General features: G+C 45.4%; 1 protein-coding gene across 1 annotated transcript; it reads right to left on the bottom strand.

The window, feature by feature from the left end:
* Positions 1-5,245: 5,245 nt before the first annotated feature.
* Positions 5,246-50,655, bottom strand: LOC137304938 (complement C3-like). Its single transcript, XM_067973722.1, has 16 exons — positions 50,518-50,655; positions 48,558-48,750; positions 44,041-44,218; positions 41,160-41,230; positions 37,575-37,663; positions 34,617-34,699; positions 31,959-32,065; positions 27,536-27,709; positions 26,998-27,189; positions 23,411-23,605; positions 22,548-22,694; positions 15,887-16,013; positions 11,394-11,444; positions 9,096-9,192; positions 6,756-6,823; positions 5,246-5,593 (listed from the first exon to the last, which is right to left on the bottom strand). The coding sequence occupies exons 1-16, from the start codon at positions 50,580-50,582 to the stop codon at positions 5,544-5,546; spliced, it is 1,887 nt and encodes a 628-aa protein (XP_067829823.1). The 5' UTR covers positions 50,583-50,655; the 3' UTR covers positions 5,246-5,543.
* Positions 50,656-52,315: the final 1,660 nt, after the last annotated feature.

The raw sequence follows: 52,315 nt of genomic DNA, 5'->3' as shown, positions 1-52,315 counted from the left end.
TCTCCGGTGTTACATAGAGTTACATAGAGGGTGATTTTAAACCCCGAGAACGGGTGGGTTGGGGGCGGGTGGGAGTTGAAAACAGTTGTTTTTCGGGTCGCGACCGCAACCCGGCTTTATTTCCGGGTTTAACGTCGGCGCGTAAAAATCCAGGCTTCCCACTGGGAACGCAAATTTTGCGGTTGCGACCCAAAAAATCAACTATCTTCAACTCCCACCCATCCCGAACGCACCCGTCCTTGGGGTTTAAAATCACCCCCATAGAGTCTACATCACAGAAACTGGCCATTCGGCCCAACTTGTCTACGCCAGCATAGGGTGGATAAAGGGGAACCAGTGGACGTAGTGTATTTAGACTTCCAGAAGGCATTCGACAAGGTGCCACATAAAAGATTATTACTTAAGATAAAAAATCACGGGATTGGGGGTAATATTCTGGCATGGGTGGAGGATTGGTTATCGAACAGGAAGCAGAGAGTTGGGATAAATGGTTCATTTTCGGACTGGCAACCAGTAACCAGTGGTGTTCCACAGGGGTCGGTGCTGGGTCCCCAACTCTTTACAATCTATATTAACGATTTGGAGGAGGGGACCGAGTGCAACATATCAAAATTTGCAGATGATACAAAGATGGGAGGGAAAGTAGAGAGTGAGGAGGACATAAAAAACCTGCAAGGGGATATAGACAGGCTGGGTGAGTGGGCGGAGATTTGGCAGATGCAATATAATATTGGAAAATGTGAGGTTATGCACTTTGGCAGGAAAAATCAGAGAGCAAGTTATTTTCTTAATGGCGAGAGACTGGAAAGTACTGCAGTACAAAGGGATCTGGGGGTCCTAGTGCAAGAAAATCAAAAAGTTGGTATGCAGGTGCAGCAGGTGATCAAGAAAGCCAACGGAATGTTGGCTTTTATTGCTAGGGGGATAGAATATAAAAACAAGGAGGTATTGCTGCAGTTATATAAGGTATTGGTGAGACCGCACCTGGAATACTGCATACAGTTTTGGTCTCCATACTTAAGAAAAGACATACTTGCTCTCGAGGCAGTACAAAGAAGGTTCACTCGGTTAATCCCGGGGATGAGGGGGCGGACATATGAGGAGAGGTTGAGTAGATTGGGACTCTACTCATTGGAGTTCAGAAGAATGAGAGGCGATCTTATTGAAACATATAAGATTGTGAAGGGTCTTGATCGGGTGGATGCAGTAAGGATGTTCCCAAAGATGGGTGAAACTAGAACTAGGGGGCATAATCTTAGAATAAGGGGCTGCTCTTTCAAAACTGAGATGAGGAGAAACTTCTTCACTCAGAGGGTGGTAGGTCTGTGGAATTTGCTGCCCCAGGAAGCTGTGGAAGCTACATCATTAGATAAATTTAAAACAGAAATAGACAGTTTCCTAGAAGTAAAGGGAATTAGGGGTTATGGGGAGCGGGCAGGAAATTGGACATGAAGCTGAGTTCGGATCGGTCAATGCCCTGTGGGTGGCGGAGAGGGCCCAGGGGCTATGTGGCCGGGTCCTGCTCCGACTTCTTGTGTTCTTTAGATTTGTGGTTGGGATCAGATCAGCCATGATCTTATTGAATGGCGGAGCAGGCTCGAGGGGCCGATTGGCCTACTCCTGCTCCAATTTCTTATGTTCTTATGTTCTTATGTTCTTATTCTCCATACGAGCCTCCTCTCAACTCTCTTCATCTAACCCGATCATCTTATCTTTCTATTCCTTTCTCCCTCATGTGTTTATCTAGCTTCTCCTTAAACGCCTCAGCTACTCCATGTGGTAGTGAGTTCCTCATTCTAACCACTCTCTGAGTAAAGAAATTTCTCCTGAATTCCCTATTGGATTTATTAGTGACTATCTTATATTTATGACCTCCAGTTTTGGACTCCCCCACATGTGGAAACATTTTCTCTACGTTTACCCTGTCAAACTCATTCATTAACGTAAAGCCCTCTATCAGGTCACCCCTCAGCCTTCTCTTTTCTAGAGAACAGAGCCCCAGCCTGTTCAGCCTTTCCTGATAAGTATATCCTCTCAGTTCCCGTATCATCCTTGTGAATCTTTTTTGCACCATCTCCAATGCCTCCATATCATTTTTATAATATGGAGACCAGAACTGTTCACAGTAACTCCAAGTGTGGTCTAACCAAGGTTGTGTACAAGTTTAACATAACTTCTCTGCTTTTCAATTCTATCCCTCTAGAAATGCTTGATTTGCTTTTTTTATGGCCTTATTAACCTGCATCGCCACTTTTAGTGATTTGTGTATCTGTACCCCGCGATCCCATTGCTCCTCTACCTCATTTAGACTCCTTGGGGAAAAAATTGGATAGGGCCTGTTTTAGGGTGGGAGTAGCACGATCCCCTATTACCCCATGCCCAATGGTCCCTCCGCAGGCAGGACGAGATTTTCGTCAGACCTGAGGACTCACCTGCTCTCTGCGTTGGAAATCAGCGTTGAACGAGGATTCCATGCAATTCGCACTTTCCACCAGCAGGGGGGAGCTCCAATCTCTTAAAGGCAGGCTTTCTGTTAGAAATCTCTTAAAGGTAGCTGGTACCTGTTATTTGCTGAATATAACAGCCTGCTGTCTGCACGGAGTCTGAACGGAGATCAGACATCGCATATGTAAAGCACAGATGCAGGTCCGATCCTCATGTTTACATACTGATGAGTTATGTTAAAACATTGAATAAATGTTGCGCACCACTAAATCCCATATCCTCCAACCTGCATGCCAGACCTCACCAATCTGCCGACCTGAGAGTCCGTGCACCAAGGTTCTCTGCTGATGCACCAGAGGCCTTGGTGCAAGAGGTGGACAGAAGGATGGACATCCTATCGACGCGGTGGGGGAGAGGGGGCGAGCAAGAGGCCCTCCAGGCCAAAAGGCAGAGGGAGGCAGTAGGGGATGAAGTCAATACCAGGTGCACAGCATCATGAGCATGGATGGAGTACAGGAAGAAGTTCAATGCTTTGGCATGAGTGGTCAAGGTGAGTGAGGTCAACTGTCAAGTGGCATCTCCTACCAACTGCACCATGCACTACACCCCCCAACACCCACCTACCAACAAACTCTTTCCATCAGTACTCAACTCTTCCAATCAGCTGCTTCCTCTCACCCTCACACATTACTAATGTTGCAAGCCGCCGACCCACAACTCAGGCCACACACACTGGCAGCCATTCATAAATGACAGGCACATTGCCCAGACCCACGTCCCGCTTTCTTGCAGGAGAAGGTGGCGCATATCAGGAGGCAGCAAGTGGCAGTGGCATTCAGCCCCTCGAGCCTGTTCCGCCATTCAATGAGATCATGGTGGACCTGTGACCTAACTCCATATACCCACCTTAGCCCCATATCCCTTGGTTCACAGAAATCTATCAATCTCAGATTTAGAATTCACAATTGAGCTCGCATTAACTGCCGTTTGCAGAAGAGCGTTCCAAACTTCTCCCAACCTTTGCATGTAGAAGCATTTCCTGACTTCACTCCTGCACCTCCTGGCTCTAAATGCTAGGCTATGCCTCCTAGTCCTAGTATTCAAGTATAGGAGACCTCCAAAAACAGTTACAAATGTCTCGGCAGCCACTAACCTGTAAATCCTGCATGGTCCTTTAAATAGCGCCGGTGGGGGGGTCCTCCAGGCACTCGAAGACACGTTTAGATGGTCAGGGTTAAGACTGTGCGTTGAGTTGAGCGTTAAGTCCCAAAATGGTGTCTATCACTTTAAATCCGTATTGTACACTGATTGAAGCCATTCTCTCCCTACTTTATATGATTCCAGCGTTCGTTATCTGTGCCTGCGCTAACTCCTATACCGAGATGGAGTAGGGTGCACGTCACGCTGGAAACGTGCGTGCGCATCTAAGACGCCATCTTGGATGTTGGAGAGGCCGTGTAGCGCCGAAACAACGGGTGCTACACGGCCTAATTTAGTGCCCTTAATATCCAAACAGTATGTGGCCTCCTTATTCTTCCTACCAAAACGCATCACCTCACACTTATCTATATTGATATTCATTTGCCATTCACATGCTCATTCTGCGAGTTTATTAATATCTTCCTGTGCTTTGTTGCATTCTTCCTTTGTATTAACTACACCTCCCAATTTGGTGTCATCTCCACATTTTGAAATTATTCTCCTAATTTGCGAGTCCAAATCATTAATGTAAATTGTGAGTAACAGTTCTGCCACACTTCTTACCTTTTGCCAGTCTGAGTAGCTAAACCTAGACCCTACTCTCTGTTTTCTGTTTTGTAGCCAGCTTGCTATCCATTCTGCTCCTTGTCCCCTGACTCCACATCCTCTGACCTTAGTCATGAGTCTACAATGCTGTACCTTATCGAAGGCCTTTTGAAAATCCCAATATATTACATCTACTAGGTCACCCTTGTCTACTCTTTCTGTTGCTTCTTCAAAGAATTCAATAAGGTTGGCCAAACTTCCCTTTATATCCCTTTTATCCTGGATACCTTTTTTATAATATGGAGTATTAACTATTCTGCCCCAATGTATCATTGGGTTCCATTCAGAGTATAAAAGCATATGACATTCTGCCAACAATTAAGGGCAGTTCCCCTCAGTTTAAAAAGAATATTATTAAACTAGAAAGAGTGCAGAAAAGATTTACTAGGATGCTACCGGGACTTGATGGTTTGACTTATAGGGAGAGTTTGGATAGACTGAGACTTTTTTCCCTGGAGAGTAGGAGGTTTAGGGGTGATCTTATAGAAGTCTATAAAATAATAAGGGGCATAGATAAGGTAGATAGTCAAAATCTTTTTCCAAAGGTAGGGGAGTCTATAACGAGGGGGCATAGATTTAAGGTGAGAGGGGAGAGATGCAAAAGGGTCCAGAGGGGCAATTTTTTCACTCAAAGGGTGGTGAGTGTCTGGAACGAGCTGCCAGAGGCAGTAGTAGAGGCGGGTACAATTTTGTCTTTTAAAAAGCATTTGGACAGTTACATGGGTAAGATGGGTATAGAGGGATATGGGCCAAGTGCAGGCAATTGGGACTAGCTTAGTGGTATAAACTGGGCGACATGGACATGTTGGGCCGAAGGGCCTGTTTCCATGTTGTAAACTTCTATGATTCTATGATTCTAAGCACAGAATTAAAAATCAGTGGGTAAGAACGAGCTTGTCTTTCCAACTACATCATGCATTAACGATCTGCGTATCAATTCTAAGCTACCAGAAGGACACAGCTTTTCTCTAAAGAATATAAATTAAGCCGAATGTTGGAATAAACATTTATTTTTCTCTACTGAGTCATCGCATTCAGAAGAAATACTTCACGCGGGAGATTGCAAAGACTGCATTCACCACTTGGTGTATATTCCGCTGTTATTAGGGAAACGAACTGGGAGAGGAAGTGTCGTGTTCAAGTTGTGAAGATAATTAGATGGTCGTATGAAGGTATGTGTCGTCACATGTGTGGCATCGGTACTTTCACACATTTGGATGTAGCACTTGCTCACTTCAATGGAATTCGACATCAGAGTTCTAGGTCTGCACAGTTGTTCAAATCGTTGAATTCTAATTGCTGCCATCTAATTTAACTATCAATGGTTTCGCAATGCATATTTCTTGAAATATAAAAGAATATATAAATTAGTTCTCCTTATTGAAATGTACTGGCATTGACATTGGTAAAAATGTCATTTCAAACTTCTCCATTGACTATCATACATCTAATCTCATCTCACTCTACTCCACTCTAGTCATCTAATCTAATCTAACCTAATCCACTCAAATCAAATCTACGCTAATTTAATCTAATCAAACCTAATCTCATCTAATTTGATCTAATCTAACCTAATCCAGTTCTGGGCACCGCACTTTAGGAAGGATGTGAAGGCCTTGGAGAAAAGATTTACTGGAATGGTTCCAGGGATGAGGGACTTCAGTTACGTGGAGAGACTGGAGAATCTGGGATTGTTCTCCTCAGAGCGGAGAAGGTTGAGAGGAGATTTGATAGAGGTGTTCAAAATCATGAGGGGCCTGGACAGAGTAGATGGAGAGAAGCTGCTCCCATTGGTGGAAGGGTCGAGAACCAGAGGACACAGACTTAAGGTAATTGGCAAAAGAACCAAAGGCGACATGAGGAAAAACTTTTTTACACAGCGAGTGGTTATGATCTGGAATACACTGCCCGAGGGGGTGAAGGAGGCAGGTTCAATCATGGACTTCAAAAGGGAATTGGAGAAGAACTTGAAGGAAAAAAAATTGCAGGGCTACGGGGAAAGGGCGGGGGAGTGGGACTAGCTGGATTGCTCTTGCAGAGAGCCAGCACGGACTCGACGGGCAAAATGGCCTCCATTCTATGAATCTATGATTTCATAATTGACTCAAATCTAACCTAATCTATTCTGATCTAATCTAACCTAGCCTAATTTATTCAAATGTAATTTAATCTAATCTAATTGATTTAATATAACCTAATCTAATTTATTCTAATCTAATCTAATTTATTCTAATCAACTCTACTCTAATCGAACCTAATCGACAATAAAATGTTAATTGTTTTTTGTAGATGTTAAGTTTATGTGTACGGAAATAACGCAGCACCTGAGCTCTCAGGGATTGTAAACCGAGGCGTCTGAGATACTGAGGGCTTAGGGTGAACTTGCTATGAAATTCATTGCACACAATGATGGATAGCCACAAACTCCCATCGATCTCCAAGTAGTTCGACTGAGCGCACCTACTGGCTTATCAAACATTGCTTTTAATCTCAAGTCAACTTACCACCTTCCTCCGATACACTAAAGGCACTAATTTCCCAGGAATTTGGAGGATCGATATCTGATGTTAACCTGCGAGAAAGAAAAACGTCATAATTGAATGCTTATTCCCCACCTTGCCTTTTCAAAAGGTTATTTTGACAGAATTTTCCAATGGATATTTGGGCCTATTTACATGAACAATGACCTTGAATTTCCGACCTGCTTGCGCCCAGGGACATGCACAATTGGGGCCTACATCAAATATGCAGCCAGAAGATCGCGGAATTTTGGGTGTAAGTGAATTATGCGTGTAAGTAGGAGAAGGCCAAGTGGCTCATTTCAACCTAACTTGCCAAGTGGGAGTGCCATAGGATCAGGTGGAACGCTGGTTTTATATCCCGCCCAATATTACTCACCACTGACTTCAATAGAGAGTATAATCGCGCAGGGTGTAAAATCAGTGTTGTACCTGATCTTGTCAGGTTCCCGGCGGGTGGGTTAGGTTAAAATTGATCTCTGCCCATTAAACTGACCCGACGCCCAATTTACAAACGCGAGTTTCCTGCGATTGCGCTTGTGCAGATGTCAATAAGGAATTCAGGAGAAACTTCTTTACTCAGAGAGTGGCCAGAATGTGGAACTCACCACCACAGGACCACAGGGGGTATTTGAGGCGACGAGCAAAGATGCCTTTAAGGGGAAGCTAGATAAGCACATGAGGGAGAAAGGAATAGAAGAATAGGGTGAGATGAAGAAGGGTGGGAGGAGGTTCCTGTGGAGCATAAACGCCAGCACAGACCAGTTGGGCCGAATGGCCTGCTTCTGTGCTTTAGATACTATGTGATTCTATGCAGTTCTTCAAATTGCGACCTGACATGAAGTCGCACAGCCTCCTGTAGCCACCCGAGTTAGGGGCAAATCTGCGATCAAAGAAGCATTAAAAGTACTCTCAACCTGTTAACACAGACAGCCATGTTTACAGTTGATTTTAGAAATGAAAATGGTTCTTTTGCTGGCTCTACCCCTGCTTCACATTATAATGGAGGAGGAACAGGAGGAAGAGAACCAGAGGTCTGAGACAATTGAGACGCTCTGCAGAGCAATTTAAACGAATGAATTAAAAATCTTTATGACGGACAGTTGAGTGCTGCTTACCTTTGATTCCCCAGCCTCACTGTGAAGGGAAATTATTTTTTCCTCCCACTGTCCTGGCCGTCCACCCTGGCAGTTTGATGCCCCAATTGATTCTGTTCCAATGACGTTCATACCACGCAGGGCAATTGCACAGATTCGGGCTTATGTTAATGAGATTGGCAAGAAGTTTGAGCTTAACTTCGGGAGAACGCGAGCGGGAATGGTTAGATTTTCACGTCTAAATCTCGGGTTATGCCGAAGTAGGAAATTGCAAAAGGTGCATACCATACCAAGAATGAAAAGTTCTTGGCAAGAAGTATTGTTCTGGTCGTTATGTGTTTTGGAACATCGTAAGGACCTAATAGAGGTCTTTAAAATTATGAAAGGGTTCGATAGGGTACATATAGAGAAGATGTTTCCACTTGTGGGGGGAGTTCAAAACTAGGAGCCATAAATATAAGATAGTCACCAATAAATCCAATAGGGAATTCAGGAGAAACTTCTTTAACCAGAGAATGGTTAGAATGAGGAACTTGCTACCACATGGAGTAGTTGAAGTGATTAGCATGGACGCTTTTAAGGGGAGCTAGATAAGTACATGAGGGAGAAAGGAATAGAATGATATGCTGATAGGGTTAGAATCATAGAATCATAGAAGTTTACAACATGGAAACAGGCCCTTCGGCCCAACATGTCCATGTCGCCCAGTTTATACCACTAAGCTAGTCCCAATTGCCTGCACTTGGCCCATATCCCTCTATACCCATCTTACCCATGTAACTGTCCAAATGCTTTTTAAAAGACAAAATTGTACCCGCCTCTACTACTGGTTAGGTGAAGAGAGGTGGGAGTAGGCTTGAGTGGAGCATAAACACCGACATAGACCAGTTGGGCCGAATGTCCTGTTTTTGTGCTGTAAATTCTAGGGAAGATTTATTTTTATGAACCATAGTTTTGGTCTCCCCCACAAGTGGAAACATCTTCTCTACATCATCTCTCAGCTTTTTCTTTTCCAGAGAAAAGAGCCCCAGCCTGTTCAGCCTTTCCTGACAGTTAAAACCTTTCAGTTCTGCTTTAATCCCTGTAAATCTTATTTTGCACTTGACTATTAGGTCAATTAAATGAGTTAAGTTCAAATAACTGCAGTAGGTGTTCCGAGCAACCACATTCATTCAGGATCATAGGCACTCCCTGATTAATGCATGGTTGCGGCTCCAGTCTACAATACCTGAATGTTTTCTTTCCTGATGTTTTCTGTATCTCCCACACCCAACTTTGATTATATACGGGTTGTATGGCATGATGTGTAGTCGCGATCCCAATAGCTAGACAGGGGGAGGGAACATAACATGCATTCAGTCACAGAAAGTTTAATGTCGATTCTTACATGACATTATAAGCATGAAACCTTGGGGGCAAGTTCCCCTGGTGCCACTGTTCATAACGTACTGCGTTGAATTCACAAAGCACGTTAATTTAGCATGGTTATCAAGCCATTCATTTAAGACACGTTGTTGGAATCATTGATAGAATTATAATTACTAAAATATGTACCAATTATTTGTGACGTGGCCGTTACCATAACTTCCGATGCCCTTGGAGGCCCAATTACAAGGGAGAACTTCCCTTGTCCGTGAGAAGTGACGGTGAGTTTGAATTGACAGGCGGAATTGCCTACGGCCCCAAGTCACCAGCGGTGCTTCACAGGCAGCGAGCAGCCAAGCTGAAAATCACCGGTGCATTGCCTGCGACTGACGGGCAGAAAATCACCACCACAGAACCCAACAGGCCCTTTGCTGGGTGCAAGTCTCGGCCAGTGGGGCGGTAAGTTCCTGCCGTGATTTGTTGCGTCCGTTTCTAATCTTAAGTGGTGACACGCAGGCCTGAGCTTCCTGGTGCGGAGTACCGTAGCAATGACGCATTGACGGCGTGTGACGTTATTTAAACGTAAAAAAAAAAAAATCCGGCAAATAAGATGGAAGAACTGAGCAGCCATCCTCCATAATTTGCTCGATCAATTGGGCCTCTCCCCAGATAGGCTCGCCTTAACCATTAAATGGCCAATTTCCTGGCTTTACGCCAAGTGTAACCCTCCGATAGTGAGGGGGCAATATATCATTACCATGGTACTTAGTGTAGTGGCAGAAATTGGGTGCAAATTATCTACTGGTGTAAACATGTTAATAAATATTAATGGTTATTCAACACTAATGCATTAGGAATGTTGCTGTAAATTTTTTGTCAATAGGTTTTTTTTTAGAGGACTTATAGGGAAATAATTTTACCCTGAATTCATCCCACGCTCAGTCGGAACAGAAGAGTAAAATCTTTGAAAGTGGGAATTTTAAAAGCTTCTGAGGTTGTAGTCACCTTTAGGTTATTAATTAACAAAAAACGTTATGAAGAAGTTCAAACGAGTGCGATTTCACTATTACACTTTGGCACTTAATCGCTATATCGAGGTGGCCAATGTGGCTGTTTGAAGATGAAAAAGAAATCCCCCCATTTTCTTCTCTTTTACCTGCCAACACCCACAGGTTATGGGTTCAGAATTAAACTGTTGCTCACTAGCCCCCGCCCCCCCCTTGAAAAACGAAAGCAACATATCCTCGTTATGTATTCCTCACAGTAGCTTTTCTCCGGATTCATCAAATTTAGCAAAGGCAAACACTAGAGGCCTTTCTTCCGTTCTTGGTGGAATGATCTTTATGAGACTCCGGCTGATAGAATCATTCCAAGATACAGCACAGAGGAGGCCATTTGGCCCATCGCGCCTGTGCCAGCATATTGCAAGAATAATCTCCCTCCCCAACCCTCCTACTCCTTCCCCATAGCGCTGCAAATTTTTCCTTTTCAAGTATTTATCCAATTCGCTTCTGAAAGTTACTATTGAATCTGCTTCCACCGCCTTTTCAGGCAGCGCATTCCAGATCATAACTATTCGCTGCGTAAAAAAATTTCCCGTCATCTTGCCTCCGGTTCTTTTGCTAATTACCTTAAATCTGTGTCCTCTGGTTACCGACCCTCCTGCCAGTGGAAACATTTTCTCCTTATTTACTCTATCAAATCCTTTCATGATTTTGAACACCTCTATCAAATCTCCCCTTAACCTTCTCTGCTCTAAAGAGAAAAATCCCAGCTTCTCCAGTCTCTCCACGTAACTGAACTCCCTAATCCATGCTATTATTCCAGTAAATCCCCTCTGCACCCTCTCCAAGGCCTTGACATCCTTCCTAAAGTGCGGTGCCCAGAATTGGACGCAATACTCCAGCTGAGGCCTAACCAGTGATTTACAAAGGTTTAGCATAACTTCCTTGCTTTTATACTCTATGGCTCTACTTATAAAGCCAAGGATCCCGTATGCTTTTTTTAACAGCGTTATCAACTTGTCCCGCCATCTTCAAACATTTGTGTTTTAAGTTTTCTCTTATTGGTCCGTCAGATCCATGCACATAAATAACAACATCCTCCGAAACAAATGAGCACAAGTTTGGTTTACAAGTTGGTTTTATGAAACAACCCTTACCATCTCTGCGTGTACTTAACGGTCCTCTACGCCATGGGACGGTTGTTGTATCTGGAAATAATTGGATTATTTCAAACAATTATTTCGCTCCATGCTGTTACTTTTGCTTTAACAACTTTCTCTGCAAACTTTATGGGATTGTCACCCTGAGGGGTCAGCTCTCCGGGCCGGCCTCTCATCTTCCACCCTCTGCAAACTTGAACTCACCTAAAACTCTGCTGCCCATGTCCTAAATCGCACCAAGTCCCCCGTTCACCCATCACCCTCGTGCTCGCTGACCTACATTGGCTTCCGGTCTGGCAACGCCTCAGTTTGAAAATTCTCATCCTTGTTTTCAAATCCCTCCATTGTCTCATCCCTCCCTATCTCTGTGACCGCCTCCGGCCCCACAACCCCACTTTGTGCTCCTGCAACCCTGGCCCTCTTGCGCATTCCCAATTTCCTTCGCTCCACCACTGGTGGCCGTACCTTTTGCTGCTTAGCCCCTAAGTTCTGGAACTCCCTCCCTAAACCTCTCTACATCTCTCTCCTCCTTTAAGACGATCCTTAAAACCTACCGCTTTGACCAAGCTTTTGGTCACCTGTCCTAATATCTCCTTATGTGGCTTAGTGTCAAATTTTGTTGCTAATCGCTCCTGTGACGTGCCTTGAGACGTTATACTACATTAAAGGTGCTATATAAATGCAAGTTTTTGTTGTTTGTTGTTGTGTCGGATGTAGTTTTACGTTTTGGAAGAAGTGAAAGACAAGGAAAATAAAAATTGATTGCAGTCATTTACTTTCCCGAACAAAACAACGTCTTAAGAAAATTCATCAATGATGTTTTCCATTTTACACGTTACTGGTGTTCTAAGGATTCTGTAAATAATCCTTGGATTAATTGTCCTTCAGCAATTCATAAGTTACGTCTACAGATTTCCCCATTCACTCATTAGCGGACACAAAGATGCTTCAAACGCACCACTGAATGTGGACGTAACCAACAAATTGATGTCAATACATGGGGGTAATTTTAACCTAAGCCACCCGTCGGGAAACAGGAAGGATGGAGTGCAACGGTGGTTTTACAGCCCTCCCCGATTTTACTCTCCGTTGAAGTCAGCGGAGAGTAATAATGGGCGGGGCGTAAAACTGGTGTCCCACCTGATTCTGCGGGATTCCGCCTGGCAGGTTAGTCTAAAATTACACCATGACTATTAAACATTAGAGGTGAAAAGTTAAGCAAACAGAATAGTGAACCTCTATGTGCGAGACAAGCTTTATCAAAAATAAATTGTGTCGGATTAATTAAATTGTGTACCAGTATAACTATACCTTGGCTACCAATTAAAGTTGTTTGAAAATCACGTTAGAAATGTTTTGGTTATCAGCGCAAAATGTTGTGAGGTTGCAATTAAAATTAATTTGGTACAAATCAAATAAAGAATACAGAGGCCAGTGTGGTGTGAACACTCCATTAAAGCAGCAATTATAAGGATATTAGAGCAACATGGGGCAATATATTCTCAGGAAAGGGCCATCACACGATACACAAAATGCAGTTAGGAACATAGGAATTATGCAGGAACAAGCCCAAGGTCCATCTAGTTCGATGTACCATCCTGGTAGTCACATGATACAACGATAATGGATTTGTTGACTAATCATTGCAATCAATCCCTGTCGATTAGTCTACAACAGACCCAGACATGAGGCAAGGAAAACCCCCAGCGGTGGAGAGCTTTGGGAACCATAGGTCCAAAGTCATGTCTTCCTCCCAAGCCTGCAACACTTACCCCGTGTCTGGTCTCAAATTACTTATATACGGTACCCCCAAATGTTATTTTCTGAAGGAAATCTATCTAATTTGCCTTTGAATGAATCAATGCTAACTGCTTCCACTGACTCCCTCGGGAGCCTGTTCCATAGATTGGACACTCGCTCACTGAAATGTTGTTTGCACAGATTATTTTTGAATTTACCCCCTTCAAGTGCAGGCCGTGCCCTCTGGTTCTACTGTCCTGGACAAGGTGAAACAGCTTGTACCAACATACGAATTAAGAGCAGGAGTAGGCCATTCAGCCCCTCGAGCCTGCTCTGCCATTTGATAAGATCATGGCTGATCTGATTGTGACCTCAACCCTACTTTCCCATTTACCTACTATAACCTTTGACTCCCTTGTTAATCAGGAATCTATCTGACTCAGCCTTAAAAATATTCAATGACCCTGCCTCCACCACTCTCTGGGGAAGGGAGTTCCACAGACTCACGGCCCTCTGAGAGAAAAAAATTTCTCCTCATCTCCGTCTTAAATGGGAGGCCCCTTCATTTTAAATGTGTCCCTTAGTTCTAGTCTCTCCCACAAGGGGAAACATCCTCTCAGCATCTACCCCTTCAAGTCCCCTCAGGATCTTATATGTTTCAATAAGATTACCTCTCATTCTTCTAAACTCCAATGTATACAGGCCCAATTTGTTCAACCTTTCCTCATAAGATAACCCCCTCATCCCAGGACTGTACATCCCAGGATGTAATGGTCTTCATTACCTAGTCCTTTTAGAATCCTAAAAACAGCAATCATATCACCTCTCAACTTCTCTTATCCAGTGAGAACATTCCCAATTTACATAAGCACTCCTCATAATCCAATCCCCTCATCCCCTCAATCATTCTGGTTGCTCTCTTCTGTATCCTTTCAATAGCTGCAATATTCTTCTTGCACTTGTATTCGAAGTGTGGTCACACCAATTATTTATAAAGTGGCAGGATTACTTCACTATATCGGCTCAGTACTGACCTTTTAATAAATCCCAACATCAGCTTTGCTTTACTCACTGCCACCAAGCATCGTTGCAATAGCTTCAAATCATTGTCAATGAGAACCCCTGCGTCTCTTTTATTTTCCATGCACATAACTTTCTTTCCATTTAATAATAGTCCCTTCCTGGATTGATCGTCCCCCAATGAAGCACTTTGCATTTCTCTGCACCGAATTGCATCTAAAGCCTTCTGTCTAATTCCCAAGTATATTCAGATCCTCCTGCGTTTCGTTAATTGGTGGCAGCACAGTTATGTTTATAAGAAAAAGTAGTGACACAAATGGGCATCAAAGACGTACGAACAAAAAGTACACAATAGGCAACAATTAAGTGAAGCGGAAATTACGGGCTCTACAACTTTTTAAGAACATTTTCGATGTTGGTCCCATTTTCGATACAGTTTTGAATTGCAGCAAGCACTTAGAATTTAGAATCAGACCTAATTTTTCCGGTTAGGTAAATATATTACACATTGTAGGCGCACACAAGAAAATTAATATTAGCCATTTATGTTTTGAAGCGTAGTCACTGTTGTAATGTAGGAAACAAGGCAGGCAACTTGTGCACAGCAAGGTGTCACTAACAGTAATGACCGGATAATCTGCTTTTTTGGTTGAGGGATAAATGTTGGCCAGGGAACCAGGGAGAACCTGCTCTTCTTCGAAATAGTGCTATGGGATCTTTTACATCGACCTGAGAGGGCAGACGTCACCTCAGTTTAACGTCTCATCCAAAAGACAGCACCTCACTTGCTCATTAATGCACTGAGAGTGTCAGCTTGGATTTGGTGCTTAAGTCTCTGGATTGGGACTCTGAACCCATGGCCTTCTGACTCAAAGGTAAGAGTGCTACCAACTGAGCCATGGCTGTAACAGAAAAAGACAATTGAATCACACCTATTAATAGCTAGTTAAATGTCATTACGTGTTGCTAATTTCTGCAATGCTGTTAGTAATTTGTTGGTTCTAGGCATACAACTTCTCATGCAAAGACATTGGGGGTGATTTTAAACCCACAAGGACGGGTGGGTTGGGGGCGGGTGGGAGTTGAAAATAGTTGTTTTTTGGGTCGCGACCGCAACCCGGCTTTATTTCCGTGTTTAACTTAGGCGCGTAAAAGTACAGGCTTCCCACTGGGAATGCAAAATCCAAAAATTTTGCATTTGCGACCCAAAAAAACAACTATTCTCAACTCCCGCCCGCCCCCAACCCACCCATTCTTGGGGGTGAAAATCACCCCCAAAATCTTAAAATTAGAGCTGGGCCATTCAGGAAGCATTTTTTCACACAAAGGGTGGTAGAAATTTGGAACTCTCTTCCCCAAAAGGCTGTGGATGCTGGGGAACAATTGGACCTTCCACGACTGAGATGGATCGATTTTTTTTTAGGTGAGGGTATCCAAGGGTGTGGAGCAGAGGTAGGAAAATGGAGTTGAGGTGCAGATCAGCCGTGATCGAATTGAGTAACGGAGCAGGCTCTTGTCCCTAATGCTCCGATGTTCCTAAGACAATGCCGTATCTCAGAGCTGCAGCTGACGAACTATCACATCAGTGGCGACACATGATCTAGCAGAAACCCACATCCACTGTGAAGCAACTCTCTCATTGGATTGTCCTATTTGGAAAACCAACTTCTCAGAAACCCATTAGTTTCCATAATGGCTTATTCTAAATGAAATGAATCAAAATTTTCTACCACGTAGCTCTGTTGATTCCATTAGGTCGGAGATAAGACGTAGCCCAGCATCCTCGAAGACCCCAACACTGTTCCGTCCACCTCCGTATGAAGAGCCAAAGTCGTACAGGTCCATTCTGTAAAAGACCTTCCCAGTCGGAGAAAATATAGGTGTTAACTTTTGCTTTTTAGATCAAGCCCAATGAAGATACCACTTAACTTTGAATGATTAAATGTCATTTAGCCTGACCCTGTGTTCAAAGCATTGTACCAGTTAGAATCATACAGCACAAAAGGAGACCATTTGGCCCATCGTGCCTGTGCTGTATCTTTGAAAGAGCTATCCAATTAGTCCCACTCCCCCTGCTCTTTCCTCATAGCTCTGCAAATTTTTCCTTTTCAAGTATTTATTCAACCTATTTGAAAGTTATTATTGAATCTGCTTCCGCCACCCTTTCAGGCAGCGCATTCCAGATCATAACAAGTCGCTGCATAAAAAAAAATTTTTTCATCTCCCCCCTGGCTTTATTTGCCAATTATCTTAAATCTATATCCTCTGGTTACCGACCCTCCTGAAAGTGAAAACAGTTTCACCAAATCTACTCTATCAAAACCCTTCATAATTTTGATAATTTTGAACACCTCTATCAAATCTCCCCTTACCCTTCTCTGCTCCAAGTAGAACAACCCCAGCACCTCCAGTCTCTCCATGTAACTGAAATCTCTCAGCCCTGGTACCATTCTCGTAAATCTCCTCTGCACCCTCTCCAAGGCCTTGACATCCTTCCTAAAGTCTGGTGCCCAGAATTGGACACAAGACTCCAGCTGAGGCCTAACTAATGATTTATAAAGGTTTAGCGTAACAAATCTTTTGTTAAAAGGCTTGATACGTCAAGGATCGCAGTTAAACATCACTGTTTGCATCCAAGTATTCCACTAGGGAAACTGGAAATCCATAGTTTGGTTTACAGGAAATTGTGGAAAGACCACCTGCGATTTTCACCTGCAGTTTTCCAATATGCCGCCCAACGCAGGCGAGGTTCAATAGGTGGTTGGGGAGCTCACAGAAAGGCAGAGTATTATTTAAATGGTGATAGATTGGGGAATGTTGATGTACAAAGGGACCTTTTTTTTAATTCATTCACGGGATGTGGGCGTCGCTGGCGAGGCCAGCATTTATTGCCCATCCCTAATTGCCCTCGAGAAGGTGGTGGTGAGCCGCCTTCTTGAACCGCTGCAGTCCGTGTGGTGACGGTTCTCCCACAGTGCTGTTAGGAAGGGAGTTCCAGGATTTTGACCCAGTGACAATGAAGGAACGGCAATATATTTCCAAGTCGGGATGGTGTGTGACTTGGAGGGGAACGTGCAGGTGGTGTTGTTCCCATGCGCCTGCTGCTCTTGTCCTTCTAGGTGGTAGAGGTCGCGGGTTTGGGAGGTGCTGTTGAAGAAGCCTTGGCGAGTTGCTGCAGTGCATCCTGTGGATGGTGCACACTGCAGCCACAGTGCGCCGGTGGTGAAGGGAGTGAATGTTTAGGGTGGTGGATGATGTGCCAATCAAGCGGGCTGCTTTATCTTGGATGGTGTCGAGCTTCTTGAGTGTTGTTGGAGCTGCACTCATCCAGGCAAGTGGAGAGTATTCCATCACACCCCTGACTTGTGCCTTGTAGATGGTGGAAAGGCTTTGGGGAGTCAGGAGGTGAGTCACTCGCCACAGAATTCCCAGCCTCTGACCTGCTCTCGTAGCCACAGTATTTATATGGCTGGTCCAGTTCAGTTTCTGGTCAACGGTGACCCCCCAGGATGTTGATGGTGGGGGATTCGGCGATGGTAATGCCGTTGAATGTCAAGGGGAGGTGGTTAGACTCTCTCTTGTTGGAGATGATCATTGCCTGGCACTTATCTGGCGCGAATGTTACTTGCCACTTATGAGCCCAAGCCTGGATGTTGTCCAGGTCTTGCTGCATGCGGGCTCGGACTGCTTCATTATCTGAGGGGTTGCAAATGGAACTGAACACTGTGCAGTCATCAGCGAACATCCCCATTTCTGACCTTATGATGGAGGGAAGGTCATTGATGAAGCAGCTGAAGATGGTTGGGCCCAGGACACTGCCCTGAGGAACTCCTGCAGCAATGCCCTGGGGCTGAGATGATTGGCCTCCAACAACCACTACCATCTTCCTTTGTGCTAGGTATGACTCCAGCCACTGGAGAGTTTTCCCCCTGATTCCCATGGACTTCAATTTTACTAGGGCTCCTTGGTGCCACACTCGGTCAAATGCTGCCTTGATGTCAAGGGCAGTCACTTTCACCTCACCTCTGGAATTCAGCTCTTTTGTCCATGTTTGGACCAAGGCTGTAATGAGGTCTGGAGCCGAGTGGTCCTGGCAGAACCCAAACTGAGCATCGGTGAGCAGGTTATTGGTGAGTAAGTGCCGCTTGATAGCACTGTCGACGACACCTTCCATCACTTTGCTGATGATTGAGAGTAGACTGATGGGGCGGTAATTGGCCGGATTGGATTTGTCCTGCTTTTTGTGGACAGGACATACATGGGCAATTTTCCACATTGTCGGGTAGATGCCAGTGTTGTAGCTGTACTGGAACAGCTTGGCTAGAGGCGCAGCTAGTTCTGGAGCACAAGTCTTCAGCACTACAGCTGGGATGTTGTCGGGGCCCATAGCCTTTGCTGTATCCAGTGCACTCAGCCGTTTCTTGATATCACGTGGAGTGAATCGAATTGGCCGAAGACTGGCTTCCGTGATGGTGGGGATATCGGGAGGAGGCTGAGATGGATCATCCACTCGGCACTTCTGGCTGAAGACGGTTGCAAACGCTTCAGCCTTGTCTTTTGCACTCACGTGCTGGACTCCGCCATCATTGAGAATGGGGATGTTTGCAGAGCCTCCTCCTCCCGTTAGTTGTTTAATTGTCCACCACCATTCACGACTGGATGTGGCAGGACTGCAGAGCTTTGATCTGATCCGTTGGTTGTGGAATCGCTTAGCTCTGTCTATAGCATGTTGCTTCCGCTGTTTAGCATGCATGTAGTCCTGAGTTGTAGCTTCACCAGGTTGGTACCTCATTTTTAGGTACGCCTGGTGCTGCTCCTGGCATGCTCTTCTACACTCCTCATTCAACCAGGGTTGATCCCCTGGCTTGTTGGTAATGGTAGAGTGAGGAATATGCCGGGCCATGAGGTTACAGATTGGGCTGGAATACAATTCTGCTGCTGCTGATGGCCCACAGCGCCTCATGGATGCCCAATTTTGAGCTGCTAGATCCGTTCTGAATCTATCCCATTTAGCACGGTGGTAGTGCCACACAACACATTGGATGGTGTCCTCAGTGCGAAGACGGGACTTCATCTCCACGAGGACTGTGCGGTGGTCACTCCTACCAATACTGTCATGGACAGATGCATTTGCGACAGGTAGATTGGTGAGGACGAGGTCAAGTAAGTTTTTCCCTCGTGTTGGTTCGCTCACCACCTGCCGCAGGCCCAGTCTAGCAGCTATGTCCTTCAGGACTCGGCCAGCTCGGTCAGTAGTGGTGCTACCGAGCCACTCTTGGTGATGGACATTGAAGTCCCCCACCCAGAGTACATTTTGTGCCCTTGCTACCCTCAGTGCTTCCTCCAAGTGGTGCTCAACATGGAGGAGGACTGATTCATCAGCTGAGGGAGGACGGTAGGTGGTAATCAGCAGGAGGTTTCCTTGCCCATGTTTGACCTGATGCCATGAGATTTCATGGGGTCCAGAGTCAATGTTGAGGACTCCCAGGGCCACTCCCTCCTGACTGTATATCACTGTACCGCCACCTCTGGTGGGTCTGTCCTGCCGGTGGGACAGGACATACCCAGGGATGGTGATGTCCTTGTACACCAGTCACTGAAAGCAAACATGCAGGTGCAACAAGCAGTTGGGAAGGCAAATGGTATGTTGGCCTTCATTGCAAGAGGATTTGAGTATAGAAGCAAGGATGTCTTGCTGCAGTTATACAGGGCCTTGGTGAGACCACACCTGGAGTATTTTGTGCAGTTTTGGTCTCCTTACCTAAGAAAGGATATACTTGCCATCGAGGGAGTGCAGCAAAGGTTCACCAGACTGATCCCTGGGATGGCAGGACTATCATATGAGGAGAGATTGGGTCAACTGGGCCTGTATTTACTCGAGTTTAGAAGAATGAGAGGGGATCTCATTGAAACATAAAAAATTCTGACAGGGCTGGACAGACTGGATGCCGGGAGGATGTTTCCCCTGGCTGGGGTGTCCAGAACGAGGGGTCACAGTCTCAGGATACGGGGTAGGACATTTAGGACTGAAATGAGGAGAAATTTCTTCACTCAGAGGGTGGTGAACCTGTAGAATTCTCTACCACAGAAGGCTGTGGAGGCCAAGTCACTGAATATATTTAAGAAGGAGCTGGATAGATTTCTAGACACAAAAGGCATCAAGGGGTATGGGGAGAGAGCGGGAATATGGTGTTGAGATTGAGGATCAGCCATGATCATGTTGAATGGCGGAGCAGGCTCGAAGGGCCGAATGGCCTACTCCTGCTCCTATTTTCTATGTTTCTATGTTTCAACCACTTTGTGTTTTCACCAAGGTCAGTAAGCATTTAAGAAATCAGGGAATGAAAATAGGCCACTCGGATCACCAAACTGGCTCTGTCTGCTCGCCTTTTATAGTATCTTCATTCACAGACTTTACAAGAACAATAACTTGCATTTATATAGCGCCTTTAACATTGTAAAATGTCTCAAGGTGCTTCACAGGACCGACTACCAGACAAAATTTGACACCGAGCCACATAAGGAGATATTAGGACAAGTGACCAAAAGCTTGGTTAAAGAGGTAGGTTTTAAGGAGTGTTTTGAAGGAGGAGAGAGAGACGGAGAGGTTTAGGGAGGGAATTCCAGAGCTTAGGGTCTAGGCCGCTGAAGGCACGGCCGCCAATTGTGGGGCGATTAAAACTGGGGTTGCGCAAGAGGTCAGAATTGGAGGAGTACAAAGATCTCGGAGGGTTGTAGGGGCTGGAGGAGGTTACAGAGATAGGGAGGGGGTGAGGCCATGGAGGGATTTGAAAACAAGGATGAGAATTTTAAAATTGAGGTGATGCCAGACCGGGAGCCAACGTAGGTCAGCGAGCACAGGGGGTGATGGATGAACGGGACTTGGTGCAAGTTAGGAAATGGGCAGCAGAGTTTTGGATGAGCTCAAGTTTATGGAAGGTGGAAGATGGGAGGCTGGACTGGAGATCATTGGAATAATCGGTAGTATGTTGGGTTGGTATAACATTTCTACAGTAGCGATCGCAGTCAACAATCTACTTAACCTAAATGGATTAACTAATCTGTTAAAATATATGGCCAGAGGGATATCATACTACTGCGTTAAGCATTCACACATTAATACCACTAGCGGTAATTATTACCTTTAAGCATCCCAATGGTGTTCTATCATTTGGCTTTTCTGTTTCCAAATTGTAGTCAAGCAAAACTACAGGACATGTATCAAACCTTGGGGTGTAATTGGTTTTGATAGTAGCGTGAAATAACTCGTAACGGATCAGCGACCCATTTAAACAGTTTTCTTTCCCATTGTGAAACAAAAAATCGGCCGCGACATAAAACAGGCTGTTGATTGTCCTTGAGATTGATTTCACTCCAATTGTATTCTACATTATTCATCGTGCCTACTCAGTTCCGATCATTAACATACCATCGCCATATTCCCAGAAGTGCCTTTCCACACAGACTGATCATTTCTACTTGTACCAAACCTTCGTTTAATCAAATACTCCTTTAAAGATTTTATTCGCCACCTAAAAAACCTAACCCACCCGTCGGGAAACTGACGGGATTGGGTGCAGCACTGGTTTTACACACCACCCGATTTTACTCTCCATTGAAGACACACAAATTGGAGTTGTATTCTCTAGAGTTTAGAAGGTTAAGGGGTGATCTGATCGAAGTTTATAAGATATTAAGGGGAACAGATAGGGTGGATAGAGAGAAACTATTTCTGCTGGTTGGGGATTTTAGGAGTAGGGGGCACAGTCTAAAAATTAGAGCCAGACCTTTCAGGAGTGAGATTAGAAAACATTTCTACACACAAAGGGTGGTAGAAGTTTGGAACTCTCTTCCGCAAACGGCAATTGATACTAGCTCAATTGCTAAATTTAAATCTGAGATAGATAGTTTTTTGGCAACCAAAGGTATTAAGGGATATGGGCCAAAGGCAGGTATATGGAGTTAGATCACAGATCAGCCATGATCTTATCAAATGGCGGAGCAGGCACGAGGGGCTGAATGGCCTACACCTGTTCCTATGTTCCTATGACAGCAATATTGGGCAGGGTGTAAAACTGCCTTTCCACCCGATCCCATGGGATTCCTGACGGGCGAGTGAGGATAAAATGATCTCCTAATTACTATTTACATTGCACTGTATTTTTTACTGGTGTTTACACAGGTGACATACTATTCAAAAAAATTACTGGATATTTAGGTGTCCATCTACAGTTTTTAGTCAGTATGCACTGCTTCTATCTACTATAGAGTGAGGGGTACAGGAAAATCCACGCCTATTACTTTAAGTGCTCGGCTTCTGTGCAATTATGACGCTACAACAATCCAAGTAGTTCATTAATCACCACTAAAAGTACCGAGTGAATCTCTCACCTTCTGCAGTGTGCTGATGTCCCTTCTGGATCCATAAAGCCGAGTATCCACTGCTTGCACAAAGATGTCCGCTGTACTGTTAGAGAAAACTGACAACAGCAAATCTTGCTTGCCGTTATCCTTATGCAGGGCAGGCTGTATCTCAAACTGTGAATTACAATCAGATCTTCAGATTCAACACACCATATATAACGTTTACACATCTTAACCAAACTTGCGAGGCGGGAATCCTTCAGGATCGGATGGAATGCTGGTTTTACAACCCCCCAATATCACTCTCCGAGTAAAATCGAGCAAGGTGTAAAACCACCGTCAGATCCCGTCATTTCCTCATGGGTGAGTTAGGTTACAATTGTCCCATGGGGGGGATGATTATAACCCCCAAGACCAGGTGGGTTGGGGGCGGGTGGGAGCTGAAAATGGTTCATTTTTGGGTGGCGACCGCAACCAGGCTTTATTTACGGGTTTAACTTGGGTGTGTAAAAGTCCAGACTTCCCACTGGGAATGCAAAGTCCGAAAATTTTGCAGTTGTGACCCAAAAAAACAACTATTTTCAACTCCCGCCCGCCCCCAACCCACCCAATCTTCGGGGTTAAAATCACCCCCATGATCTCAGGTTTATGGGGGCGATTTTAACCTAATTGACCAGGCGGTAACCCACGGAATCAGATGGAATGCTGGTTTTGCACCCCATCCAATTTTACTCTCCACCGACCAAAGAGGGTGCAATTGTCTCATGTCTTAAACCGTCGGTTGATTATTGCTCGAGAGTAGGAGTGCGGTGATTTCCGTTGCTCATGATAAGCGCATGCATCACCAAAGTCCTTTCCAGACCAAAAACTGTGTAAAATGCACCACAAACCTTTGAACCACAAAGGTGCTCCACCTCCACTCGCACCGAGTCTGAGACAATGGTTTTGCTGCCGTTAATATTTATAATGTAATAGGCCACAATGCGGAAATAAGGCACCATATCCTTTGTGACGTTGACTGGAACTGAAACAATTGCGGATCTCTCAACTCTCTCGAAATGCAGTAGTTTTCCCTTGTTGAGAATCTAGAATCATGAAATATCTGTGATTAGAGCACTGTCAAATAGGAAATAAAGTTTCGATGTGGGCAAAGACAATGTAACTTAAAAGGCGCATTTTATTTATTTTCTTTTGATTTGATTGAATCGAATTTTGCATTACTTGTCCAACTGAGACAGTTCTTTCTCTTTGTAACTGCGTTTTTAGACTTCAGTCCTGGATTTATTCAGCCATTGGTTCGATTCCTGATTACAAATGAAAAATAAACTTTGTGCTCATCGCATGAACTTGCCAGTACACATTGGTAGAAAGTGAAGCCATCAACATGGAGAATCACTAAAAGAAATCCTTTTCAGTAGAAGCTTTCAGAACAACTTCTATAGCCCATGCGTAAGTATGTGTTTATTTAGTTTCTTGTTTATTGGCCTGTATGTCTGTCTGTCTGTCTATCTATTATCCGTCTGTCTGTCAGTCGATCTGTCTTCTTGTCTGTCTATCTATCCATCTAATTTATCCCCCTCGTTTTATATTTGTTTCCTTGGTTGTTTAGTGTGTACATGACCATACAAACATACCAATTAAAAAAGTCTTCATTCTATCTATTGGACGATGCTGCCATTCGCATCATCCAGCCCAATCGTGAGCAATGCTAATGAGACAAAGGGAAAAGAAATAACATTGACCAATTTCAGGAATTCCTCGGAAACATTCCATCCGGACACCATAAAGCAAGTAGGCAAGCTCCAGGAAACAATGGCGACCCATGACCAAACACCAGGCCTACTTAACCAATATCTTCCCCTCATTTGTCCGTGGGCACATCGCACCATATGACTCCCCTTAATCTATCGATCACCTCTCTGTTGGGCAGCTTCTATATATGTCAAGCCCCCCCCTCCCCACTTTTTACCATTTAAATTCTGACCTTGTATAAAGTAGACTGTTCTCCAATGTTTTCATAAACATTTTATGTTAATGACTTGGGCTTAAATGTAGGGGGCATGATTAAGAAATTTGCAGATGATACAAAAATTGGCCGTGTGGTTGATAGTGAGGAGGAAAGCTGTAGACTGCAGGAAGACATCAATGGACTGGTCAGGTGGGCAGAAAAATGGAAAATGGAATTCAATCCAGAGAAGTGTGAGGTAATGCATTTGGGGAAGGCAAATAAGGCAAGGGAGTACACAATAAATGGGGGGATACTGAGAGGTGTAGAGGATGTGAGGGACCTTGGAGTGCATGTCCATAGATCCCTGAAGGTAGCAGGACAGGTAGATAACGTGGTTACAAAGGCATATGGAATACTTTCCTTTATTAGTCGAGGCATAGACTATAAGAGCAGGGAGGTTATGCTAGAATTGTATAAAACACTGGTTAGGCCACAGCTTAAGTACCGCATACAGTTCTGGTCACCACATCACAGGAAAGATGTGATTGCACCAGAGAGGGTACAGAGGAGATTTACGAGGATGTTGCCAGGACTGGAGAATTTTAGCTATGAAGAAAGATTGGATAGGCTGGGGTTGATCTCCTTGGAACAGAGGAGGCTGAGGGGTGATTTAATTGAGGTGCACAAAATTATGAGGGACCTAGATAGAGTGGATAGGAAGGACCTATTTCCCTTAGCAGAGAGGTCAATAACCAGGGGGCATAGATTTAAAGTGATTGGTAGAAGGATTAGAGGGGGGCTGAGGAAAAGAATTTTCAGGGTGGGAGGGTGGTGGGGGTCTGGAACTCACTGCCTGGGAGGGTGGTAGAGGCAGAAACCCTCAACTCATTTAAAAAATACCTGGATATGCACCTGAAGTGTTGTGACCTACAGGGCTATGGACCAAGTGCTGGAAAGAGGGATTAGGCTGGTTGGCTCATTTTCGGCCTGTGCCATAAATTTTCTATGATTCAACGATTCTATGATTGATGCAAAGACACAATTTAGGACAGAATTATTAATGTCATTCCTTGGCCATGAGTTATGATGTGTCCCTGAGCTATTTTGGGCTTTCTTTGTTATTCATATTCTTCCAAATATATTAATAGTAGCCTTCCAGATTTTATTTATGCACTCTGCAATCCAATGCCATGGTGTGTTGGCTCTTCTGCTCTTTTGTGTATAATCATGTTAGAGTATTCTAATCTGGGATGCAGAATATTATTTAAATTTCACATCTCATTCTGTGTCCGCCTTAATCACACCCTGGTAACTGTGGTATAGATTACAGGAAAAATAAAGCTCCATTTAAACCATTCCAGCAACACACCCCAACTGCTCTCTAAGATATCGTCAGATTTCTTTTTACAATTATTAGTCGGCTGCAATTTTGTAAAAAAAGAGGTTTTCTCTACAGTGTCTCGGTCACAAAGCAGATCTGGGGATCAACATCAAAACAATCACTAAATCAATGCATAAAAGTCATATTATCCTTATCGTTCTCATAGTAGCATTTCCACACTATGGGGGTGATTTTAAACCCCAAGAACGGGTGGGTTGGGGGCAAGTGGGAGTTGAAAATAGTTGTTTTTTTGGGTCGCGACCGCAACCCGGCTTTATTTCCGGGTTTAACGTCAATGCGGAAAAGTCCAGGCTTCACACCGGGAAAGCAAAGTTCAAAAATGTTGCGGTTGCAACCCAAAAAAGCAACTATTTTCAACTCCCACCCGCTCCCAACCCACCCGTTCTTAGGGTTTAAAATCACCCCCTACGTGTTTGTTCCTTAAATAAACCATAATAGCACACTGCCCTTTTGAAACATTCAGTTTACGCAAAACATAGGAACCTAGGAACAGGAGTAGGCCATTCAGCCCCTCGTGCCTGCTCCGCCATTTGATAAGATCATGGCTGATCTGTGATCTAACTCCATATACCTGCCTTTGGCCCATATCCCTTAATACCTTTGGTTGCCAAAAAGCTACCTATCTCACATTTAAATTTAACAATTGAGCTAGTATCAATTGCCGTTTGCGGAAGAGAGTTCCTGGGCAGCTGACAAATATAATGGGGTGATTTTAGCCTGACCCACCCATCAGGAAACTGACAGAATTGGGGGAAACACCCCACCCGGATTTTACTGTCTGTTGAACTCATCGTCGCTGGGTCAAAATCCTGGAACTCCCTTCCTAACAGCACTGTGGGAGAACCTTCACCACACGGACTGCAGCGGTTCAAGAAGGCGGCTCACCACCACCTTCTCAAGGGGCAATTAGGGATGGGCAATAAATGCCGGCCTTGCCAGCGACGCCCACATCCCATGAACGAATAATAAGAAAAACTGAAAAAAGCTGCATAAAGCAAGCAATGATATTGAAATTGTTGTTTAATACTTTGTGTACTCTTCTGCTTCCCAAAAGCAAAACCACAGCTCAACGCACTTTTAACTAGATTGGATTTAGTGGAGGAAGATTAAAATCTTCATTAACTTACCATATAGTAATAATATTTGACATTGCTGATGTCCAGATGACTCAAAGCTGTCAGTGTCACGTATATGATGTCTCCAGGATATAGCAGAACGTTTGGCACATTAATATATAGGTACATCTGGCTGCCAAACTGATGTTTGATTGCTATTTCGCTCTTTGCTTCAGTCCCGCTGATTTTACTGCCCGCGGTGGCCTGAGAAGAATAAAGTGAACAGCTAAATAGAACTTAATATTGGGCGTGTCGCCTGATTCCGCTTGTTTTGCAACCCGGGCCGAGTTCAATTTCGCCCGCGTCAGTAAACATCAATTAATTGCGGGAAACAATAAAATGGCGACAATTTTAACTGAACCCACCTGTTGGGAAACTGACTGGATTTGGGCGCAACACTGGTTTTACACCCTGTCCGATCTTAGTCAGTGGAGAACAATATTGGACGGAGGGCATAAAATCAGAGTTCTATCCAATCCCGTGGGATTCCTGCTCGGCCAGTTAGCTTAAAAATTAACACCCATTAATGTTTCTGAAAACAAATTCTCACCGTGATGTATATATCGCTCGCATTTTGAGGAACATTGAAGGAAAGACTCAATTCGCCGATGATGTCGGTAAATCCTTTCTGGGTGGCTTCTATCGTTTTGGCCTCTGAGATAATTATTGAGACGTTGATGGGCACATTGGCGACAGGAGAGCCATCAGGGTAGGTTACCAATGCCTGGAAAACAGTGCAACTTTAATGACCAGGTAAAATCTTCCTCCAGCAATGTGATAATGGTACCCTATTAGGCGTTGTTCCTTCCATTAAAAAAGTTAAGTTTGTGGGGTACAAATTAGTCTGGGACGGTGACCCTAAACAGGCGTTATCGCCTCTTATAAGCCCATTTGATGGTCAGTCCTATTGAAGTTAATGGAACCTGAATATCAAGCGGAGAGAATAAAAGCAATATGATAATGCCTGTTTTGCGCTAAAGCCCAACACCAATTTCTAAACCTGCATATTTGGAAGGACATCAAAACCCAATTCTGCAGCTTCAATAATATGGTTAACTCTTAACCTGAAAGATTATTTGTCGCAGGATCTGGCCACTGCCAATAGCAAGGCTTGGCCGAATTTTCTGCAGACAGTCCCTCCGCCGCATAGTAGTATGTTGCCTGGTAGGAAGAGCAAATAACTCCCCCCGGAAGCCTGAGAAACAGCGTGTTTGGCTGGAGGGGGAAATCAGCAGGGGCAACAGTCTCTTAAAGAGTTAAAGTTCACCATTGCAAGAGAGTGTGGTTTGTGTGGTGCCGGAAATTGTGCTTGCCGGAGAAACACGGCTAACGAGCTGTTGCCAAAGTCGGCAGATGGGGCGCGCCAGCAGAAACGGGGTGCAAACGGGGATTTAAGGGAAACTCCCCCACTTACTGTGGAGATATTGTGGGACTCTGCCTTCAGGTGGGGTAGGTTGGAGGAACTTGGCCCTCTTTTGGAGGAGAAGGTTACTCTGCTGCCAAAGCAGAGAGCAAAGTTGTTTTGGTCGGACATAGCCAAGAAAGTTGATGGAGTCTTCCAGGACATAGGAAGGTGGGAATAAATGAGGAAGATTCCATGAAGCAGGAAACTGGAATTGGAGTTGACTGCACCAGTTGTAGGTCCAACAGCAAGGTGGGTATGATGGGATAAATATCGCTCCTTCTGTGATGTAAATTCTATTATTCTATTATTCCTCCAATTCGGGCCGATTGCACATCTCCAATTTTAATCACTCCACCATTGGCGGCCGTGCCTTCAGCTGCCTAGGCCCTAAGCACTGGAATTCCCTCTCTAAACCTCCTTGCCTCTCTCTCCTCCTTCAGGACGCCCCTTAAAACCAACCTATTTGACCAAACTTGTCCTAATATCTACTTATGTGGCTCAATGTCAAATTTTGCCTGATAACGCTCCTGTGAAGCGCCTTGGGATGTTTTACTACGTTAAAGGTGCTATATAAATGCAAGTTGTCATTGTTGTTTAATAGTATCAAGAGGATTGTCATGATAAGCTTGCAAATATTTGCTTACACCTTCTTGGGGCACAGGACTCTGTGTGCATTGCAACCCACTCATACAGGTAGCATGCAAAGCAATGAGATAACCTTTCCACTATTTTTATAGCCCAGTGTACTGATTATGGTGAGCACTCACCTAGATTTGATTGTGGCGCACAGATGTTGAAAGGTATTCTCGGAACCAATACCACCGCTGGGTCTCACATGGCTGCACTGAACATACATCAAACCTCAGGGAATAGCATTAGAGCAGGTGAAGAAAGAAAGAGATCTGGGCGTTCTAGGTCTCTAAAGGATCACGAGCAATGCTGTGAAGCGATAGCTAGGCCAAATAGAGTATTGGGGTGCATTTATAGGACAATTGGCTAGAAGACAAAGCGTACTATTTTGTCCTTGTACAAGACCTTGATCAGGCCTTTTTTTTATTCGTCATGGGATGTGGGCGTCGCTGGCAAGGCCAGCATTCATTGCCCATCCCTAATTGCCCTTGAGAAGGTGGTGGTGAGCCGCCTTCTTGAACCGCTGCAGTCCGTGTGGTGACGGTTCTCCCACAGTGCTGTTAGGAAGGGAGTTCCAGGATTTTGACTCAGCGACGATGAAGGAACGGCGATATATTTCCAAGTCGGGATGGTGTGTGACTTGGAGGGGAACGTGCAGGTAGTGTTGTTCCCATGTGCCTGCTGCCCTTGTCCTTCTAGGTGGTAGAGGTCGCGGGTTTGGGAGGTGCTGTCGAAGAAGCCTTGGCGAGTTGCTGCAGTGCATCCTGTGGATGGTACACACTGCAGCCACTGTGCGCCGATGGTGGAGGGAGTGAATGTTTAGGGTGGTGGATGGGGTGCCAATCAAGCGGGCTGCTTTGTCCTGGATGGTGTCGAGTTTCTTGAGTGTTGTTGGAGCTGCACTCATCCAGGCAAATGGAGAGTATTCCATCACACTCCTGACTTGTGTCTTATAGATGCCTCATTTGGAACATTGTCCAGTTTTGGTCTTCTCACATAGTAGGTGATATTGAGGCTTTGGAAATGGTGCAGAGGAGGGCCACTAGACTAATTCACAGCTTAAAGCATCTTAGTTATCAAGATAAACTAAATGAGCTGGGATTCTATACTTTAGAGAAAAGTAGTCTTTGCCACATTATCTCCTTACAAAGACTGTAACTTAAAAGGCGTAGACTTAGGGGCGAAGTTTATAAGAGGAAGAAAGGAATAGATTTTGTTCCAGTTGACAGTTTGTTCCAATTAAGTAGGTTAGGGAGAAGCAGTGGTCACAATTTTAAGTTGTACAAGGCCAGATCGAGGTTAGATGTCAGGAGGTGGTTCTTTTCCCAAAGAATAGTGGGCCTCTGGAACGGGCTGCCATCTCATGCGGTGGACGCCGATTCGCTGAATTCCTCCGAGCGAGAGCCGGACCCATTTCTGGCTGGTGCGGAGATCACCCCTTACAATAGGCAGGTAATGTAATGCATAGAATTACCAGGGCCAGAGTGATCTCCTGGATTCGTTTCAATCGCCAAAGGGGTCAGAGTGGAATTTCCCAGATTTTTTTTCCCACAAATTGGCCGGGGTTTTTGTCTGGTATTTTGCCTCTCCCAGGTGATCACATGGGGTGGGGTGGGGAGCGTATATACGGTGGGACACACAGGGGAGTGATTTTAAACCCCAAGAACGGGCAGGTTGAGGGCAGGTGGGAGTTGAAAATAGTTGTTTTTTTTGTGTGGTAACCGCAAAATTTTCAGACTTTGCATTCCCAGTGGGAAGCCTGGACTTTTACCCGCCCAAGTTAAACCCGGAAATAAAGCCGGGTTGCGGTCACGTGTGGGACAGGCTGGGTGGACCAGGGAGTCTTTTCCTGTCTGTCATTATTCGTATGTTTGTATGTTCATAATATAGTCACACAGAAAGAGAAATGGGCTGACCATGCGGGCGGTTGTCTGTGTTCACCGGTCATTTCTAAAATCGTGATGTTCTGTGCACTGTGAGCAGATCGCACTGAGGGATATTTATTTTCTGCATTCAGTAGATGGTCTATCGGTGGAATAATCAGCTTTTGAATGTAGAGGGCAGTCCTGGTTTTCCAGAAACCATCTATTTAATCTAAGTAGTTCTGGAGCCTCTTCAACGCAGGTGCTCTCTCTCTCTCTCTCGCTCTCCTTCTCTTTCTCTCTGGATAGACCACATCTGAAGTACTGTGTACAGTTCTGGGCACCTTAGAAAGGATATATTGGCCTTGGAAGGACTGCAGTTGTTAGCAGGACTCCAAGGATTAGATTATGAGGAGAGATTACATAAACTAGGCTTGTATTTCCTGGAATATAGACGGCTAAGGGGTGAGTTGATTGAGGTTTTAAGGATTTTGAAAGCAATTGGTAGGGTAGATGGAGAGAAACTTTTTCCACAGTGGGGGAGTCTAGGACAAGGGGGACATAACCTTAAAATCAGAGCCAGGCCATTCAGAAAAGAAGTTAGGAATCACTACTTCACGCAAAGGGTGGTAGAAGTGTGGAAACTCTCTCTCACAAAGAGCAGTAGATGCCAGCGCAATTAATAATTTGAAATCTGAGTTTGGTAGACTTTTTTCCTAGCCAAGGGTATTAAGGGAGCCAAGGCGGGTGGGTGGAGTTAGGATACAGATCGGCCATGATCTGATTGAATGGCGCAGCAGGCTCGAGGGGCTGAATGGCCTCCTCCTGTCTCTATGTTCTCTCTCTCTCTCACACACCCATACAGAAAGAGACACAAATACAGCAGATGTGAAATTCGACTTGGCCCTGAACGCAAAACAGGCGGAATTGTCTGATATTCAGTTCTACTGAAGTACAAAGGGACCAAATGTCAGGCAGGACGCACGAGGGGCGACCTATGAGATACCGTCCGGTTAGTTTCCCAATCCCCATGTCCAATTTCACCCTCATCAATTTCAATGTAAATTCACACATACCAAGATATGAAAGGGAGCTCCAGGTATAAAGAAGCGTCTTGTCTTGGTCAGGTTGATTTCATAAGGTAGAACCATTGTGCCATCCATTTTCTTTGCTTTCGGGTGAGCTACAGAGCAGGACAAAAAAAAAAGCAACGTTTTCTTTCGTCGATTGATTGAGTTAAAGAACGCTGGCGGGGGAGTTTTCACGGCAGGGGTGGTTTCCTCCCCAAACAGCAGGGGATCGGTTTATCACCAAATCCGTTAACGTCAAAGATCGGAGAATCACGGATTATGCACCCGCAATCTTTCCCAGACTCCGCGAGCGACGGGAGAGGCCTCCCGAGTGGAGTATGGTCTCGGAATATTCCGAACTTGCATCCTTTGCTTTCCACCAGCTTCATACAATTTGAACGTGTTCATATGTTGTAGCTCATGTGCAGGCAAAATACATAAATGCATGGACGCTCTGAGGTGGACGGATGGCAGATTAATTAATTGGGTAAAGGTTGTAACCTTGGGGAGATTTGCTGCTGAAGCAATTTAGCCTTTTTTTGGGGGCTTAGTTTCTGGAACAAAACTGGCCAATAACCAAGTAAAGTCATAACCCCGTTCTTCCATGGCCAGCGTATCGGAATAATTATTGGAATCAGTCAGTCTTTGGCTTTCTGTAGGGAGCTGACTCTGAGGGGTGTGGAGATTCTGGCAGGAGGTTCAAATTATAAAGTGGCTGCATATGAAACAGATATTGTTTCAGTCTTCCTAAGGATTCAAAATGAACGTTAGACATATGAACGTCAGTTTTTTCCTGACTCTTGGTGGGGGGGACAGGGAGATTGGAGACATGCCAAGCATTATGAAGCAAATCGAAATCAATGCAGAGGCATAAATGATTGGATTGTTGCTGGATCTGACCATGGAACTGAATATTAGACAGAGTGTATAACACTGCGTTATCTCTCCTTTTGCACTATGGCCTCAGGTGAATTTCTACCCAAGGTGTCTTTAATGGCAAGCAAAATGGAAGCTCAGTTGGGTGAGGTGGGAGTCAGAAGGTGTGGCCTGTTTGGCATTTCGAGACACTGTCTTCACAGTCCATCACTGCCCCATTCCTGGCAGCGAATGGTGGCCCCACTCATCGCTGTATCCACTATTTACAGTGGATACCGCCAACAAGATAAATAATAGGACGGCACATTTTACGAGATGTGTCATGGTGAGATTATCTGTCATTAGGGGTTTCAGGCCTAATATTGCCTGCCGTACACCTTCTCAGACAATTTGCTCCACAATTACCACTTGCCCATGTTGACCTGTACATACTTTCAGTGACTCTATTGAATTTTTGGCATGGCCACAACATTCAAGGTGCAATGTGACTATCCGCCACCCCCACCCCATTAACTTTCCTGCAATGGCTGAGTTCCTGCTGGATTTTGGCTCCCTCAGATCAGTGATTTGCTCAAAACCTTCAGTTCGCCCATTGTGTGCAGATGAGGTCCAGCCATGAAACGTTTCAGGGCCCAAACCACCATAGAACTACATGGGTAAGTCTTTAAATCCAACCACCCTCATGCCCACCTTTCTGCCCCCCCCTCTTTGTTTTCACTTACCGAGCCAGCTGGGCTCCGGGAAGTAGCCGCTTGTGCCCTGTCCGATGGGGTAGCTGCCTGTCTAGCGCTGACAGCTCCCTGAGTATATGTAACCGAAGCCCCACCCTGAAAATAGTTCGAGCTTCTAACCACATTCAGGAGTGGTCTGCCCAAAATCCCGCCCGATGCAAGTACCCACTGCCCCATATTATTGTAACTAACCTGGCACTGATTAGCTTTGTGTTTCTCGAACTGCAGTCGACAAATTAGTTTCTAAAAGGGTCAGACACTGTGTGCAGGCCGACTCTGGCTATTTACCCCTCCCATTAACAGAATAAATCCTCAGACCATAAACCGTCATCATCCAGGTTAAAGCAGGTTACCAACTGCAACCCAGCTAACCCACTGACAGATTACTCTGTAATTACGATATCCCTGAGTTATTCTTTGGGCAGGAAGTAAATTATTACACTGCAAGCATTGATAGTAACAGGCAATAATGACTGAATGTCAACATTATTTAATCACAGCGTTGAAAATATCAGGTAATAACTACTATTGCAAGTCCAAATTTACCTTCCATGAGAATCCCGGTAATAGCAATATTAGGAAGAACTTCTTCTCTGTGGGCAGGTTGCAGATAAATGGTAAACCCAGTCTTTGTAAATGTGTTTTAAGATCTGGCCACACCTTTACTATAACCATCCGTCATAGTGAGTCCTGACAAAACATTACTTTCATACCACAGCTCTGGTCTGATTCATGTCGTTGGTATATATTATTCATAAATCCATATTGAAGTTGGGGAGCAATTTTAACATAACCCACCAGTCGTGAAACTGACGGGATGGGAGGGAGGGGCAACGCTGGTTTTACATCCCACCCCGATTTTACTCTCCGTTGGAAGTCAGTGGAGAGTAATATTGGACGGAATGTAAAACCAGCATTCCGCCCGATCCCGTAGGATTCCCACCCGGCCAGTTAGGTTACAAATTAACCCCCTTGAAAATCCCAGCAAAGTTTATTTTCTCTCTGTTCACCTGATCCCCAGTGAAGAATGGAATGAAAGCCACAAATTATAACTCACCGTAGTCCTTAACTTGAAATATTCTGTAGCCTTGGTACTCGGAATATTCTGTGGGAGTTGCTTGTATCTCAAAGTTTCCAACTCTTTAATTAAACAAATGATTAATTTGTAATTATAAAAACAGTCAAATACCTTTCATGAAATAATATCCCTACATATATATTTGTGATTAACTAATGAGGAAACAGAGATAATCTTTCCTTCAACTGGTCCGTCTGAGACTGGTAAGAGTTTTTTTCATATATATAAATAAAGTCCCAAATAATCGAATCCTGCATTATTTCCCTCACCTATGCCGGTCCTCTGACCAATAAAAATGTTACTTTGCTTTGGTAAGAATTTACACTTTACATTAAATCTGGAACTCCCTTCCCCAAAAAGCTGCTGAGGCAGGGCTCAATTGAAAATTTCAAAACTGAGATTGATAGGGAGAGAAAGAAAGAAAGAACGAAAGACTTCCATTTATATAGCACCTTTCAAGATCTCAGGACATCCCAAAGCGTTTTACAGCCAATGAAGTACTTTTTGAAGAGTAGTCACTGTAATGCAGGAAATGCAGCAGCCAATTTGTACACAGCAAGCTCCCACAAACAGCACCGTGATAATGACCAGATTATCTGTTTTTTTAGTGATGTTGGTTGAGCAATAAATATTGACCAGGACACCAGGGAGAACTCCCCTGCTCTTCTTCGAATTAGCGCCATGGGATCTTTGACATCAACCTGAGAGAGCAGACGGGGCCTCGGAAAAGTGGCACCTCCGACAGTGCAGCGCTCCCTCGGTACTGCTCTTGAAGTGTCAGCCTGGATCCAAGTGATGCAGTGGGATTTGAATCCACAACCTTCTGACTCTGAGGCGAAGGTGCTACCAACTTTCTAGAGAAAACATGAACTAGGAGGGAGCGTAGCATTTTATTTAAAAAGGCACTTGATTATAATGCACACGGAACCCTGATATGGATGTGTAATAAGTTGTGGGAATGTCAGTTAAATGGTTTTCAGCAACACTACACAAGACAGGAAAATGATCCGGGGGCTACTGGGGAACTGTACACTGAAACAATCAGCAGAATGTGTGGCATCGGTAACCATAGCATGTTGGGTTGGGTTGGTTAGCGAGCAAGGTCCAAAGAGACAATAATGAATCTTTATAAGGCATTGGTACAACCACACATGGAGTAGAGTGTACAATTCTGGTCCCTGTGCTCGGCTGTTCAGGGACTGGAGCAGTGCACAAAAGAGCAAGAATGTTGATACCAAGCTTACGGCTATGAGGAGAGGGCGAAGACCCTGGATTGATATACCGTGGAGGAGAGAGAGGGTAGGGGAGATTTTGGCCGAGTATTCGAAGAATCTTTAAAGGAGTAGGTGAATTGAACCGAGATGGTACGCACATATTTGTCACAAACTCCAGATCCAGGAAGCAGACTTCAAGCCCAGAGGATGAAAGGGCCGGACAGTTTTGTTTTAATGGCTTTATTCAGACGTATAGAAAACGTGAAATGGATTGAGCAGGAAGCCAGTTAGAGAATGGATAGATTCTTGAGGGAATAGGAAATTAAGGGCTGTAATATTTCGAGACCGGCCAAACAGTGTGAAAAGCATTTGCCTGTCCCTATATTGTCCACAATGTTATAAAGAGATGTCTCAGTTTCATCGATCTGAACTGTATTCTGAAAACAATTACGTGAACGGAAAGAATTTGAAGGATATGCAGATTTGAGGTGGGGTGGGAGGAGGCTCGTGTGGAGCATAAACACCAACATGGACCAGTTGGGCCGAATGGCCTGTTTCTGTGCTGCACATTCTATATAATTCTATGAATTGTTAGGCTGACGAATAGACAACAGTGGAAAACCTCTCCAGATTCTGCCTTTACCGAATCAGCTATTCACATCAGTGACTCACAATGGGTTGGAGTTCGAAAGGCAACATGGCCATCTACCCCCATGCCAAACTGATCATTGCCCATCAGTGAGCCTGGAACATAAAGTACCTTGGACTCTTCCAATATTGGGAGCTTCAAGGTCAAACTCCATCCTTGCTTCACATCATCAAAGAGGCACATACGGAGCAAAGACTGCTGAAAGTGACCAAGAGCAAGAACACTGAGCGTCCTTATCCTTCCCTATTTCGAGCAGCCCCTCCCTACCTGCGATTCAAGTGGTTGATAACTCATTCGATCAGGAACCTTCAAACAAGCAATGACGCTATTGTTCATATATTTTAAGATCTGAATTTTCGAAACCGAATGGGGGTAATTTTGACTTTGGGCGATAGTGCAAAGCAGGCGACATCGGATCATAGAATCATAGAGAATCATACAGCACAGAAGGAGGCAATTCAGCCCATCATGCCTGTGCTGGCTCTTTGAAAGAGCCATCCAATTAATCCCACTCCCCCCGCCCTGCTCTGTCCACATAGCCCTGCAAATTTTTCCCCTTCAAGTATCAACTTTCGAAAGTTACTATTGAATCTGCTTCCACCGCCCTTTCAGGCAGTGCATTCCAGATCATAACAACTCTCTGCCTGAAAAAAAAATTCTCCTCATCTCCCCTCTGGTTCTTTTGCCAATCACCTTAAATCTTCGTCCTCTGGTTACCGACTCTCCTGCCAGTGGAAAGAGTCTCTCCCTATTCACTCTCTGAAAACCCTTCATGATTTCACGAAATCAGAGAAATCATTCCCGAGGTCAAAATTACCCCGGTTCTTTTTTTATTACCCAACGGCATTGCCAATAATATGAAATAAAACTAGTTGAGACAGTTCCTATCTTTCTCAATTTAAAAAAATATGTAAAAGTAGGGTAATACAGGGCGAGGGTGACCTCTCCGTCAGTGTAGTCAGCCGTGGATTGCTGTCTGCAGCAATGCTGAGGAGTTTGGAACTGAAGGAGGTCAGAAATGTCGGTGCATGGTCAAGGATACAGAAGAGTGTTTAAAAAATACCAGAGACTCACAGCGGAGACGGGATGTTTACTTCGCCCCTGCAGACTGCGCTGGAGCCGTGTTTTTGACTCATGGTTTCCGTAACAACACCGCTCGAATTCTAGAACATAATAAGACACAGACTTCTTTAGTTATTATCAAAATATCAACCAGTGTCAAGGGAGTCATTTGAACTTCTATCGCCCGGGAGATAAAGGAAGGAAGGCAGAACGGGAGGAAAGAAGGACGGGAGGGAGGGAAAGAAAGGCTTGCATTCATACAGAGCCTTTCACGATCACAGGTTGTCCTAAGGTTATAACCAATGAAGTACGTTTGAAGCGTAGTCATTATTGTAATAAGACCATAAGGCCATAAGAGATAGAAGCAGGAGTGGGCCATTCGGCCCCTCGAGCCTGCTCCGCCATTTAATGAGATCATGGCTGATTTGATTTTTTACCTCAACTCCACTTTCCCGCCCTTTCCCTCATATCCTTTGACTCCCCTTGCTGATCAAAAATGTGTCTAACTCAGCCTTGAATGTATTCAATGACTCAGCCTCCACAGCTTTTTGGGGTAAAGAATTCCAAAGATTCACGACCCTCTGGGAGAAGAAATTCCTCCCCATTTCCATCTTAAACGGGCGGCCTCTTATTCTGAGACTATGCCCCCTCGTTTTAGATTCCTCCATGAGGGGTAACATCCTCTCAGATCTATGTTGGAAACGTGGCGGCCAATTTGTGCACAGCAAGATCCCACAAACAGCAATGTGATAATGACTAGATAATCAGTTTTAGTGATGTTGGTTGAGGGATAAATATGGGCCAGGACACCGCGGAGAACTCCCCTGCTCTTCTTTGAAATAGTGGCCATGGAATCTTTTACGTCCACCTAGAGAGCATCTCACCCGAAAGACGGCACCGCCGACAGTGCAGCACCCCCTCAGTACTGCACTGGACTGTCAGCCTAGCTCAAGTGTCTGGAGTGGAACTTGAACCCATGACCTTCTGACTCAGAGGCCCGAGTGCTACCGGGTGAAAGCGAATCGACCGCCCTTTTTACACCCACTCCGATTTTCTTTTCCATTGACAAAAACCACACTTACCATCACAGTCTCTAAGGAGGAGAATTTCCGAGGGGTTCTCCTGATCCCTGCCAGAGCTTCCAGGGAAGATTGGTGAGGAAGCCTGGAGAAATGGCCCAAGGGGATATTCTTCACCTCTTTACGCTGGCTCCTTTAAGATGTTTCTTAAAACCTATCTCTTTGACCAAGCTTTTGGTCACCTGTCCTGATATCTCCTTATGTGACTCGGTGTCAAATTTTGTTTGATAATCGCTCCTGTGAAGCGCCTTGGGACGATTTTACTACGTTAAAGATACTATTCAAATGAAAGTTGTTGTTGTTGTTGTCCACTGATCTGCCAGGGGAAATCCCAAGTCAGTTTCTGGCCGATATCAAAATCAAGCCAAGCAACTCGTACCATTTTTTAAATGGACCTTCTCCAAAACTTGCCTTGGTCCAGCCACACCGCAAGGAAGTGACCCACACAGGTGTTTTAAGTCATTTCCCAATCGTTTATGTAAGGCCCCCCTGCAATTCTGCGGAGGTTCTCCCGGTCTCTCATAGTAATCCCAGTGGCCGACCAGCGCAACTCCCAGGGAAACGATGGAATAGCTGTTTATGCTATTTCTTCGGGACTTGTGACCGTCTCCCTCCGATGTTAATGCCTGAAAAATCAGGAGCAACCCTGTGGAGTTTCCATGTTTTGCAATCAACAACAACTTGCATTTATATAGCGCCTTTAACATAGTATAACGTCCCAAGGCTCTTCGCAGGAGAGATTATCAAACAAAATTTGACACCGAGCCACATAAGGAGATATTAGGACAGGTGACCAAAAGCTTGGTCAAAGAGGTAGGTTTTAATGAGCGTCTTAAAGGAGGAGTGAGAGGTGGAGAGGTTTACAGACGGAGTTCCAGAGTTAGGGCCGAGGCAGCTGAAGGCACAGCCACCAGTGGTGGAGCGATGAAAATCGAGGATGCGCAAGAGGCCAGAATTGGACGGGAAGTTCCCGTATATACCTGCTTCGCCACGGGAGATGGGCAGTGGGCTCAGTAATGACTGGGTACCATGGTGAAGTGATTAAGGTACAGAGCTAGCAAACCAGAGGTTCAGAGTTCACACCTCGCCATTTCATGTTGTGAACTTGACTTCAATAATGTGGGCTGACATCAGAATAAAAATTAGCATGAAATCTTTAGACTCCGGTTAAAAACCCAACTAGATCACTAATGACCTCTCCCAGCCTGACTTACCTGTGACTCGAGTCCACAATAAGTGGTTGAATCAATGCCCTCTGAACTGGCCTATCAAGCAATTGATTATTCGAAAAGACTCGTCACCACTTTCTCGGAGCAACTAGGGAACGGTTGAAAACATTTAAAAACAAGGCCTCGAGCCCAAGTAATGGGTCTAAATCACTTTCCCTGTGTGTGTCAGCCCTAGCTCAGTGGGTAGCACTCATACCTCTGAATTGGACTTCTCATGGGTTCAAAGTCCCACTCCAGAGACTTGAGCACAAAATCTAGGCCGACACTCCCAGTGTCAGTACTGAGGGAGTGCTACACTGTCGGAGGTGCCGTCTTTTGGATGAGATGTCTGGTCTCTCAGGTGGATGTAAAAGATCCCATGGCACTATCTTGAAGGAGAGCAGAGGAGTTCTACCCAGTGTCCTGGCCAATATTTATCCCTCAACCAACATCACTAACAAACAGACTATCAGGTCATTATAACGTTGCTGTTTGTGGGATCTTGCTGTGCACAAATTGGCTGCCACGTTTCCTATATTACAAAAGTGACTACACTTCAAAAAAGTACTTCATGGGCTGTAAAGCATTTTGGGTTGTCCTGAGGTCATGAAAGGCACTATATAAATGCAAGCCTTTCTTTACTTTATTTCTAACACAGTCCTGAGCTGGTCCTGAGCATCATGAACAGGACCCAAAACACAAGGTTAAAATGTTGTCTTGCTTCGAAAAATCAGGAGCAACCCTGTGGAATTTCCATATTTTGCAATCAACAGCAACATGCATTTATATAGCGCCTTTAATGTAGTAAAACGTCCCAAGGCGCTTTGCAGGAGAGATTATCAAACAAAATTTGACACCGAGCCACTTAAGGAGATATTAGGACAGGTGACCAAAAGCTTGGTCAAAGAGGTAGGTTTTAAGGAGCATCTTAAAGGAGGAGAGAGAGAGGTAGAGAGGTGGAGAGGTTTAGGGAGGGAATTCCAGAGCCTAGGGCCTAGGCAGCTGAAGGCACGGCCATCAATGATGGAGTGATTAGAATTGGGGATGTGCAAGAGGCCAGAGTTTGGAGGAACCCAGAGATCCCGAAGGGTTGTCGGGCTGGAGGAGGTTACAGAGATAGGGAGGGGGGCGAGGCCATGGAGGGATTTGTAAACAAGGATGAGAATTTTAAAATCGAGGCGATGCCGGACTGGGAACCAATGTAGGCCAGGAGAGCATTGGAATAATCGAATCTGGAGGTAACTAAAGGCATGTATGAGGGTTTCAGCAGCGGATGAGCTGAGGCCTTATATGAGGAGACAGTCACTTACCAATATTCGCATATTAGCAACGCAATTTGTGAGTTTCATCTCGTGGTCAAGGACGAAGGTTCTGAATCGTACTGGAAGCAGATTTAATAAACACAATGTGAGAACATTAATTAAGATATGGAAATTACACTTCAATTAATAATACCCACATTAGTTCCCCTAAATTTAACAGCCTGATTGGAAAAAACTTCTTATCATCCATTCAATCCAAAAAATTAAGAAAAACAACAACATTTGGAATAACTTTGGACCCAGAGGGGAGGTGGGTAATGGCAACAAGCCAGAGAAGAACTCACAACTTCACTCCACCATCATCCCCAAAGCCCGCTCCCCTCTCCCCTCTCCCAGGGCACCTTCCCGTGCGAGTGCAGGAGATGCAACACCTGCCCCTTGACCTCCTCCCTTCCCACCGTCCCGGGCCCCAAACACTCCGTCTGGGCGAAACAGCGATTTACTTGTACTTCTCCCAACTTAGAATTTGCTGTTCACAATGCAGTTTCCTCTACATCGGGGAGACCAAACATCGATTGGGTGACCCCTTTGCTGAACACCTCTGCTCAGTCCGCGAGCGAGACCCCGAGCTTCCACTTTGTCCCTTCTTTCCTTTCCGTTGGCTCAGTTCTTGCTTAAAAACTGTTAAATCTCTTAACATCTTCCAGTTCTGACAGTTCTGCTCATCTCTCCTGACCTGCTGAGTGCTTCCAGCATTTTCTCTTTTTACTTCACAACTTCACTCATTGGTCCACACTCCCCCTCGAGGAAGCTGAAGGCAGGAGGCGCAGGCTGTGTGTGTAGGTGTGTGTGTGTAAGTGTGTGTGGGTGTGTAAGTGTGGGTGTGTAAGTGTGTGTGTGTGTGTAAGTGTGGGTGTGTAAGTGTGGGTGTGTAAGTGTGGGTGTGTAAGTGTGGGTGTGTAAGTGTGTGTGTGTAAGTGTGTGTGTGTGTGTGTGTGTGTGTGTAGGTGTGTGTGTAGGTGTGTGTGAGCGTGTGTGTAGGTGTGTGTGTAGGTGTGTGTGTGTGTAAGTGTGTGTGTGTAGGTGTGTGCATACGTGTGTGGGTGTGTGTAAGAGTGTGTGTAGGTGTGCATATGTGTGTGTGTAGGTGTATGTGTGTGTAGGTGTGTAGGTGTGTGTAGGTGCAGGTGTGTGTGTAGGTGTGTATGTGTGTGTAGGTGCAGGTGTGTGTGTGCGTAGGTGTGTGTAGATGTGTGTATGTCACCAAGCTATCCACACATATCACTCGTGCAAGTGTGATGCTTTAGTGGTGGATTGAGAGGATGCAAAGTGTTCCTTAGACGAGGGTGGGCAATGAAGAAATGGAGAGGGTGCTCAGTGCATTATGTTACCAGCGCTGGTAAGGTGGTTAAACGTATTTTGACACTGTTTCACTGCACCAAGCTCACCCAAAACTCTGCTGCCCGTTTCCTAACTTGCACCAAGTCCCGTTCACCCATCACCTCAGTGCTCGCTGACCGACATTGGCTGCTGGTCTGGAAAAGCCTCGATTTAAAAAAAATTCTCATCCTTGTTTTCAAATCTCTCCATGGCCTCGCCCCTCCCTATCTCTGTAACCTCTACAACCTTCCGAGATCTCTTGTCAACCTCGGAACATCGTACCTACATGCAGGCTCTGAGGTCAAACGCGGAACATCGTACCTACGTGCAGGCTCTGAGATCAACATCGGAACATCGTACCTACATGCAGGCTATGAGATCAACCTCGGAACATCGTACCTACGTGCAGGCTCTGAGGTCAACCCCGGAACATCGTACCTACGTGCAGGCTCTGAGATCAACCTCGGAACATCGTATCTACGTGCAGGCTATGAGATCAACCTCGGAACATCGTACCTATGTGCAGGCTCTGAGGTCAACCCCGGAACATCGTACCTACGTGCAGGCTCTGAGATCAACCTCGGAACATCGTATCTACGTGCAGGCTCTGAGGTCAACCTCGGAACATCGTATCTACGTGCAGGCTCTGAGGTCAACCTCGGAACATCGTACCTACGTGCAGGCTATGAGATCAACCTCGGAACATCGTACCTACATGCAGGCTCTGAGGGCAACCTCGGAACATCGTACCTACGTGCAGGCTCTGAGGTCAACCTCGGAACATCGTACCTACGTGCAGGCTCTGAGGTCAACCTCAGAGGCCCTGCGGCAGATGGCAGGTGCGGTTCTCGAGTCGGCAGCTTTCCACTGTGGCAACATCAGATGGTTCCCCTTCCTTGCAGGCGCCAATGGAGTGACTGGCAGCTCCGTTGAAACCTGCAGCAGCCGATCCCCGGGTAAGGAGCAGCCAGGGACCAGTCAGTGCATCAACCGTCCACGGAAGGAGATACAACCATGGGGGCCAAAGGTAGACTTTGCATCACAGGAGGGAAAGCTTCAGTGATAATATGTGCTGTCCATCCTGTAATGCTTTTCCTCCTCCATGATAATGGCATACAACAGTATGCCCATAGGAAATCATAGAATTATAGCATCAAACAGCGCAGAAGGAGGCCATTCGGCCCATTATGCCGGTGCTGGCTCTTTGAAAGAGCAATCCAATTAATCCCACTCTCTCCTCCCTCTTTCCCCATGCAATCTTTTTCCCCTTCAAGTATTTATCCAATCCCCTTTTTGAAAGTTACTATTGAATCTGCTTCCACCGCCCTTTCAGGCAGTGAATTCCAGATCTTAACAACTCGCAGCGTAACAGGTCGCACGTCCAGCAACTTGCCACGCAGAAGACTTGTAAACCGAAATGGGCGAGGGCGGGTCTAACGAACGGCAGAGGCCCCACTCCAGCAAATCGTACATTAAACTGTTAGCTGAAATGATTATTATTTTGTCACGCGAATGAAAGAGAATAATTCCGCGTTACCCCATTATTTACCTGTATCGTTGGGTTTGTACATCGGTTTGTTGGTCTCGATAAAAATGAAGTAAGGTTTCGGGAGTAGGCGGATGTGAACCATTCTTCTCTTTTTAAACAGTTCCGGTATTTCAGCTGCAAGTGTTACGTACGATTGTCTCCTGCTTAATTCGCATTGTTTCACCATTTCTGGAAGGACCTAGGATAGTAATATCCCAATGGGTTACACAGGACTATGTCCTACACTACGTCTAATCACTCTCCCAGAGGGAAGTGAGCCTTCGGAATGCGTTGCTGGCTGGTGTGGTGGGTACTGACCTTTCACCTTCAAGAGGGAGCTGGACCAATTCCTGACTGGGGCAGAGAGCGCATCATATAGAAGATAAGTGTCTTTACAGATAACACTTGGCCTCTGTGACTTCCTGGACTGGTTTTGATCGCCCGAGGGGCTGGAGAGGAATTTTCCAGGGTATTTTTTCCCTTATTGGCCCTGGGTTTCTTTGCTCTGGTTTTTGGCCTCTCCTAGGAGATTACAGGACTTGGGGGGCGGGGTTGGAGGCTGGGAGAGAGGGGGGAGGAAGCGTCTAATCATGATGCTCTGGCCATCATGGTGTGTGGGGCAGGCTTGATGGATCAGCTGGTCTTAGCCTGCCCTTCAATTCCGTACGTTCATATCTTCAAATGGAAAATTAGGGCCCTGAAATTCCAAGGGGGACCCTCCTGCTCTCCCGCCCTAACGCCAAGGAGAGACCGACGAATTCCTGGTAGAATAGTCATGTGTGGCGGTTCACCAGGGCTTCCACCAGTCTCCCAGCAGACCGGGAGAATCCTCATGGAATGTTAACGCCCTCCAGAGTAATTGCACCAACCTGATCTTATCAGACAAGACGGATAAACAAGAGGGGCCCGAAAATCCGATCTGGCCCCCGGATGCAAATAAGGCAGAATAGCCCAAGTAGGGGCTGGAAAATTGTGTGAAACTCATGAAGAGTGTCGGGAAAATGTGAGGGCCATGGACTGCCAAGGGCTGTTTCGGTCCCACTGCGTAACACGGGCGGAAATGGCACAGAGCCCCAGTGAAAGTTCTTAGATAGTTTACTCCTTTTCTCTGGGGCTTGCCCCAATCTCCCTCTAGAGAACTGCCGCAGAAAGTCTAGGCGGATATAGCTTTATCTTTGCTTGGGAGGGGCCTCCCGTTGCTCTAGCCAGTGGCTGTAGGGGGTTTCCATTTACTCAGATAGAGCAGCGCACGCGTCCCTGATGCACCGTTACTTGCATTGCTGCAATTCCCCCCCGCCCCAACCTGCTATATATATGACCAGAGTGTCTATTGACACCACTGTGTCAGCCAGTGAGTTGGAGGCAGGGTGGGACTTAAGGCAGGATTCGCAGCAAAGAGTCTGTCTTACACCAACCAAGTCTATTTACACAGCAAGCAGAGTCTGTGTGAACTGCGCTCTACAGCAAAACAGTCTACAGAGTCTATTTAAAAAGAGTCTCTGCGAACTACAGCAAACAGAACTCATGACTGAAACTACTGCATCTTCTCCCAATTAAAGCAGGGTGATTTCTCCAGCAAAATGCAGCGAGTGGAGGATAGTTTCATAATACAAATTATGCGCGTTAAATCAATCCCGGTGACTTACAGCAGAGTGGTCCCCAGTGTTGATTGACGGGGGAAATTACCCAATCATCTCCATTCTGGCCGGGAATAGTGGTGTCACTATACACAGCCGTAAATGACCTGCTCCCACAAGTGGGAAGGGGACTTTGGTGTGTCCAAACTTCGGTGTATATATGCTCCGTTCCCACCACATTTCCACCAGCGGAAAGACCCAATTGGAATTTCAGTCAGAGGTCTAATTCTGCACAATGCTACATTATCAATAAAATGAAGTGGAACTTTCTAAGGCCTCACCCCACAGGAGAGTGTCTTGCAAGCAACGGATGGCTTGCTAGTGAATGTGGGGGGGTGGGGGATGGGTGCATTACCCTTTATCCCTTCGTGTGCCCCAATATCCCACCGGGATTATTTTAGTCTGTGGCATAGCATTTGGGAGACTGATTCACCCCCAGCGAAATGGCTTGAAGCACCATTTCTCTGTGGGGGCGTTGGGGGGGCGGACAAGTTGTGGAGGGACATTGGAGAGCCAGGCCTGCATCTAGTCGTTCTCTATCCAACCCAAGATATTGTGATGGGGAAGGCCTAGAAGGTGTGTTAGGGCTTCCTCTATGCTGCCCATAAAACTTTCCAGAGTCAGGGTACCCGGTACAGTTCAATGGAGAGTCGTTCCAGGAATCTCCTCGGAGTTGTCCCACCCAACTCCATAACCTGGGTGAATGTGTCGCGGAAACCCCAGAGGACGAGGTAAGCTGTTAAGTTACCGGGGCTGAGCAGGAGAAGCCGCGAGGAAATTCCTGAGGGAAATCGGGCGTTTTTCTATCAATTTGATTTGATTGAGGTTTATAGGATTTTGAAAGGAATCGATAGGGTAGATAGAGAGAAACCTTTTCCGCTGGTGGGACAAGGGGGACACAACCTTAAATTCAGAGCCAGGCCATTCAGGAGAGATGTTAGGAAACACTTCTTCACACAAAGCGTGGTAGAAGTGCAGAACTCTCTCCCACAAAAAGCAGTAGATGCTAGCTCAATTAATCATTTTAAGTCTGAGATCGATAGATTTTTGCTAGCCAAGGGTATTAAGGGATATGGAGCCAAGGCGGTAAATGGAATTAGGATACAGATCAGCCATGATCTCATTGAATGGCGGAACCGACTCGAGGGGCTGAACGGCCTCCACCTGTTCCTGTGAACGGTCGATCCCCAAAGCCAGGTTTAAACCCCGGAGGCAGGTTGAAAGTCTTCCCTCAAATTGGTCGTTAAAATGGGTCGCAACCCAATGGGATAACTTTTTTTTAATGAAATGTGATGGAGAGGTGCACTTTAGAGAAGCAGTAGATCGCGAGCAGGGATGGGAAATCTCAATGATTTCCCTCCCTGCACAATGTAAATTCCAACTGCTGCATCTGACTTCTCCTGCACTGGGGATAAGTAAATTAACAATATTTGTTGGTGAGACTGAATTTCACATTTGGGGCCCAATTTACTTAATGAATATTGCTAACAACAACAACTTGCATTTATATAGCACCTTTAAAACATCCCAAGGTGCTTTACAAAAGGGGTGACGTCAGGAAGCACTTCTTCACGCAAAGGGTAGTGGCAATCGGGAACTCTCTCCCCCCAAAAAGCTGTCGAGGCTGGGGATCAATTGAAAATTTCAAAGCTGAGATTGATAGATTTTTGTTAGGCAAGTGTATTAAGGGGTATTGAAGCAAGGCGGGTAGATAGAGCTGAGATACAGATCTAATCGAATGTCGGAACAGGCTTGAGGAGATGAATTGTGTACTCTTGATCTTATGTTCCTATGTTATCAAACAAAATTTGATTCCGAGCCACATAAGGAGATATTAGGACAGGTGACCAAAAGCTTGGTCAAAGAGGTAGGTTTTAAGGAGCATCTTAAGGGAGGGGAGAGAGGTAGAGAGGCCGAGAGGTTTAGGGAGGGAATTCCAGAGCATAGGGCCTAGGCAGTCGAAGGCACGGCTGCCAATGGCAGAGCGATAAAAATCGGGGATGCGCAAGAGACCAGAATTGGAGGAGCGCAGAGATCTTGGAGGGTTGGAGGGTTGGAGGAGGTCACAGAAATTGGTAGGGTTGAGACAATGGAGGGATTTGAAAACAGGGATGAGAATTTTAAAATCGAGGTGATGCCGGACCGGGAGCCGATGTAGGGAAGCGAGCACAGGGGTGATGGGTGAACGGGATTGGTACATGCTAGGATACGGGCAGCAGAACTTTGGATGAGTTCAAGTTTATGGAGGGTGAAAGGTGGGAGACCGGCCAGGAGAGCGTTGGAATAGTCCAGTCTGGAGGTAACAAAGGCATGGATTTGCTAAGAGCTGAACCTAAGGTCCAGATAATTTACTAGAATGGTATCAGGGATGAGGGATTTCAGTTATGTGGAGAGACTGGAGAAGCTGGGGTTGTTCTCCTTAGAACAGAGAAGGTTAAGGGGAGATTTGATAGAGGTGTCCAAACTCATGAATGGTTTTGACAGAGTAAATAAGGGGAAACTGTTTCTGGCGGCAGAAGGGTCGGTAACCAGAGGACACAGATTTAAGGATATCGGCAAATGAGCCAGAGACAACATGAGGAAAAAACCTTTTACGCAGCGAGTTGTGATGATCTGGAATGCGCTGCCTGAAAGGGCGGTGGAAGCAGATTCAATAATAACTTTCAAAAGGGAATTGGATAAATTCTTGAAGGGAAAAAATTTACAGGGCTATGGGGAAAGTACAGGGGAGTGGGACTAATTGGATAGCTCCTTCAAAGAGCCAGCACAGGCATGATGGGCCGACTGGCCTCCTCCTGTGCTGTACCTACTATGATACTATCGTACTATAATAATATATAAAAAAAGATAGTAAGTTGGGCAATTCTGAGCAATTTTAGTCGAACGGCAGAGACGATTTACCTGTAAAAGTACTACTTCGGTGAAGTTGTTTGTGTGGTTCAGTTTGACCATATGGCTCTCTGAGCACATTGCCATTTTGATTTGGTTGAATAAATAAACGGTGATGTTAACATTATCGCGGGCATCAAATAACTGGACGGTGATCGTTTCCTTCACATCAACGCGAACGATTTTTGGAGCAGTGATCAAAAATCTACGGAAATACAGATGTAACAACAATTAGTAATCGACCCGCCTCCCAGCTTCATCTCCGGGCTTAAAGGGTTAAATTACGAGCACAGGCTGCATAGACTAGGCTTGTATTCCCTCGAGTGTAGAAGATTAAAGGGTGATCTAATTGAGGTGTTTAAGATGATTGAAGGAGTTGATAGGGTCGATAGAGAGAAACTATTTCCTCTGGTGGGGGGAGTCCAAATCACCCCACACTTAAGGGGTGATTTTAACCCGCAAGAATGGGTGGGTTGAGGGCAGGTGGGAGTTGAAAATAGTTGTTTTTTGGGTTGCGACCGCAACCCGGCTTTATTTCCGGGTTAAACTTGGGCTCGTAAAAGTACAGGTTTCCCACTGGGAATGCAAAGTCCGAAAATTTTGCAGTTGCGACCCAAAAAAACAACAATTTTCAAATCCCACCCGCCCCCAACCCACCCGTTCTCGGGGTTTAAAATCACCCCCTTAGGTTCAGTATAGTTTAAATAAGGGCTCTTTCAGACCTTCTATATATAACACCCACCTGCAAAACACTCGATGACATTTTCCCTTAATATTATTCATATTAATGATGGTTTGTCATATGAGAACAAATGCCTATGGGAAAAAATAGGTAACGTTGCTTTATGGCAGGTAGTTTCCCATTTTCCAGCCCCCACCGGCCCCCGTTCAAAAAATAGTAACAGGACTTGATGGTGCAACACATGGTAATTTGAATGACTTTGAACCCTCTGCTTTGTGCTCGGGGCTGAACAGATAGGGCAGATTTTTCTGTTCCTGCTCCCGGGGCTGTTGGGTCGTTTGGCCATAGCGGATACGAGAAAATCAGGCCAGGGTGGATTTACTTCCCATTCATTTAGATTTTCCCGCACTGGCTGCTCCCAAGCCCAAACCCCAAAACACCTGACTCTGCTTGAATCATAGAATGATACAGCACAGAAGGAGACCATTCTGCCCATCGTGCCTGTGCCAGGTCATTGAAAGAGCTGTCCAATTAGTCCCGCTCCCCCCTCGCTCTTTCCCCGTAGCCCTGCAAATTTTTCCCCTTCAAGTGTTAATCCAATTCCCTTTTAAAAGTTACTAATGAATCTGCTTCCACCGCCCTTTCAGGCAGTGCATTCCAGATCATAACAACTCGCTGCGTAAAATAAATTTCTCCTCATCTCCCCTCTGGTTCTTTTGGCAATTATCTTAAATCTGTTTTCCTCTGGTTAATGACCCTTCCACCACTGGAAATGGTTTCTCCTTATTTACTCTATCAAAACCCTTCATGATTTTGAACACCTCTATTAAATCTCCTCTTAACCTTCTCTGTTCTAAGGAGAACAATCCCAGCTTCTCCAGTCTCTCCACCACAACTGAAGTCCCTCATCCCTGGTTCCATTCTAGTAAATCTCCTCTGCACCCTCTCCAAGGCCTTGAAATCCTTCCTAAAGGGTGGTGCCCAGAATTGGCGCCAAGCACCTTATTGCCTAAAGCTTCAGAACGTCTAGTTTTAATGTAAGGAATCTTACAACACCAGGTTATAGTCCAACTGTTTTATTTGAAAATCACAAGCTTTCGGAGGCTTTCTCCTTCGCTCACCTGACGAAGGAGAAAGCCTCCGAAAGCTTGTGATTTTCGAATAAAACAGTTGGACTATAACCTGGTGTTGTAAGATTCCTTACATTTGTCAACCCCAGTCCATCACCGGCATCTCCACATCTAGTTTTAATAACAGGCCCTGCTTTTAAAAACGTAACCCGTTACTTACGAAGGCGTTTGTTCAGTAACTGACATGAACCAAAACGCAAAAAACAATGTCACCAGCGTCGCCATAACTGAAAAAAAAAAGCGGCTGTCAAAACTGCCAGAATCGGGCAAACCGACTGAACGACTCTCAAAACCTTGCAGGGTCTCGCGGTCAATATTGACGTTCAGTTACTCATTAATTGTGGAATAGTTTCAACATTTAACGGCAAACAGTACTTTTAACTATTTCGCTCCCGTGCATCCTGATGACTTCAGAGGCAAATGGCACGCAGTGATAATCATTTTCCCATCAAACTTCCTTTCAAAGGTCCCAATTCGGTCCAGAGTCCGATAACAGCATTTGGAAGTTTTCAGTTGATATATTTCAATGCGAAGTTTTTGCAGTTGGTTCCCATGGTGGCTTTAGTGGAGCAATTGTTTGGGTTCACTTGCTGAGATGGTGAGTGTCTGGGAATAAAACTCATCTTGGCTAGTAGCACAAAACGGGCAGAATGGCAGTGGCCGCCTCTTATAGGCCACGGTCGACATTCAGTGCTATTGAAGTCAGTGGCAGGGTGCATAAAGGACGGCCGGTATGGAACGTCCCGTCTCGTTCCCCCTCCAGAAGACAGATGTCTGCCCCTCCTTGTGGCCTCACACCTCCTCCCTATCTCTGTAACCTCCTCCAGCCCTACAGCCCTCCGAGATCTCTGTGCTCCTTCAATTCTGGCCTCTTGCGCACCCCCGATTTCCATCGCTCCACCATTGGCGGTCGTGCCTTCAGCTACCTAGGCCCTAAGCTATAAAATTCCCTCCCTAAACCTCTCCGCCTCTCCACTTCTCTCTCTTGCTTTAAGTCCCTCCTTAAAACCTATCTCTTTGACCAAGCTCCTGTCCTAATATCTCCTTATGTGGCTCGGTGTCAAATTTTGTTCGAAAATCGCTCCTGTGAAGCGCCTTGGGACATTTTACTACGTTAAAGGCGCTATATAAATGCAAGTTGTTGTTGCTGTTGTTTAGTGTTTTATTTTTTTGTTTGCAGTTATCCTCCAAAGACTTGCTCCTCCCGCTTGCCTGCCCGATTATGTGACGTGTAACTCCCTCCCACCTGTTAACTCAGTCAATAACTTCTCTTCAGGCCTCCGTCCTTTCACCGGCTGGTCTGTTTTCTCCCAGGAAGAGATAATGTCGGGAGATATGGCTTCCGTCCCTGGCCTGTGTTATTTTTTTTTCTCTCTGTTGTCGCATGATCAGTTTTCTCTCGCTGCGCCCTTGGGCTAGATCTTCCTCTATATACCACCTGGACGCTAAGCAGGGCCTGAGTGGAGCGCAGAGAGGAAAATTCGGCCAAGGAGTTTGCACGCTGGTGACAGAACCCGTCGGATTGTCCTTCCATTCATTTCAAATGAAACTGGGCGATGGCCGCTACAAGTTTCATACCGCGCAGTAACACCATCAAACGGCGTAGTACATTAAGCATATATGTATATATCCGGCACAAGCGCGATGGGCCGAGTGGCCTCCTTCTATACTGTAAGATTCTATAGGCGGGGGGTGATTTTAACCTAACTGGCCGGATGGGAATCCCACGGAATAGGGTGAAATGTTGGTTTTATGACACGCCTGATATCGGCTTCAACAGAGAGTGATATTAGGGCGGGTTGTAAAACCAGTGTTTCACTGGTCCCATCAGTTTCCAATGGGTGGGTTAGGTTAAAATTGTCTCCTGATGTGGCATGACTTACTTTATCTTCCAATAATGATCCGCATGGTAACTCCCTGATCTTAGCTCTGTCTTAGGTGACACCATTGGTTGAGCC

Source organism: Heptranchias perlo, chromosome 39, assembly GCF_035084215.1.
Source record: "Heptranchias perlo isolate sHepPer1 chromosome 39, sHepPer1.hap1, whole genome shotgun sequence".
Classification (NCBI taxonomy): domain Eukaryota; kingdom Metazoa; phylum Chordata; class Chondrichthyes; order Hexanchiformes; family Hexanchidae; genus Heptranchias; species Heptranchias perlo.
The sequence above is the reverse complement of the archived record's forward strand: the minus strand, read 5'-3'. Positions and strand labels throughout refer to the sequence as shown.

Bases quoted from the DNA above. Each gene is read 5' to 3' on its own strand.
- LOC137304938 (XM_067973722.1), bottom strand. From the start codon at position 50,582: ATGGCGACGCTGGTGACATTGTTTTTTGCGTTTTGGTTCATGTCAGTT. The intron at 41,231-44,040 runs GTAAATAATGGG...ATCTGCTTCCAG, and splicing joins GTACAAACCCAACGATACAG to TACGATTCAGAACCTTCGTC. The intron at 9,193-11,393 runs GTAAGGGTTGTT...CCCCCTGTCTAG, and splicing joins GTTAAGTACACGCAGAGATG to CTATTGGGATCGCGACTACA.